The sequence below is a fragment of the Phragmites australis genome, chromosome 11 (assembly GCF_958298935.1).
Source record: "Phragmites australis chromosome 11, lpPhrAust1.1, whole genome shotgun sequence".
In the NCBI taxonomy this organism is placed as follows: domain Eukaryota; kingdom Viridiplantae; phylum Streptophyta; class Magnoliopsida; order Poales; family Poaceae; genus Phragmites; species Phragmites australis.
In genome coordinates this window covers 18,962,735-19,034,823 of record NC_084931.1, presented here as the reverse complement: position 1 = coordinate 19,034,823, position 72,089 = coordinate 18,962,735, and the positions used below count along the sequence as shown (strand labels likewise).

General features: G+C 43.7%; 1 protein-coding gene across 5 annotated transcripts; it reads right to left on the bottom strand.

The window, feature by feature from the left end:
• Nucleotides 1–20,808: 20,808 nt before the first annotated feature.
• Nucleotides 20,809–50,465, bottom strand: LOC133885129 (phospholipase D zeta 1-like). 5 transcript variants are annotated; one of them, XM_062324780.1, is made up of 20 exons: nt 49,869–50,465; nt 48,385–48,486; nt 47,546–47,664; nt 47,240–47,381; nt 46,959–47,126; nt 46,694–46,867; nt 44,950–45,189; nt 44,718–44,834; nt 39,465–39,604; nt 39,228–39,377; nt 38,960–39,116; nt 38,347–38,880; nt 37,160–37,270; nt 36,751–36,897; nt 36,489–36,686; nt 36,189–36,290; nt 35,783–35,914; nt 30,293–30,358; nt 21,376–21,437; nt 20,809–21,304 (listed from the first exon to the last, which is right to left on the bottom strand). In XM_062324780.1, exons 1-20 carry the CDS (start codon nt 50,145–50,147, stop codon nt 21,055–21,057), a joined length of 3,390 nt encoding a protein of 1,129 aa, XP_062180764.1. In that variant the 5' UTR covers nt 50,148–50,465; the 3' UTR covers nt 20,809–21,054. The 5 variants fall into 5 exon arrangements, 4 of the variants coding, with proteins under 4 accessions (XP_062180764.1, XP_062180767.1, XP_062180765.1 ...); XR_009903194.1 differs by lacking the exon at nt 20,809–21,304 and adding an exon at nt 34,765–34,899; XM_062324783.1 differs by lacking the exons at nt 48,385–48,486; nt 49,869–50,465 and having other exon boundaries at nt 47,240–47,410.
• Nucleotides 50,466–72,089: the final 21,624 nt, after the last annotated feature.

The window sequence follows — 72,089 nt, the reverse complement described above, 5'->3', positions numbered from 1 at the left end:
CTAACTATGGAGGATGTGACGGGGCGGCTCAAAGTAGCTGGAGCAGAATGATGGTACCATCACTAGCTCCGGCAGCAAACTGATCCTCATTGAGGAGTGGGTTGCGCATGTGAAGTAGCGTCAGGAGGTAGGTGGCTCGTCCACCAGCCAGAAGAGTAAGGCTAGAGACCCAAGCGCCGGAAGTAGTCACCGAAGAAACCTGAAGGAGAACACAATGTCTCTCATAAAAAATGTCGCAATTGTGGTAAGATTGGTCACTAGGCAAGGGATTACTGCAAGCCCAAATGATCGGATGAAGCGCATTTGATCCAAGGCGAAGAAGAAGAGCAAACCTTGCTCACGGCATCAGCATGTGTCTCTTCCCCATTGCCAACAGCTTCTACAACAGGTCCATCCACAGTGGCTAATCCCGTTGAACTAGTGGAGGACAAGGTCTTCGCATAGCTGGACCATGATGATGTGAAGGAGGCCAACCTTTGGTACCTCGATAGTGGAGTGATGAACCGCATGACTAGGTGCAAAACCATCTTCATTGATCTTGACTTAGGTATCCTCAGATCTGTGAACTTCAAGGATGGCTCCACTGTGAACATCGAGGGGTAGGGTACTATGGTGTTTGCCTGTAAGAACAAGGAGCACCACACTCTGAACAATGTCTATTACATCCCAAGGCTAGCCACAAACATTGTTAGCCTTGGTTAGATGGATGAGGAAGGCTACCAGATGCTCATCGTCGATGGGATTTTGAGGATTAGAGACCAGTAGTGGAGGCTGCTCACCAAGGTGCCCAGATCGACCAACAGGCTGTACACCATTCAGCTACATATCACAAGGCTAATCTGTTTATCGACGCATGTCATGGACAATGCATGGCGCTGGCACGCGCATTTCAGTCACATCAGTTTTGACACGCTCAAGAAACTCACTCGTGAGGCCATGGGGTGTGGGCTTCTTCATCTAGAGTTGGTGAACCAACTGTGTGAGAGCTACATCACCACCAAGCAGAGAAGGTCGCCGTTCCCAAGCCAGAGCAAGTTTTGGGTTAGCAGTGTGCTCGATCTGGTTCACCATGACATATGTGGGCCAATCTCACCGGCTACTATGAGCAACAAGTGGTACTTCCTCCTCTTTGTTAATAATATAGCGATTTTATGTGGCTAGTTCTCCTTATGGAAAAGAGCGATGCACCCATGACAATTGTGAAGTTTCAAGCCAGCATCGAGGTGGAAACCAGGCAGAAACTGCGGGTGTTTTGGACTGATCGAGGAGGCCAATTCACATCAGTTGAGTTTGGTGAATATTTTGCAAACCAGGGGTGCAGAGGCATCTCACAGCGCCTTACTCACCACAACTAAATGGTGTTATCGAGCGTAGGAACCAAACTATTTTTGGCTTGGCAAGAAGTCTCCTCAAAGCAAAAGGACTGCCAAGTTATTTCTAGGGAGAAGCAATGGCCACTACAGTGTTCATTGTGAACCACTCACCAACACGAAGTTTGTCAGGCACGACTCCCTTTGAGGCTTGGCATGGGAGGAAATCAGAGGTCAGCTTCCTATGTACTTTTGGTTGCATGGGCACACGTTAAGATCACACGACCAAATCTTAAGAAACTGGAGGACAAAATATAGATCTTTGTTTGGTAGAGCCTGGAGCCAAGGCGTATAGGCTCTATGATCCAAACTCCTTCACTAAAGCTGAGCACGAACAGTGCTAGAGACAAGCCATGATTGATGAGATTAGATCAATTGAGGAGAACAACACATGGAAAGTGGTTGCATTCTCTGCTAGACATCATCAAATTGGCTTGAAATGGGTTTTTGAAAGGACAATGATGTCGCCTAGAGGGGGGGTGAATAGGCGATTTACAAAAATTCATCCCTTTTTACCGTTGGCCTAAACTTACAGCGGAATATAAATTAGCGGATTTTTCACAAGTGAAAAACCTAAATATACTAGGCTCAACTAGTGCACAATCATCCTAAATAAGTGTGGAAATTACAATCCTAAGGTGACTAAAATTATCCAATTCTAGTAAGAGATATGCAATAAAACTTAAATTGAAAAAGGCTGAAAACACTGTTCATATACCTGGAATTACTGTTCACTCTGGTGAAGACCGGATTCTCCGGGTTGTACAGGTCCGGAAACTCCGGTGAAGTCCGGATTCTCTGGATTCTATACAGAACTGAGCCCGAAACTGAATATAAAAGATGGGTAGAGAGTTCTAGCTCAAACCAAATGATGTCATGTGTTCCCGAAGATGATTCCAAGTAGATCCACGGAGAACCTACACTCAAATACACACAAACAAGTAGATCGAGCAATATGCACAAAGATTTGAACAAGAACTCAAAAGTAAAGAAACAAGAGAGGAGACACAAGATTTGTTTTTCGAAGTTCGGATTGACCACCGTGAATCCTACGTCTCCGTTAAGGAAGCTCCAACGAGCCGGGTCTCTTTCAACTACTTTCCTCGATCCACTCTTGATTTCTTCCCTTGCGGAGGCGAAATCGAGCCCTTCACAAACTTCCGTGGCAACCCACAACCTTGGGTGCTCGTCGGCGACGCCTAGCCACCTAGGAGGCTTCACCTCCAAAAGTAACAAACACGACAACGAACTTCTTACTGAGAACTCAAGTGTTCAAGATTGGATTTTAGCTCACTTGCACTCAATCTTCCAATCTCTCAACCCAACTTACTTTTCTTCTCAAATCACACACTAGAATGGAGTGGGAGAGGTTCTTTTGGCTCTAAAAATGTGTTCTTTCGTGCCCCTTGCAGCAGCCCCAAAAGATGGGGTGAGTAGGGTATAAATAGCCCACTCCAAAGAACTAGCCATTACAGTTCTGACACACCTACCCTAGAGTATCCGGTGAACACCGGAGTATCCGGTCTCAATTCCAAAAACGGCGTCAAAACGGTCACAGAACGTATCAGAACTAGCCGTTATGCTCTTTTCTGGACTTTACCGGAGTATCCGGCCTACACCGGAGTCTCCGGTCGGCACTTAACATAGAAAATAGCCCCGGAGACTTCCCGGAGTCTCCGTCCACTTCAGGTACCGGAGTATCCGGACTCCACCGGAGTCTCCGAGTACAGCACAGCTGACCTCTGAAAAACAGCAATAACTTTTGATCCCGGAGTCCGATTTCGACGATTTTGGACTCTATGGAAAGCTTATTCAGAGGGCTACACATCCCAACTGAATTCATGACCTAAAACACATAGGATAAAATTAGGAACACTCCAAAACCCATTTTGGACACTTCCGCACTTTCCGCTCCGGACTCTTAACAACAAACTCTCACTTTGGGTTTGGTTGGGAACTCTTGAGCACTGAGGCGCGACAATTAGCTCACGTTGCATCCCTCTTAATAGTGCGGCATACCTAGACTCAATTTCAAAGATAAAACACATTTGAACCAATTTGAGCCTTTTGAATACTTTCAAGTACCGCTTCTTACTTTCAAACCTTTGAGGGTTGCCAACTTCCATAAAATCTTCACTCCATCTATTCTTGATTCCTCATGTGATTTATGCGAATCACTCATAGCTTCTCATAGCCTTGCATGGTCCATTGGCGCAAAGCTTCACTCGCTCTTCACCATCGCCTTGGTCCTTCGGCACCAAGCCATTTGCTTGCCCTTCACCACTGGATGGTCCATCACAGCCGAGTCTTGTTTGCCCTTCACCGTCTTGCTATAGAAAACCATTTTGTATTCGACATCTTCAAGGAATTCATTTTATCAAATATGGAGTCCACTCTTGTTCTTCACTCTTGGCATATATGATTTCAATTCAACTTATGCCTTCTTATGGATCCTAACCCCAACTCACTCTCAGGAACAAAGCACATGGGTTAGTCCATAAAACCTAAATGACAATATTTATACCTTAAGTTACTTGATCTCCACAAGTAATTTATTAGCCTTCATGCATATTGTCAATCTTCGTATAGAACCTAACCCCACTCATTCTTAAACACATAGCACACGGGTTAGTACATAAAACTCTATTAACAAGTCATACCTTTAGTTACTTGATCCCCACAAGTAACTTAGCCTTCAAGCTTATTGCTAATCTTATTGAGCCTCTTCTTCTTCTTATGAGCGTCACTAAAATCTCAATGACTTTTGATGCAATTCTTTGAACTCATGGCATTTCTCGAAGAATCCATGCTTCATTATTTATGCATCTCCTATAGAATAACCTAATAACAATTCTCAATATGATTGTTAGTCCATAGGCATTATCATCACTTACCCGAGCATCACCTAGAGCTCATTCATCTTGATGCATTTTCAATCTCCCCATTTGCCTAGAGCTCATGCATATCTCTTATCCATGCATCACCTATGAAACAACCTACTAACAAACTCAACACCATTATTAGTCCATAGGTATTGTCATTAATTACCAAAATCACACATAGGGGCTAGATGCACTTTCAGTTTTCAAGGTCAAGAGCAACGGGAATGGTGAAATCATGAAGCACAAAGCACGGCTTGTGGCTAAAGGATATGTTCAGAAGAAAGGAATAGATTTTGAAGAAGTATTTGCACCAGTGGCTCGGTTGGAGTCAGTGAGGTTGATGCTTGCAATGGCAGCCAACAAGGGATGGTAGGTGCTTCACATGGATGTTAAATATGTGTTCCTAAATGGAGATCTCCAAGAAGAGGTGTATGTTCATCAGCCCCCTGGATTCATCATTGAAAAGCATGAGTCACAAGTATATTGTATTTAGAAAGCCCTATATGGTCTGTGCCAAGCACCCAGAGCCTGGAATGAAAAACTAGATGCTAGTCTCGTGTCTTTGGGTTTTGGCAGGAATTCTTCTGAACAGGGAGTTTACACTCTGTACGACCGAGAATGGTGACTAGAGGGGGGGTGAATTGGTGCCTTACAAATTTCTTGCGAAATAGATAGCCTACTCTTTATTCACCTAACGCTCCTCAAAAACGCACAAACAGAAGCATTAACTTTAGAGAGACAAAGCGAGAAAGAAAATTCCAATACAACATGACTCCACGGATGGAATCTAAACCATAAGCTCTATTGAAGACCATTCCATGTGTCTTTGAGCATAAAAGCTTGAAACTTGAACGAAGAACAAAGTAAGAAGACAGTCACCGAAAGAAACAACTCTCCAAGTTGATGGTCTAGAGACAAGAGGATTCAAGACTCTCTTAAATACATGAGTATATAAACATTTATGCCTTTAGCAACAAGAAGAACAACTTCCCAAGGTTGAAATCATAGCTCAAAGGCAAAAACGAAAATCAACATGAAAATCACATCTGGAAAAGATAAACTTGTAAACTTGTGAGGGAACCAATAGAGAGAAACTAGAAGGAGGGGAATTCAAGCACATGCAAAAATATAAACTTCATTACTCAAAGAGGTCTGCCCTATTTTAGACCGATTAGAAGGATTTTTCTCTCAAAACACTCACCTATTACATAGGCTAAACACTTATTTTTCTCTTCTCTAAAACTCTAGCACTAGGCTCTCAAATAGGTGGCATAAGGAGCTCAAGTGGTTCGTTCAAACTCTCCCATAGCCCTACCCCTCTATTTATAGGCCTAGAAAACTTAGATGCTAAGATGCTCATCTCTTTTAGTACACTTGTACCTACCACCGATGGTATTTTGGCCTATTTCTTGCTCCGTCCATCGAACGTGAAGGTGATAAGCCCTAAAGGCAATCATAGAGATGATTGTATCACAAGTCTATATTCATGTACTACCGAATAATGTGTTATTCTAAGAATGATTATTGTTTACATTGATTGGCAAGTATGTGACTTGTTCATGAAACTCTTTGTTTATATCATGATATTATTCTTAGTCGATCCCTGATCGCATATCATTGTGATGATACATAAGACCAGCACATATATTGATTGATGATCACATTTCATGGATCATAGGTATAGAGATACCATATCAATAATGTGGACATTTATGTTAGAGAACATGATGTTGGATAGACCCACCTTGAGATACTGCTGGGATTGTTATTTATGATGTGTTATCAGTTGTTATCACAAATGGTGTACCTGTAGGATCCTCAGACTTGAGATCGTCATTGATTACCAGAATGTGCAGTGGCATACTTTGAGGCTGCCAAACGCTATTCCGTAACTGGATAATAATAAAGATAGTTTTCGGGTTTTTCATAAAACATGTCATGGGGTATGAGCGATCAAGATGGAATTTGCTCCTCCTTGATTACGAGAGAGATATCTCTGGGTCCCTTAAGGTAGTTGGATTGAGAAAGTACATAGTCATGCCAATATGATTAAAGAGTTAATCATGATGAATCCACTACTTGATCGAGTGAATGGTTGAGCAATCACAAGGGTGCTACGTATCTCGCCTTGAGCTTGACTGGTATCGTGAGGCGAAGGGATCAGTGCATGTGTACATCAAGGTTCAGCCGGTATGATCTTTTGTGTATTCTCAGGAGTCAACATGTCCTGCTAGGGACCGCTATTGATTTTAGTTTGGAAAGGGATTTCGAGTTGTAGCCATTTATACATGAACCTAATGGGTCACATACTTAATGGGTTGGAACAAAACATGCGAGTTGGATTCGTATATGTGTCTTGATCGGATAGCGATCCATAAGTTAGAGTCCTAAAGGGCTTCCAACGTGGGAGCCTATTGGCGAGCTCTATATAAGGACAGGCGTGGGTAGGGCATGCTGAGGTTGAGTCACTCCGAAACCCTACCCGCAGCCTTCCACACGATTTCCTAAAACCCTAGCCGCATGTGCGGTGTTAGCACATCGGCGCTCGGCGTTTCTGCCCAATATGTGTGGATACCATAGAAGTGTTGTTGCTATTGTGGCGCTGATCTTCTCGGCAAGTTGAACGTGACGTGTTCGTGACTAGTCGACCACCTACTCGAAGTTGGTCGAGGAGCACAACCACCTGCTCAGAGTTGGTCGAGGAGTGTGACCACCTACGCGGGGCTGGTCGCGGATCTGATCAAGAAGCTGCTCGAGGAGTTTGACGTGCACGATGTTGGATCGGTCTACTCCAACTCTTCTTCCTCTGCACTGCACGTCGAGCGGTAACGATCTATGATCTCCTACGAGCATGATTTCCTGGGTGAATGCGGTACAATTTTTTTTGTTTTAGGCTAGCGTAGCCTACCCGTTCCCCAACAGAACGGCATAGCGCTTTCACGATGCAAACTTCATCTCGACGCTTGAGACCCACATACTCCTCCAATCCTCCTACGGTTTTGAGACCCAACCGTGAAACTCTTTGTACGCTTCTTAAAGCGTGACTCGCCACTTGCTTACACCTTAAGCAAGCGCTCTGATGTCAACACGTGTACTCCGTCTTGCGATCCTGACCGTCGGCAAGTCTCTCCCGCTCACGATCCCTCGGGCCGCCTTGTCACTTGCACCGGCATCTCTTTCACTTGACTTTATCAACACGCTGTCTTCATCCTCTGTTTCATGCTTTGCTTGACCTTCATGTGTACAGCTAGGATCACCCCTGACTCCATATGGCCTGTTTGATCGTCCAGCACCAAGTACCCGCTTAGTCCTAATCACCTACCGTCGACTGCCAAGTTGCATCCGTCATCTGCATACCATGAGACAAGCAAACACATTTCTCCAACTCCAACTCCAGTTAGTCCATAATCAAAATGCTCAAACTAAGCTCAAGCAATCCAAAACTCGATAAACCAAATCGATAACATTATCAATCACTCATCACGTATAAACCAAGGTATATTTCAACTTGGTTTCTCACACTCGAAGAAATTTGATGATAAGAGTGTATGTGGATCACCTCATCATCACTGGAGCAGAACCTGCTTAGATCAGTAAGTTCAAATCTCAAATGCTTTCACTTTTTCACATGAGTGATCTGGGACTGCTTAGCTACTATATGGGTATAGAGGTTAAGCAGGGTGGAAGTAGGATCTTCATCAATCAGGGAGCCTATGCACACAAGGTTATTGAGAAGGCATGCCTCTCAAACTGCAACCCTTGTCAAGTTCCTGTGGAAGCCAGGCTGAAGCTGAAAAAGGATAATGGCCAGCTGTTGTTAGATGCAACATTGTACAGGAGTCTGATAGGGAGTCTCAGATAACTGATACATACAAGGCCACACATTGCTTTCTCAGTTGGATACCTCAGTAGATTCATGGAGGAGCCTAGAGAAAACCATTTTGCTACAATCAAACATGTGTTGAGATATGTAGCATGTACTGCAGACTTTGGGTGTGTTTTTGCTGGGAGAAGTTCAGGAAAGGCAAAACTGGTGGGCTTCAGGGAACTATTTTGCTGGGGACACTAATGATCGAAAAAGCACTACTGGTATGATATTTTTCCTTGGAGATAGTTCAATCACTTGACAATCACAAAAACAAAGAGTGGTAGCACCGTTTTCTTGTGAAGTGGAATATATGGCAGCAAGTGCAGCAGCCTGTCAGGCGTTATGACTGTGCAGATTAGTGAGCGACCTCAGAAATGAGAAACCTGAGCAAGTGACGTTGAAGATGGACAATCGGTCAACAATTGCACTGTTGAAGAATCCATTTTGTCATGATCGTAGCAAACACATCGATACTTGTTTCACTTCATTTGTGATTGCATCAAGGAAGAGAAAGTGGAAGTCGAGTACATCTGCACTGAAGGTCAGCTTCAGCTGGCAGATATCTTGACAAAATCTCTCGGGAAAATGAGGTTTCTCGAGCTCCGCAACAAGATTGGAGTCACTGATGGTAAGCACTTCAAGTATTAGGGGGTGATAATCCTTGAGTGCTTCTGTGTAGTGCTCATGTTTAGCTGTAGGTTCAGGGTCCGTCAGTTTCCTCACTAAGTCGTCTCCGAGTCTTCTGTGCTTGATCATTTGCGCGAGTTTAGTTGATTTAGTTAGCTAATTACTTGGTCAATACGCCGACGTGCAGGTGGATGTGGGATGGCGCACATCAGATTCTGTAATGCCGGGTTTGTTGTGAGATGTAACCGTTTTCTGCTATTTTCGTTATATATACACTGCGTCCGAAAAACAGCTGCTCAGTTCAGCAGAGCCAATTCTCTGTCCCCTCTCGTGTGTGCATTTCTCTGTTTCTCCACCGTGTTCGTGTGAGTGAGATTACAACAAAGGTTTGCATCGGAAATAGTAGAGTGTCTATTTGTAAACAAAATCCTTGGTCACAAGTGTCCTGCTGCCTGGACGGAACCAGCAGAACGTCGAAACCAGGAAAAAGGCAAAAGCCATTCACCAAGCTGTTTTTATCTGGTCAGGAGTATAACCAAGGACATCCAGAGAAGCATCCTGCTGTAAAATGGGTTCTGATCTTGTCTCCTCCTCAAGAGGAAGGAAAGCGAGCAGATCCATCCAATGCATGATGGACACCATGACATGGCAGAGAATCAGAGAAATTCCAGGAGCATGTGGGTGGCTAGCTAGCCAGATGATCGAGCGGTCCATGGTGGTGGTGAATGACAGTGGTGTGAGTCATAAAGATGTCCGGCACCGTCGACTCGACCAGAGCAGGCATCCAGGCAGGCAGGCAGGCTCTGCCAATAGCAATGCCAAATGACCATCACCAGCAGCCATCACCAGATGCTGAAAACGGATGCATGCTGGAGTGAAGGATGGGTGCATCAATCAGAAGAAAATAATTTAAAGCGTTCGTACGACACTTGTATTAGTAGTCATTCCTTTGAGTCGTGACCATACGACCATGTGTTTCTTCTCTGCATGCTGTGCTGTTGCTGTAAGCTAGCTAGTTGTCTGCACTGAGTTGGACTGATGCGTCCTCCATACGATCCATGCATCGGTCCAGTGCGACCCCGACATCTCTTCATCTCCATGCAGACTCGAATGATTGCATGCTCCTTTTCAGGCTAAAAAATTGATGTGCAACTGATCGAGAGGTTAACCGACCGATTTGTTTGATCCGGCTGACCAGTATCCAGTGAAAAATGATTTGGTATTTGGGGGCTAATTTTTGTTTTCGCCCCAAGACACAGCACAAATTCATTTACACATCTACAATATTAGGACTGCACCAGGTCAAGTACTACTCTCTACAAGTATCAACTCTTTCTAGTTCACTGAATATATATACCAACCTAAATTCCAAAACCATAGTTTAACACGCAATTTGCAGATCGATGGAGAGTGGTGAGCCACTGAGAATCCTATATCTGCAGACATGGTGGCTAAGATGTGTCCACTAGAACGCTAGCGAAGAAACGAGTCAAGCAAGCAAGCATAGTGTTCTACAAGACCAATCCACCCACCTGCTACTGCAGATGGTATGCACTTTCTCCTCAGACGGTTTCAATTAAAAATCAGCCTCGGGCCGGTTCCATTGCCAGTATTTTTAAAACCGTTAGCCATTAGCAACTTACCACTATCAATTTTTAACAAAAATCGATAGTGATATCTGTTTTTATCACTATCGGTTTTTATTAAGAACAAATAGTGATAAAATATTTATTATTGTCGTTTTTTGAACCGGTAATAATTATTTTTTCTTATAAATCAGTAATAATAATTGTATTACTAACGATTTTAAGTGAATGGATAGTGATAGGGAAGAAAAAGGCGTGTTAGGCAGTAGTGCCAAAGTCCAGTTCTTCGAGCATAATTCAAAGTACCGCATTATGAGGTCAGGACTTGGGGCTCACTGTTTGTCGGCAAGGCTGCAGTATGTATGCATGCATGTAGAGGCGGTTACCACACAACAGTATAATCAATACACAAACAATCATGACTAAGATTGGTGATAAAAACCCCTTTAATCCGTGTCCAGACGCTTAAACTGAATCAATGACAAGTCAGTTCCAAAATTAAGAATGCATTTGAGTAACAGCGACCGTAATCAATCGATAATGGCCCACCGGCTAATCACAAAGCTGACCTTTCTAGCTGGTCTAACTAAGGGTTTCTTTCAAATGGTATTTTGTAGTTTTCAGCTCTCAGAGTTATTTCGTGGAAATGATTCATTGAAATGATTAGATATTAAGAGCTGAAAAAATCAACTTTTTCTGATTCATTTCTTCTAATAAATCATTTTTTCCATAGAATTTACTTTAAAGAATTATTTTCAACCACAAAATTATTTTTCTCAAAAAATCACTTTTCTTAGAAAATTTGAATCAGAGAAAACTCTACGTATACCCTAAATGGTAGGTCAAAGGCCATACGGATTTTTCTAGCTATAGTCCATGCCAAGTAAAACACATGTGGTTAAGAAAACGTGACCAGTTTCTGAACAAAAATGAATTGACAGCCATGCATGCATGAAACAAGGACAAATATATCTACACGCAATAGAAAAACTTGTGCATTTAACTTCCAATTCTAGTGGCAAATCTTGTTTGTGGCTAGCAGCTCACGGACGATAGTGTAGCTCAAATAAAAGAGAAATACTGTCCAGAGCTGATTTAACAACATGTTGTTTACCTAATATTTACATCGCTTTCTTACCGCAGATTGCTTTTTTTAGATATTTTTGAAAAGATTTTTTTTAGAAAAACGACCTAGTAACACTATAACGGCTCTAGATCATATTTATTCCGATTCATGAAGCAGTGAAAGGTTAGTTTGATAGGCACTTGCAATTGATTAGTTAGATTTAGCACATTTACTGGAATTACGCTAAATCAATCAGAGAAGAGCGCTCAATTTTGTGGACCGTGGACCAATGGTAACCAAGTCTACGAGTGAAGGTAACATAAAAAGAGTATGAGAGAAAAATGAACATTGGACGACATCGGAAAATAAAATAAAAGTAAAGTAGGGAGAAATCCTTGATATGTGGTTATCTGATAAAAAATGTAAACTAGATTAACCATTATACTATATCCTACACTTTAATTAGGCTAGTCCCAAGGTCATTATATAATACACTGTGCATATTTCCCTGTGCGCATGCTTGTGAGAAATTTCAGTCGCCTGAAACTCCGGATCACCTCCATCCCTTCTGCTGATTTCCACTGAAGAAGGTACTCCTGCTGTCTGAATGGAACCAACAGAGCCGAAAACATTGGTCCAAACAGGCAACAGACACTCACCGAATTCAGTTCTATCCGGTCAGAGGAACAGGCAACAGACACTCACCGAATTCAATTCTATCTGGCCAGAGGCAGACAAGCAATAGGAATTTAAATAAAGGCATCCCACAGAACTACCCTGTAGAACGAGTTCAGATCTTGACTTCTCCACAGGAAAGGAGAGTGCTGCAGATATATGCAATGCCGGTGCCGGCCATGCAAATCCATTCCCCTTTGTAGAACACCATGACACGACAGGGTCACAGAAATTCCAAGAGCGAGCATGCGAAGTCTGTGGTGGCGAATGACAGTGGTGTGAGTCATAAAGATGGCCGCCGGCACCATCGACCCGTGCAGGCATCCCCGCAGGCTCTGCCTATTTGTACCAACTATTTGCACTCAAAAATGTTAGTTGATGGAAAATGTAGACAATTCACTTATAACTTCCTATCACGTGAAGACTCTCTCATATCTTAAATGTGAAAATAGGAGTCTGTTTAATTTTTTATTTAATTAGGTCAATTGAATCTCAAACTCGAGACATTTAATTTTGATACCGTATTAAGTTGTATGTAGAAACTAATTATCCCTAAAAACCTAAGTTGATAAGAAACACGGCATGCATGCATGAGTTGTGACCATCTATGTGTCTGTCCATCTATCCTTCTGTTTTCCCCTCTCTGCATGACGTGCTGTTGCTGTAAGCTGTCTCAGTTTAGTTGGACTGAGGTATGCATCGTCCACGATCCATCGGTTCCTCCATCCAATGGCAGTGTGGCCCCGGCAGCTCTTCATACGCACGCAGACTCGAATGATCGCAAGCTCCTCCTTTTCAGGTTAAAAGTCGATGTGAAGCATAGAGGTTGATCCATCTATCTAATCCATCAGGGTATATATCCGATGGCAAATGATTTTGATGTTTGGGGGCCTTTCACGAAATCCATTTCAGATCGGAGCAGAACAATGCAAATTCATTCACAAGTTCTATAAATAATAGGACTCGGCAGATTCCATTGTCCTGATAGAACTTTTTTTTTTTTGCGAATGATTGTCCTGATAGAACTTAACAACATTTAATCTGGACGATTGCAACTTTCGGTGACAGTGTCGGATCAAGTAAGAAAAGCTATCTAGTTAGTATGAACTCTTCCAAGTTCACTGTATATTTCAAGTTTTTAACATGCAATTTGCAGATTGATGCAGAGTGTGGTGGTCCACAGATCGACAAGGATCAACATCAACATGGTAGATGTACTTGAAGAAACGGGTCAATTGAGCAAAAGCATGTGTGCTTCTACCCACCATCTGCAGATCGATATCTGCTTCACTTTCTCCTCCTCAGACAGCGCCAACATTCGTCGCCTTTCTGACGTTGCATTGCACCATCGATCTGTCGTTGTTGGTGCTGCTTTTCAGGGTCATGGCCCTCGGCAAGCCTAGTTGCAATTGGTCATTTTTGTATGTAAATATATCCATCGTTTCTAAACAAAAAGAGTAAATATATCCTCTCGTGAAGGATAGGGGTTCTTTCTTTAGTGTTCTTTTGCAACCTCAGTCTTCTCACGTCAAAAGTTCTAACTCTCTTTTGTTGTTTTCCTGTTTTCCTAAGAGGGTTTATTTATACAACGGGCAGTGATCGAATGGTTACAAATCAAACCCTAATGTGCTTTCACTAGTTTTTCTTTTCACTTTAGTTGTTAATTCTAGTTCCAACTTGCAAGTTGTCTGGGTGCATGCAGCGCGCATTCCCAGACTCTAGAAGCTTCCATGTATAGCCATGAAAGACTTCTACAGCTAGATAACCAATGGTCGCAGTGATCTGGTGAGCTGCTGTCACTACATCTCGTGAACTGGAACCAACTAAACTGTCACTAGCTACATTGTTTCATGCTCTGTTGATTGGATCCAACGAGTAAAGGTGTAACACCTCAGAAACCACTATAAGGCTAGTGTTACTAAAAATTAAAGTACAAGAGCTATCCAACTTTATTGAAAAATTCGGCAATACCTTCTCTGTAAATTAAGATATAACTGACCAAGTATCACATAAAGAGATAATCACATATCATTACACTAACAACAATAAACATCCTAGTAAATGAGGAACAAGCTCCGATCATAAAAAGTACCAAGACGGGACAACCATACAACAAAAGCTTCTAAAGTTCGTGAAAAAGATATCACGACAGATAAACCAAAAGATAAAGTTAATTGTGCAAATAACATGTAGTTACCCATCCCACGTACGCGCCATCACCTCAAGATGTACCTGGAGAGATAGCAAAGGTGAGATTTATAAATCTCAACAAGTAAATTGCTTTAACAAGGTATTTAATTACAGTTGATTAAATATTTACCTTAACAAATATAATAATCTGAATAGGTTAACAATATATTAAAAAAACATAACTAAGCCGGACAATACCAAAATAACCATGTGTTATCATCCACTAGCTATGATTTACCATAACAATACCATCCAAAATGGTATTAAAGAACGACATCGATGCAATTAAAGTAAAGACATCCACGTGCATGCAAATGTATGTATATGACATGCTCTTTTTCACTCTTATCTCTTCATGGACAATGTAAGGGTGTGCGTCGTATCTCTCCACGGGCAACGTACAACAATGTAACGGTATGATCGCGACCATAAGACGGGTGACAAAACTTTCAGTATAAAATGTCATGTTTATGATATGCTTCATACATAGCCAACAACATAACTTTCAAGACATGTATAATACTTTAAGAATTGCATGATGTGATAAAAATAACTACAAAGCAATGTATCTTGCTTCTTGTACTTCTTAACTTAGGAATCAAGTAAACTTCGGAAAAGTAAATATTAAGGCAATAAGCCCATACATAATCAAAAGGCACAACTTTTAACATAGGTATATACTTCATGCTTTGCATACAAGGAATATGAATAACCGTAAGAAAGAAGACATATCTCACTTCCTTACCTCATAATCCAAATAAAACATCCGATTTTCAGAATACAGAAAGTAAGTAACACGCTCGCATTTAATTACATAAATTAGTAGTAAATACGGCAATTAAAAGTTAGAGGTAACCAAATAACAAGTTAAAGCGTAACTATCTGCTACATTCACTTGCCTTCACCGGCAATGAAGATGGTCACTAGCTGTGTCTCGAGGCGGCACCACCTAGACAAGCGCACACTTAGCACAACCACAACACACAAAAATAAATAAATACTTCATACGACCGAAGACTCCACGATCACAAAATCTAAAGATTATGGGAGAACATTTACCACTATGCTTAAACGACGTCAAGCGAGACCCCCGAAGGGCAAAAACACCATGTGGGTTAACCCTCGACAGATGATACCACTGATTCATCGCTTACTCCTAATCCGCTCAATAAAAAAGAACAAGACCAAAGCCATCAAAAAGATAACAACATGACCTACCACTTTTGTTTTAACCAAAATGTCAATCCAACATCAATTAAGCCTCAAAATCAAATTAAATTGATGCACGCTAAACGAATTATCGAAACACTAATCCGATAATGAAAACAACCGATCCCAACTTTTACAAGTATCTAAGGACTATGAAGAGGTCACCTCCGCAGCAAGGAAGCTGAATCGATGATAGATTTGGTGATTCCCACAAAATCCCTCCTCTTTCCTTCTTCTCCCTTCTTCCTCTTCTTCCTTCTTCTACTTCTGCTTCTTCTTCTCCAGTTGGCCCCCTTGCCTCCAGCCCCCCTCCCGCCCCTCCTACACACCGGTCGATAGCCGAGCGGTGCTCCGACCAAGTGATGGTGGGGGTAGGCGATGCAGGGCTGCTGGGTGGCACCCTGGTCGGGTGGCGGTGGTGAGCCGGTCCGATGGCAGCGGGGCAGGCTGTAGGGAGGCCAGGTGTGGCTGGTAGCTAGTGGCAGCCGATGGAGCTAGGGTTGGGGCCACATGCGAGGGCGTAGGGCGGGTCTAAGTGGGGATTAGGGTCAACCAAAATACTAATCTGTGCTTCTTCCTATTCTAAGTGGGGGCGCTAGGGTTGATCCTTTAGGTGGTCAAAACGTCCAACCATCGTTTTGGTCGTCGAATAAACCTCATTTGTTTCTTCCTAGTATATATAATATATACAAACAATGAATGGTTTTGTGTTTAATTGTTTTATTAGTCGTAGGATAATATGAATCTTTTCTCCGTTATTACGTATGTATGTTGTGAAGCCTTCGTCAAGTATCGGTCGATCGGCGAAAGGTGGCATCATTTGCAAACTTCGTCATTCACACTAAAGAGTTTAGAGAGCACCGTACATTGTGCCGTGCATGTATCTCGTGTTGCAATGTGTACAATGTAGGTGTTAGGTTCAGGGGCAAAACTAGAGCTCAGTCCGTCCTATTGCACCACTCAACATGCCCTAAATAGACTATGCACTTGCAGGAGAAAAACGTTAGTGACTGGTGCAGACACTTGAGGTAAGGGATGCATAAAGTGTGAGATATGAGTATACAACTAGTAAAAAAGTTTTGGGCATGGTGCCAGTGCACCAGGGTAGCCCTATTGGTTAGGTCATCACTATTACGGAACTGGTCATAAATAGTGGTTCATCACTGCCAATTGTACCAGAATCAGCAGTGAAAATATATCATTGTCGGTTCTTAACCTCTCACGTCCGAATCATGATGGAGTCGCTAAGAACTGGCATTGATAGTCAATTTGTAACACAAACCAGTATTGATATCGACCCATCAACACCAGTTGTAGCCCGAACTGGCAGTGAAGATAGCTCGAACCCAAAATTTACGTTCAATTAGATTTTGGATCTCTCATGATGTCCAATTGGCTCGGTCTTATCTCTTCGCGTCCGCTCGTTTGCTCTCTCTGGCTCGGTCTTATCTCTTTGCGTCCACTCATCTGCTCTCTTTGCTACCACCCTCAGCATCGCCTCGGTCGTCGCAACCATCTCCTGCTCCCACTCCCTACCAGCGCATCACCTCGGTCGCCGCTGCCCTCACCTGCTTCCGCTCCCCTACCGTCGACTTGTTGTGGCTCGTCGTCCGTGCTCGTGGTCGACGTCAAGAAGGACGGTGGCGGTGGCCTTCGTGCTATGTGCTGTCGCAGTGGCCTTCGTGCCGTCGTATTTTCTTATGTAGGGCGGAGTAAGACGAGCTGTGGCACGGCAACGATGGCTGAGCGTGCTAGCGGTGGCGGTAGCCGCGACACCGATGGCTGAGGCTCGAGCTGCCTCCACCGCTGGCATGCTCAGTCGCCGGTGTCGTTTCACAGCTAGAGCTCGTTTCTGGCTTGAGCTATGGCCACCGTTGGCGCACTCAGCCGCTGTTGCCGTGTCACAACTCGGGCTCGTTTCTTTTTTTCTCTCGAGAATATCTATCACTGTCAATTCTAGATCAGATAGTAATATTTACTATTTTCACGATCGAGTAAAGGCTGCTGGTTTCAAATCGATAGTGATTGGGTTTTAAAACGACAACGATCAACTTTCCTATGGTAGTGCATGCATGACAGGAGGGCATGCATGCGCACTTTGTCTTGGGTGGTCATGACCCATGAGTGGTCCGACCGACCGTACGTACGTACATGTGTAGTGGAGCGGCAACTAGGATGTGGTAGCAACGAATTGAATCATGGAGGCGGCAACATACGTACGTACGCATATAGCACGAGGAATAAACCTCGTCGACGCCATAAAGCGTCCAATTGCAGCTAGCTAGCAGTGTTTCGTGCAAAATCCCTGTCTCAAGCACTACAGTACGGTACGTGCTGGTCCTGCTGCTGGTACGGTGTCATCGTCAATCTTTTTGATATCTATAAAGTAGTGCACCATTTTTTTCCATTTCCTGCAATAATCCTCCTGTCTTTGAATCCTAATTAATATGCTTTCCCCATTCATGTTGTCGTTGATTGATCTAGCTATTCGTTTCATGAGATTTCTATGAGATTCATGTAAATTAAATTACAGGCCCTCGGCAGGGAGCATCTCTGTCTGGAAGCACCGTAAATTTATATGAACATTGGTTCTTTTCCGTTGCCTCTCAAGTTATGTCGGCTCCCTCTCTAGTCATGTCAGTACTGCTTGTTGCTGCAGGCTCTAGGTAAGTTTTTTTTAAGCTTAATACTAACGTACATTTAAAAACATATCGTACTCTATATATGTACACTTTATATACGCATATGCTAGATCTATTACCTATATACACGTCCTATTAAAAAATTTACAGTCTCATACTTTCTGCTTTCACTATATGCGCTCATTGTGGTCCACACCTAGCTAGCGTGTATGCATGACCATGCATGAGACTGTGAGAGGAGGGTGCAACCCACGCGTGTCGGGTCATCTACTAATGGAATATTTGATCGGAGGATGATATTAGATGTGATAAAGTTATCTATATTTTTTTATAAGATGATCTAATTTTGTATTTGGTTGAGATGAATGAGATGGGTCAGTTTTTTATTTGTTTGGCAGAATTAGATTAGATAAGAGTTTTCTGTTTGGTTGGTGGGATTAGAGTAGATATGATGATCCATTCATATTTTTATATATTCTATGAAATGATAAAAATACATATAAATAGGGTATTACAAAGGAATTCACCTTTTCACCAAATAAACTAGGGTTCTGAATATTTTTATAAATTAGTACATCACGTGAGAAGAATATTAATGAATTTTTCTAGATTTTTGAGAATTTATTTGAGGCATTAAAAATTTCTAGATGTTATAAAAGTAGTCTTCTTTAGAGAATTTTAATTAAATATTAACTTAGTTTTTTGGATCAAACAAATTAAAACGTGTTGCTAGTGAGCTCTAGTTTACTCATAAAAATGTTTAGAAAATTTAGATCACTAATGTACTCCGGATAAAATGAAGAGTTAAATGAAAAACTAATAACACATGCGAGCACGTCTGAGCCGGAACTGGATCGCTCTGTCCGGTGAATCACTCCATCCAGCATCTGAGCGAATATTCACCGAACTGGTCACCCCATCCAAATATTATCCAACGAACCAAACACCGGATGGCCATCTCTCGAATGGACTCATCCAGCGAATCAAACGCACGCTAATCCAACCTGACCACATGGTGAGCTGTACATGCCAATGGGTCTTTTCCGTGCCGTGCCACACTGCCCACCGTGCCAAGGCCCGGCCCACGTGCCCATGCCTTGCCAGCCCGGCTGAATTTTTTTTCGTGCCGTGCTAGTGGTTGATCTAATCCCCAGTATAATATATATGCATGGAGATGACCAACGCATTCTACACGTATCTTTTGAGAGAGAGAGAGAGAGAGAGAGAGAGAGAGAGAGAGAGAGAGAGAGAGAGAGAGAGAGAGAATGACCTAGCTGTGAGTGATACATTCCTGCTGCGAGTGATACATTCCTGAAGTGGATCTTAGCTTTCCGAGGTGGATGCTATGGCTAGTGGCTATGACGATGCTTGTGAAACGCATGCATACCTTAGAATAGGGCGTGTCCTCATCCCCATTCAACCTTCTACATTTACAGGATAATATATATAACATATGTGTGTGCTAACCTTTTCCCAAAGCATGTACACTTCCATTAACTGATAAAAGTGTTGCCCTGGTTCGAAACCAGCTGGGTCAAGAAACGGTGAATAAATTGAACCACAGTAAGCAGTCATTCCAAAAAAAAAAAAAAAAAGTGCAAACCCATTACACTTGTTTAATGTTTAGTTCAAAACTGTGAGCAAAGGCACATGTTTTTACTGTATCGTAAATATCTTAAGTGCCCGCGTTGTGCTTAGTAGGCAAAAATATCTTAGCCGGCGAGGATCTAATCTGCCGTTTTACCTCCTCTAATCTCAGAAAAGCTGCACCTGTGTGTACGTAGATACTACTTAATTGCTGCTATAACCGCTTTCCTTTCTAACCACTTCTCTTTTGTGTCGGATCTTGGTTCATGCATTCACGGTGTGGCGGGAACAATGGCCCATGTCAAATACTAGCACATAAGCAAGCATGGCAGATTGATTAATCAATGCTGGGACTCGGTGGTTTGCGTCATGAAGTGAAGCAGCAGCAGAGGCACATTTTGGAGTTTCTGCTGGCAAGCATGCGTGATCGTCCGATGCCAACTGCTAAAGTTGCCGCTTCCAGAAGCCACTGCAAATTCTGTGCCAAACCGTCGGCGAAACAAGGTGCCAACTGCCAAAGGTGGCAGGCGAAATCAAGTATGGTATGGCAGGAGAGGTGCCAAAGATGCCATTTGCAAAAACATTTCTGTTTGCTAACAACACTAGTGTTTATGACAGTAAAAAAGACTTGTGTATGTGTTATGCAACTGTAATTTCTATACCTGATAAATGTTAACCGTTATAATCTAGTCCCACCAAAATAATGTAACCTTTCTCAATTTTCCCAGATTATTATAGAGAGCATGTCAATTTTTTCTTCTTTTTAACGGACTAATGTGATAGTTTCTGACAGTCACGTTAGAATTCAGGGAATCCATCTTAACTATTATATTCAGGGCATTCATCACCTGCCTCAACAATTCCCAGACTTACATAGACAAGCTTCCATTGTACATTTGTACTAAGCAAAAAGCAGTAACATAAGAACTGCTAAGTATCTGATATTGGTCATACCTGAGAGCTCCAACACACAAGAACATTATGGGATGCATTAGCAGTACATACATTGTCCGGCCAACTAGGGGAGTCAAAATTATCAGGATTGAGAAAGTTGTACTCTTTGTGTCAAGAGCGAATTAAAGAGGGGTATTTCTTGCCATAAAAAATGTAGAATGAGCTAACTGTACTCCTATATTATTTGCATTGAGAAATAATGTGATGAGCAGGAGTATTTGTTGCCAGAAAATGAAAGAAAGAGGTTCGAGTCAATGAACTATACTTGTATACTTTCTTTGAGGAAACTATACTTCTAACCTCTATAACGGTATGATAATATCTTCCTTTCCTTTTGTTTCCTATATTTGACAAAATGTGTAAAGCATCTACAAGCTTATCCTTGCAATATGTACAAGCTAATGGAACACCTGTGGAGATGTATAATACTCGCTTTCGCTGAAATATGGTCTCAAATCCTCTTGGCACATGAAATCCAAAGGAAAGGAAACAAGGTGACCCCTGATTAACTGCAATCTGTCCATAGGGTCCGTACCTTTGAGATCGCCGTCTTGGTATATTTCTAGCTTCTCTTGGGCAACACCCAAATCAATTGTAGTGTGCCCAGCTTTATCCTTCAATTGAGCAAAGCTTTGCCGAAATTGTGCCCTGGTCGGTCACTATGTTTCAGAACCATAGCAATTCATGCAAAATGCAACCCTAATAGAATAATTTCATACCTTGAATGGATGACATCATTGGGTACGCAAGAGAAGACATCTTGGTATATCATAGTATTTGTCTGCAAACACGACCAATAAATCAGCTTTCAAGTACAAAATGAGATCAAAATGTCCAAAGGCCTTCAAAAAATTATAAACATATAATTTAGTTTCAAAACCAATTGACAAACTGAAGGCAACTTCTTAATAGGAAATAGGGCTTTAGATTAGTCATCTATACATATTAAAGCGCTACGGTTTCTCGGCTCCACGTTGAGCCACGTCGACCAGAATAGGAGGGGCATTGGATTCGGATCGTGCGAACGTAGCTGATCCGTCCCTCACGCTCAGACGCACTCCCATTTCTACCGTCGCTCCCTCCCCACTCTCCGGCGTCTGCTTCCCATCCCAATCTCGGCCAGCCGCTGGCGCTCATCCCTCCTCCCGCCGCAACGCTGCAACCATGGATGAAGTCGTCAGCCAGGTAACCATCCACCCACCCCTCCTCAACCCCCCCCCCCCTCTCTGCTCGCTCTCTGACGCTGCGGCGGCGGGTGACTGCAAATCCTAGAGAAGCAGGTGCTGTCAGTGGCGAAGGCAATGGGAAAAGCTCGACGAGGAGATCGCCGCGCTCGAACGCCTCAACCTAGATGACATCGAGGCGCTCCAGGAGTGCCAAATCCAGCAGATGCGCCGAGCCGCCGAGCGCCACTCCAAGTGGTGCGCCCTAGGGCACGAGGAGTACGCCAAGATCCCCGAGAAGGAGTTCTTCTCCGCCACAAAGGCCAGCAAGCGCCTCGTCTGCCACTTCTATTCCTCGCCTCGCCTCGACAACTGGCCCTGCAAGGTGTGCGTGCCCTCCCCCCCCCCCCCTCTATCTCTCTCTATTCCAGTTACACTGGTATGGATGCAACGGATCCCATGTTAAATTTGGCTCTGTTGGGAAATGTGTGTATTGCTTATGCTTTGTATTTCGTAGATCAAGATCAAATCTTTTCGTACGGTCATAGTAGACTCCTGGAATTTCTGCTATATCTGCAAGATTGAGTGACGGCACCCCATTTCTACAGCTTTAGTCGTGCTGATTAACTTTCTATCATCAATTTGTTGACTCCAACTTAAATTACCTCCCTCCCCCCCCCCCCCCATGAATGAAATTGAACTTAGTCGCTTTCCTTGCCAGTTCATTCACACTCAGCCTCGGCCCAGCAGACCTCCATTTTTCCCTGGAGCTTCCATCTCTCTCTCTCTCTCTCTCTCTCTCTCTGTAGTTGGTAAAGCTGTTGGCACATATAAGTTTTCACCTTCTATGATTCTTGGAAGGAATCCCGAACTTGCCATGTTTATCAAATCGTTACCGCATATGTAGTGTTATCTTACATGTACCACGAATAGTCCAATATAGACAGGGAACTAATGATTTCTGTGTTGTGGCTAAGACTTCAGACTCGATAGGACTTAGAAGATTTTAGTGCAGTTAATATTCTAACAAATCGGTTCCAATATCAAAATAATGTTGGGATAATGCCTTGTTTGGAGACAATATATATGAAAATAGTATTATTACAGGGCTTGTTTGTTTGGAATTTGGACGCAAACTGGTGGTTCATGCCTAATATCTGTTATGCTGTCTCTGAACAAAGTAGTCCTCTATCTAATAGAACATGTATGCTGTATCTGATAAGGATGCTCTGGCCTATTGGCAAAATCTGTAGAAAGTCAGTGATTTTTTCTTCTTAAAACAATTGGATCACATTTTATGGGCAATCCATCCTACATTTGAAAACTATGTTTCTGTTAGTGCTATATTACAATGCTTCGATCTTTTTGTTCTTTCAGATTTACCCTTCCTGGAGGGCCCGTTTGACATTCTTCCACTGGTCTCTGATGAGATGCAAGCCCGAAATACACTTTGGTGTATCTTAGCACATCTGCTGGCACAAGCACAAGGAATTGACACAAACTCTTCATCTCTTGAGCATTTTGTATCTCTGCTCTTGGGCAGGTTCACCCTCAACAAAGATGACCTTGAGAGTCACAAAGTTGACAAACAGGGTCTTATCCCCTTCACGTTGTTCTAATTTATGTACAAGAGGGATATACATCTGCATCTTTCCATCCTAATGGTCTTATGATGGGATAAGTCCTTGTGCAGCACATGGTCTTTGTGGGGCTGCCACATGGTGGTGGTCTTGCTGCCCATATGCTTTAGGATAGCATCTAGGACACTAGGACAGCATCTAGGACAGCATCTTAGACTAGAGGACAGCATCTAGGACAGCATCTTAGACTAGCATCTTAGACTAGAGGACAGCATCTTAGACTAGCATCTTAGACTAGCATCTTGGCATATGCTTGGCTGGCCATGGGCCTATAAATATGTATCCCCAACCCCTCAGGTTGGTATGGCATTTGTGTGAGAAATAAAGGAAAAATTGCCCCAACTCCTAGTGTCATCCTCTCTCGATGAGAGTAAGAATTCAGCTACTACCAAGAGCAAGAATTCAGCGACTAACAAGTGGTATCAGAGCCTGTTTATCCTGTAGCCTGAGCATCTCCTGCTCATCTCCCCCCTCAGCCTCGCAGCAGCCCCAGCTAAGAGCAGCAGCAGCCCCGGTTGCTCCTGCTCACCCCTCTCCCTCTGCGCAGAGCAGCAGTAGCTCGTCTGAAGCAGCCCTCTCCCCACGCAGCAGCCCTCCCCCGGTAGCGCGTCATGTCCGCAGGGCAGTCTCAGCGCTCGGTCGCCTCGAGCACGCGGCGTCGGCAGGAGGCCGAACTTGCCGCGGCAGAGGAACGCGAGCGAGCGGCGGCAGAGACCGCTGCGGCGGCGGCAAGGGCGTCGAGGCTGGCAGCGGCGGAGCTAGCAGCAGCCAGAGCGGAGGCAGAAGCAGCGGCGGCGGCGGTTGCAGCGCGTGCGGCGGCAGCGGAGGTCGAGGCTCTGCGCGGCAGCACCGGCAGCTCCATTTCTGCTGACGACAGCGCCAACGCGGACCTCGAGCTGCCGGAGGCAGAGGCAGCGCGAGAACAGTGGGCAGCGGCGCACGCCCACGAGCGGGGCGGCAGCCCAGACAGGCGCGGACGCGCCGGCGGCGCTCCTGGAGGAGGCGCGGACGCGCCGGCGGCGCTCCTGGAGGAGGCGCGCACGCCGGCGGCGCTCCTGGAGGAGGCGCGCACGGCAACGGTGGCTGACGGGTCGATGGAGAGCGTGGCCTTTACAGGCGGCGTGGCTCTCTCTCCCCGGATCGGTACCGTGGTCACCACGGGTTCCAGGCTGTTGTCAGGGACGTCGGCCCCGGCGGTGGGTGGCCTACCCTCACTAAGACCAACTACGTCGAGTGGGCTGCGGTGATGAGGGTAAAGCTCCAGGTGCGGCACATGTGGGAGGCAGTCCGGTACGGCGACGTCGACTACGACCAGGATCGACGGGCGCTGGATGCCCTCATCGCAGCAGTCCCGTCCGAGATGCAGTTCTCGCTTACCAATAAGCGGACTGCCAAGGAGGCTTGGGACGCCATCGCTGCGGCACGCATCGGCAGCGACCGCGCCCGCAAGTCCACACTGCAGGCACTTCGTAAGGAGTGGGAGAACCTGGCTTTCAAGCCAGGTGAGGACGTTGATGACTTTGCTCTCCGTCTCAACACTCTGTTGCAGAAGATGGTGCAGTTCGGCGATGACACCTACGGCGAGGAGAGAGCTGTCGAAAAGCTCTTCCGTTGCGTCCCCGAGAAGTACAAGCAGATGGCTCGCTCGATCGAGTCTCTGCTGGATCTCTCCACGATGTCGATCGAGGAGGCGATAGGTCGCCTCAAGGTCGTCGACAGCGATGAGCCACAATCTCTCTCGGGGCCCATCACCACTGGCGGGAAGCTCCTTCTCACTCGGGAGCAGTGGGATGCCTGCCAGGGTGACCGGAGGAAGGGGGAGCCTTCTTCCACGACAGGCGGCCGCAAGCGTGGCAAGCCGCGCAAGGCGCGCAGAGACGCCCAGGCCGGGGCGCGAGGACGTGCCGAGGGTGATGCCCGCGGAGGCGCCCAGGGCGGCGCCGCCGGCAAGCACAAGCCGGCACGAGACGACACCTGCCGCAACTGCGGCCGGCTTGGCCATTGGGCCAAGGACTGTCGTCAGCCACGACGCGGCCAGGCCCACGTCGCACAGGCGGAGGAGGAGGAGCCGGCTCTGTTCATGGCTCATGCGAGCATAGAGCTACCTCCAGCGGCACCGGCTGCAGCGGCTCTCCTCCACCTTGACGAGCCAAAAGCACACGCCCTCCTCGGCGACGGCTCCGGCAACGACAAGACTGACGGGTGGTGCCTCGACACCGGTGCCACCCATCACATGACCGGTCGACGGGAGTTCTTCACCGAGCTTGACTCTAGCGTCCGAGGCTCCGTCAAATTTGGGGATGCTCCGGCGTGGAGATCAAGGGCGTCGGTTCCGTCATCTTCACCGCCGTGTCTGGTGAGCACAGGCTGCTCACCGGAGTCTACTACATTCCCGCGTTGAGGAACTCTATCATCAGCTTGGGACAGCTGGATGAGAACGGTTCGCGCGTGGTTGTTGAGGATGGAGTCATGAGGATTTGGGATCGCCGTCGTCGCCTTCTTGCCAAGGTAACCAGAGGCACAAATCGACTCTACGTCCTTAACGTGCAGGTGGCACAACCCCTCTGTCTCGCCGCTCGTCGGGACGACGAGGCGTGGCAGTGGCACGAGCGCTTCGGGCACCTTCACTTCGAGGCCCTGAAGCGGCTCAGTGCCGCAGAGATGGTGCGAGGCCTGCCGTGCCTCGACCATGTGGAGCAGCTCTGCGACGTCTGCGTGTTGACGAAGCAGAGGCGACTCCCCTTTCCCCAGCGGGCGAGCTTCCGAGCCCAGGAGAGGCTCGAGCTTGTGCACGGGGACTTGTGTGGCCCGGTGACACCGGCCACACCGGGAGGACGACGCTACTTCCTGCTGCTCGTCGACGACCTCTCCCGCTACATGTGGGTGATGGTCCTCGGCAGCAAGGGAGAGGCTGCGGACGCCATCAGGCGCGCGCAGGCTGCTGCGGAGGCGGAGTGCGGCCGCAAGCTGCGCGTGCTGCACACCGACAACGGCGGCGAATTCACGGCGGCTGAATTCGCGTCGTACTGCGCTGAAAAGGGCATTCAGCGCCACTACTCCGCGCCGTACAGCCCGCAGCAGAACGGCGTCGTCGAGCGGCGCAACCAGACGGTTGTGGGGATGGCTCGGGCCCTCCTCAAGCAGAGGGGGATGCCGGCTGTCTTCTGGGGAGAGGCGGTGGTGACGGCCGTCTACATCCTCAACCGCTCGCCTACCAAGGCGCTCGACGGCAGGACGCCGTACGAGGCTTGGCATGGGCGCAAGCCGGCGGTCTCCCACTTACGGGTCTTCGGCTGCCTCGCGTTCGCCAAGGAGCTTGGTCACATCAGCAAGCTCGACGACAGGAGCACTCCGGGAGTGTTCATCGGCTACGCGGAGGGCTCGAAGGCCTACCGCATCCTCGACCCGAAGACACAGCGTGTGCACATGGCGCGCGACGTTGTGTTCAACGAAGGGCGAGGATGGGCGTGGGACAAGGCGATGGACGACAGATCGGCTCCGACGTACGACGACTTCACTGTCGAGTACGTCCACTTCGAGGGAGCTGGGGGAGTAGGCAGCTCTTCTTCGACGATCGTGTCTACCCCAGTCCCCGAGCCTCCACCGACCCTGGCGCCTGCTACTTCGACAGCACCACGTTCTCCAGCCAGGACCTCGGCTGCGATGAGTTCTTCACCGGCTCCACCACAGCCGGCAACGCCACGCACTCCAGCACCGACAGGCACCTCTCCGGGCACGTCTACTCCAACACCAGCTCGTGTCGAGCACAGCCCGGTTGAGCTCGCTACTCCGCTCTCTCACGACGAGGAGCGCATCGACGCGTACCACGACGGCGAGCCGTTGCGGTACCGTACGATGGAGAACCTTCTCGGCGATCAGCCGGTGCCGGGACTGGTGCCTCACGATCTGGAGGCGCAGTTGCACCTTGCGTGTGACGACGGCGAGCCTCGGTCGTTTGCAGAGGCCGAGAGACACGCGGCATGGCGCGCCGCGATGCAGTTGGAGATGGATGCGGTTGAGAAGAACCGCACCTGGGAGCTTGCTGACCTCCCTCGTGGTCACCGAGCGATCACCCTTAAGTGGGTGTTCAAGCTGAAGAAGGATGAAGCCGGCGCCATCGTCAAGCACAAGGCTCGCTTGGTGGCACGAGGTTTCGTGCAGCAGGAGGGGGTCGACTTCGACGACGCCTTCGCTCCCGTGGCACGGATGGAGTCCGTGCGACTCCTCCTTGCGCTAGCTGCCCAGGAGGGCTGGCGTGTTCATCACATGGACGTCAAGTCGGCGTTCCTTAACGGCGACTTGAAGGAGGAGGTCTACGTGCACCAGCCGCCGGGATTTACGATCCCTGGCAAGGAGGGCAAGGTGCTCCGCCTGCGCAAGGCCCTCTATGGCTTGCGGCAGGCACCGAGGGCATGGAATGCCAAGTTGGATTCCACGCTAAAAGGGATGGGCTTCGAGCAAAGCCCGCACGAGGCGGCCATCTACCGACGGGGCAGTGGAGGAACTGCTCTGCTGGTGGGTGTCTACGTCGACGACTTGGTGATCACCGGCACCAAGGATGCGGAGGTGGCGGCATTCAAGGAAGAGATGAAGGCCACCTTTCAGATGAGTGACCTGGGACCTCTCTCCTTCTACCTGGGGATCGAGGTGCACCAGGATGACTCCGGGATCACGCTTCGACAGACCGCCTACGCCAAGCGCGTCGTTGAGCTAGCTGGGCTCACCGACTGCAACCCAGCTCTCACTCCGATGGAGGAGAGGCTGAAGCTGAGCCGCGACAGCACGACGGAGGAGGTGGACGCTACGCAGTACCGGCGTCTTGTGGGGAGCCTTCGCTACCTCGCCCACACACGGCCGGATTTGGCATTCTCCGTCGGCTACGTTAGTCGGTTCATGCAGCGACCGACGACGGAGCACCAGCAGGCTGTGAAGAGGATCATCCGCTACGTTGCGGGGACTCTCGACCACGGCCTCTACTACCCTAGGTGCCCTGGGGCGGCACACTTCGTCGGGTACAGCGACAACGACCACGCCGGCGACATCGACACCAGCAAGAGCACGAGCGGGATCCTCTTCTTCCTTGGCAAGTGCCTCGTTAGCTGGCAGTCGGTCAAGCAGCAGGTGGTGGCCCTGTCCAGCTGCGAGGCCGAGTACATAGCGGCCTCCACCGCTTCGACTCAGGCGCTCTGGCTCGCTCGACTGCTTGGTGATCTCCTCGGCAGAGACACTAGAGCGGTGGAGCTCAGGGTGGACAGCAAGTCCGCTCTAGCCCTGGCAAAGAACCCCGTTTTCCATGAACGGAGCAAGCACATCCGGGTGAGATACCACTTCATCCGAGGCTGTTTGGAGGAAGGGAGCATCAAGGCGAGCTACATCAACACCAAGGATCAGCTTGCGGACCTGCTCACCAAGCCTCTTGGGAGGCTCAAGTTCCTTGAGCTCTGCTCCAGGACCGGGATGGTTCAATCTTCCCACAAGACGACGCACAAGACTTAGGGGGAGAATGATGGGATAAGTCCTTGTGCAGCACATGGTCTTTGTGGGGCTGCCACATGGTGGTGGTCTTGCTGCCCATATGCTTTAGGACAGCATCTAGGACACTAGGACAGCATCTAGGACAGCATCTTAGACTAGAGGACAGCATCTAGGACAGCATCTTAGACTAGCATCTTAGACTAGAGGACAGCATCTAGGACAGCATCTTAGACTAGCATCTTAGACTAGCATCTTGGCATATGCTTGGCTGGCCATGGGCCTATAAATATGTATCCCCAACCCCTCAGGTTGGTATGGCATTTGTGTGAGAAATAAAGGAAAAATTGCCCCAACTCCTAGTGTCATCCTCTCTCGATGAGAGTAAGAATTCAGCTACTACCAAGAGCAAGAATTCAGCGACTAACATCTTATCCTTGGAACATGAACTACTGAAGCTATTGTCAAAATTATGTTTTTAGGTGATTGTACCTAGAAACACCTTTGCTAATGAACCATTTATTATCTGTGCTTCTGTACAAATGTTGTGAAATTTGAGGGGCATGTCGGACCAGTCACTGCTATGTCTTTCTCTAAAAATGGTTACTTCCTAGCGGTATGTATATTTCCATAAAGCAACGTGCACAATGTTGAATTTCTTTATTTTCTGACATTTGTGCCATCACTTCGCAGGCTGCTACTCTTGATGGTGTCAAGCTTTGGGATCTTCGGAAATTAAAAAATTTCAGGACCTTCTCTCCCTATGATTCAGACACGGCAACCAATGCTGGTAAGGAGCTTACAAGATTGTGAACAGCAAATGGTGCATGTGCTTGCATATTTGTAGTTAGAGCTAATGGGGAGGGTCACTTGATTTATAAAATTCACCATCTAAATATTAACTCATGGACAACATCTAATACTCTATTGTCCTTTGATGTGGAATTTGACTGTGCCATTCGCTACCGGTATAATTTATTGGTTCTTTAAAATGGGTTTAATTATATGATGTATAACTCTTTCTGAATGCAATTTACCTACAACTAAACATGCTACTGTGATGTATTATTATCATAAGACATAACCAATTGCTTTATCTATATTTGGAACTTCTTATAAGATACCAAATTGCTTTTTACGATAACTCTGGTTTAAAAGCATCAACACCCATTAGTTGTAATGATACTTCTGCCTATCTAAATAGCTCAACATAACACTCAGCGATGGGCCACGTCGCGTGCCAACGGCACGCCATTTTCTAGTTTTAATATGAATTCCAGGAAGAAAGTAGTACAATCAGTATTTAGCGCTTACTGGTCATCCTTAAAAAAAATTCAGGAAACATATTCTCTTTCTCTCACCTTAGCAGTGGCCATCCAGATATTTTTGAATGTAGAATCATCTATAGGATCCATGATGTGGCTAACCTGGAAGTAAAACAATATTATGTAAAAGATTGAATAATGCACTTGATATTATTGTCTGCTACAATAAAGAGAAGAAAACATCATCAAACATAAGATTGATTGGGGAAACAAATCTCAGCTGAAAACCGGTATTGTCGGCAGGGCCCAAAATTTGTGTGAACCAGTGAAATATTTAAGAATTTTAATTTTAAAATGTAAAAATATAATCTTTCACAGGGTGTAGCTAAAGCAGAGAGGACATCTACCCATGTAGTGAGAGGACATCTACCCTTGTAGTGCCTTAGAGCTGCAGCACCCACGGCGTCAGGGGTTGTCATATGTTCAGACTTCAGACCCAGGATATGCCAAACTTTTTACGTTTTAATAAAATATATTGGAATGACAGTTTCTGAAATTTCCTGCTACCAGAAATCTTGATGGGGGCCCAGAATATTTTCTACCAAGATTCTAAAACCTAATCGTGATACACTAAAATATCTATCTCATATTAGAGAATTAAAAATGGCTTTCATAAAGTATTACTTTACAGAGAAAAGTGAAATTTATGTCAACCTTTCTCATGGAGTGAGTCACTAAATGGAACAACAACAGATTTTTTTTTTTTCTTTCTCATATCCCCACTCTTCCTGAGGCCCAGATTTTTGGCAACATTCATTAGCAGCTGTGAAGCTGATAAAACATAACCATACTACTGACTGTCCAGAGATCTTTGGAAAGATTTTACATCGAGACTCCTCACATTACCTTTTAAAAAGGTAAATATTATTTTGGCATATTGAGAGTTAAATAGATAGAAACAAGCATGACTATAGCAAGAGTATGTTTCTTTGAAAACAGGAAATGCAACCACCAATTTAGTGATAAGGATGGCATTATCGTCAGCATCCACACCAGTGAAAACAATAACCGAAACGCTCATATCAGCAATTACTATTGCTTTCTGGACTATTGGTAAACATCAGAATAATGGTATATTGTCACTCCTAGAATGGGGGCAGCAATTTAAGCAGTTTGCTTTCATATCCATGGAGCAAAGATAACTCAAGACTCCAAGATCCTAGCTAGCTAATTTTCTGTGACAACCCAATTTCCCCTCTCTCTCGCTGCCAATCGGGCGCACTCATCATAACCATCCCCTACCTCCTCCCAATCCTTTTTCCAACCGAATCCGCCGGCAGCCGCATCAATTCCCATCGACCCCACGAGGAATCAAAGCAATTCATTACCGATTGAAGCCTTGAATGGAAACCAACGACCGCTCAGTAAAGTTGTCAATCAAATTCGCGAAGGAAACCGCGCGGATGAAAGGAAACCAACGCTAGATTTCTCGCTGCCGCATTAAGACCCCAATCAGTCGATTCAATCCGCCTTTCCCCTCTATAAAACCCAACCAAACCCTTGGCCAAGCTTCTTTGCACCCTACCGTGTCCAACACCCCAACTGCCGTCATTTTGCGCCACCAAAGCGACCTCGCGACGCCGCCGTAGCTCCGCTACACCCCGCTGTCATTGACGTGACGCTCCAACCCACCTCGACGCCATCCGAGCCTTCTCCCGTGTTCACCGACCTCACCTCGATGTCCACGACCGTTCGCCATCGAGATTCGCCGCCACAACTGAGCCCTCATTGTCGCCGAACCTCCACCGAAGAAGCCCACTATCGTCGAGCCTCCTCAAGCTTCCTCAACATGCCACAACCCATCAAACGAGTTCGCCGTCGACACCTGGTCGCACTCCGTCGCTCGTCATCGAGTTCCAGCCACCACGACGACCTCTCCAAGCTTCTTTGGCCGTCTTCCGCCGCCACCAAGCTCGCCATTGACCTGTTCGCGCCAAAGCAGAGGTAGGAAGCTCTCTTCGCCGTTGGATCATCGTAGATCGGCTAGGATTAGATGTTAGGATACCCCTTCGCGTTAGTCGATTAGAGCCGTCCGATTAGAAATCAAGGTCTAGATTTAAATAGCCTAACCCACAGTCACCCTGCCATGTCAGCAAGCCACGTCGGCGTAGTTGTCCTACATGGCATCCCAGTCAGCCGAGCCGAGCCTAGTCAACAAGTCCAGTCAACAGTGATGTCAACATTACGCAGTAAATCCAATTTTCCCATTAGAAAATAATTCACAAAAGTAGAATATTTTGAAAAATATGTTTTCGGTTTAGAAAAAATTCCAAATATTATATAATGGTTTAGATAAATGTTTTTAGCTCTGCATTTTATTTCTGTAAATGTTATTTGATGTTTTTCTAATGTAAAAATTATTGCAAAAATGTTAGAATAAATGTTTTATTTTAGCAAATGGTTTAGAAAATCTAGATTAATTTTGATAATATTTAAAAATGTTTTCTTTGATAAAATAAATGTTTTAATATATAAAAATTTTTATTCAGTTTTATGCTATTAAATAATTTTGGAAAAATTTAAATAAATGTTTTAGGCTTTTTAAAAATTAGGTTCAATTGCATAAAAATAGTTTTCTTCGTTTTTAGCAGTTTAAAATTCGTTTAGCCGTAGTTTTCGTGTTGTTGCTCCAATTTGGACGATTCTTGCACCCAAATCTTCCTAAAATCGTACCCTAGCTAGCATTAGTGTTTGTTTGTTTTGTTAGCTTTGTTTGGCGCTTGTTCTTAGTGTGTTGTTCTCTCCGCGTGTAGACAATCCTGTCTCGGAGCCATTCGAGAATTTCCAAGACCAAGGCTTCGGTGGTTTCGAGCAACACTTCGGAGAAGGCAAGTGTCCTTGAACATCTTGCGTCTATTTTTATAAAAGTTTTGTTTTACAACTTGCATGCTGGTTAAATATGATATCAAATGATTATGGTTTACTAGTATTTTCCCCAATATTCCTTGTAGCCTAGAACGTTTATCATGTTATGGGTAGAATATGCTTAGTTGTGCTTACTCATAGATAGCGTAGGTTGATAAATTGTTTAATGATGTGGAACATGATGTTAATGTTGGTAAAATGCTTAGACTTGGAAAGTAGGGTCTTTGCAAGTTGGCATGTCGGTTGGCCTGTGGATGTGTTCCAGGCAAGACGGTTGGCTATTCGGATAATTGATTATCTTCCTGTGTTGGTTGATGGCGGTCTTGCCCAGATCATATTAAGAACCAGTTCGTGGAGCGATCACCCATAAAAACAGTACAACCACAAGCCTGGTATGGGGCAGACCTAACCGAGTAATTCGCTATTCTCTCAACATTGTGGAGATAATTTGGTGGTGCAAGGATGGAAGGGTGTACTTCCTAGAACCGTAAGGTGCAAAAGGAAGCTTCTGGGGTGGAGTGTACTCCACTTATGTACGGCGGTGAAACCTCAGCGGTCGACACGTGCTGAGAGATGCGTTGGAAAGACTTTGCAGTGGATTCCTAGCGCACACCTCGGAAGTGTGTAAGAATCATCCGTCGGCTAACAATTACTCGGCAAAACAGGAAGACACGTCTTGTAAGTAAATTGTACGACCTCTGCAGAGTGAAAATTGATATATTAGTCGTACTCACGATCATGAGCGGTATGGACTCCTCACATGATTAGTCGGATGGTTTCGGATGGTTTGGATGGTCTTTGGTTGGTTCGAGTGGATCACAGTGGCGGGAACTATGATTCAACCTTAGGTATTGGATACAGGTGTATTGAACCTCAAATGAGGAGTAAGGTGGTTGGAACCTTAGCTTAAGTTTTAAAAGATCTTTCACAGAGTAAATATGTTGATTTTATAACTGTTATACTACTAAAATAGCATTTATGCAAACAAACCCCTGAGTTAAGCCATTCTTGATATTAGCCCTATGTCATACTTTCCCACACTTGCTGAGTATTCCATGTACTCAGACTTGCTATACCCAAACAATGTTGCTCGGTCAGGGAAGATTTTGAAGACTTCATAAAAGATGGCGCACTCTAGGGCGTGTTCTCCGCCGATTGCCTGTAGTGTCGCCTGGAAGATTGAAAACTACGCTTAGCTCCGCTGTATTGTTGATCCCTTTCTGTAAGAACGAAGATACGTTTAAGTAAAGGATATTGTTTCTGTCATTCACTTATGGCGTCACTGTATATATGTAACTTGATCCTAGCATACATATAGCTACATTCGGTTTGGTCTTAAAACCGGATGTAACATTTTCGATAATTTTGAAGCTAAGGGCTTGCAGATTCTTTCTTTTTTCACCTGTACATACACTTATTACATAATATACTGCATGGGCCTCCCTGATGTTTTCCGTGCAAAACAAAGATATGCGTGCACATGCAGACCCATTCAAAAAGCCATGCCCCTTTTAAGCAATGTCAAAGTACATTACACTCACATACCACAAACAGCATTCGAAAAACAAGCTTGTAACTCAAAACAAGTATTAACAATAATTTGAAGAGTGATTGCACTTTGGCCCATGCGAACTGAGCAATACCTCGGTTGGTAGTGCTTCCGATTGAGAGGCTGCCCACGTAGGCTCGAACCTAGGTGCTCGCGAGTCATATGAGTACCTTCCTAAAGGGTTCAATACTCCCCTCTATTAAGACAAAGCCAGGAGGACGTCTTCTCCCTGTGGTTGAGTTTTTTTTGAAACTTTGTCCCATAAAGACACTATGGTCGCAAACAAATCAGTGATAAAGCACGTTGTGCCAGTTAACCCCATATAAACTTGCCAAATAGTTTCAGTTTGCCAACCAAAATGGATCCGTAGACAGGGTCAAAACGACACATGTTGCTGTCACCTTGGGAGACGGACTCAGGCTATGAATCTGATCAAGTGGATTATGAATCTGATGAAGTGGAGGACCATGGACACACTGGATTGCTTGAAGTTTTTTGGGCAAGCAAGCATTCAATCACAAGTTGGCTAAAAAATATGTTAGCCTAGAAAATGTTAGCTCAAGATATGTTACTAGACACTTGTTGTGATATGCAATGCTCAAAATTTTTTTCCTATGACAACTGAAGGATGGATAGTAAATGATGTAGCAAGAGACCAATTTATGAGACTTATCAAGTAAGCCACTGGGAGCCAGCTCGAGTCTCACTGTCGAGGTGGCAGCCATATGTGCCAGGTTGGTCCTGCCTGTGGGCCCAATTCGTTGGAACAAGGGACTGAGAGAGGTTTAGAGCTAATGGTGGGGCAAAATGAAACTGTTTGGGGGGTTTATATGGGCTTGAGTAGAAGAATATGCTTCGTGGGGTTTTTGCAACCATGGAACCTCTATATGGAGCAAAGTGCAGTTCACTCTAATTTAAAACATGCTACTTTGGCATGTGATACGGTTAGGCACGTGTTACTAGAAAGCACTGAAACAAGGGTGACTAGCGTATAAATTGCACAGGAGAAATGCACATCCTCATTCCATCACTTCTACACATAATTGTTGCTTTCAACCTAACATCAGTACATGATTAACAAAGCATAAAAGGAAGAAAAATAACGGTCAAACCTCTCTTGGATGAAGGCCAAGGTGCTCCGCCCAAAGAGAGAGACGTAGACTTAGAGAGAATTTCCCAGCTTCCCAAGGTCTTCCATCCATTTTGGAATTAACAACTTCTTTGTCTTCAATGACCAAAGCAATCTAGAAGGTTGAAGGGGGGAAACCATCATATAACCAGCACCAGCACAGATTACACAACTATAAATTATTTGCTGCTGACCAAGTAAAGTTTCTTAATTTAGGCCTGCTTTAAGTAATCTGAAATGAAGTATCTTGTTATGCTTATTTTAAACCATGCCTATATTTTACATTTCAGAAACAAGACTGTTCTAGTGACAACATTTGACCTCATAAAATAGGAGGTGCCTACCCAAAATACAATGGATTATAGAACAGGAATATGAAAAATGCATACCTCGGAATCTCTTGACCCAAGCAAGCTTCTATCATTTATGTTAGCTGAGCCTATCAATGTGATGCGGTCATCAATTATCATCAACTTGCTATGTATATAAATCTGCAAGGCAGACCATGTTAGAAGGGTATCCTGAATATTTAAGATGCTTTGTGAAAGATCAAGAACAAAGCACCATGGAAACTAGCACTACATTGGCATAGGTCTTCTATATCATAAATTCATTACAATCAAACGGACAAGAGTGAGGACCCTGGAGAGGAACAGAACATGCACAAAAATGGAAAAGGCTCACTTTACCTGATTAGTAACAAAGGGACCCCCATCACATAGTTTGCCATGGGATCTAAGACCATGAAAGGAGATGTAATCATGTGCTTTGGGTCCAATAACATCAAACAGATTCTGAAGAATCGAATTTGGGCCTCTACATATAGTCCGGTATTGCCAGTGCATAATTGCCCTCACTGATGCAGCTCCACCATCATCAATGCCTCCCTGTGATGAGATTATGTAAGTAACCAAGCATCAAACATACTAATAATTGCTAGCAGCAGATTACCTGAAAACCAGGTAAAAGAGGTATGATGATGATGGCCTTAAAGCGCCTTTTCTCTCTTTCAGCTCGAAGTATACGCCTGTACAATGCTTCCAATACACGGTTTTTAATCATATCATCTCCTGATAGGCCCGATATGAAAAATTGATTCTGCAAAAGGCCAGCCAAGAGAATGTTAAGACAAACTTGGTGGTATATGTTCATTGATAATTAACCAGGTACAAAGTGTACACGAAAAAGTGATAATTTTGTTTGAAGCACTTAATTTGTTCTCGAACACATAAAATGAACAGCTGCAAAATAATCAAGTGAGAAGAACACATGGTGAACACGAGTTTCAGATCATTATCTATTAATACCTACTAAAATTCAGAATTTGATTTTAAATTGGTCATACAAGAAAAAGTTCAACCTCAATGTATACAAAGTGTTCTGCCTTTTCAATTAGAGAAAAGTAGGCATTGTGAATGCTTCCTTCAATGTGAGTGGTCCCAGCTGACCACTGACCAACACTCCTGACAACCTGAGCCAAAAGATTGATTCATTAGTTACTTAAGAAAACAATTGCTGCAAACGATAGACATCTAATTTAGTGTTAGTATACAAGCATGTCTGAAACAACAGGACTGAATTTTCTCACTCGTATGCACACCATTTTGAACAAATGATGAGCACATAAGGGGTATAACCATGCCATAGCAAGTTTAATGGGCAAATTTACTCAATTGAATGGAAATATATACCACGTCCACACTCAAAGCTGATTGTATCTGCTGATCCATTTGGATATGAGTTTAAATCACCACTTTATACTTTGTCACATTATGAAAATCTGACATAATCCATCACAAATAAATAAAGAAAAATCTTACATTACCAAGAAATGCAGGAAGTGCTATACCTTCCTTCACAAAGGCCAAACTCTTCTAGGTTCTAACTAAAATTAAATAAATTTAGAGCCTATGTTCTTGTAAACTAGTAAACCGAAAGCAAACAGCACCAAGAGTCTGAGACTATCTAAGAAGACTAACAGATAGCCCTGATGCTGATACATTTTCTGCGACATGTAGTTTTATTCGGCACAGCAACAAACAGCTGTAACACATTTGACATAGAAACAAGAGACAGTATCCACTACACCAAATTTACTGACCTGTTTCAATCACCAGGATCTGTATTTATAGCTGTTCTGTCTATGTTAGCATGTGTCCAACCTTTTTGCATTAGTACACCAGCTGTTTGTATGACAAATAATGCCTAGCCTAATAGCACTGTGGTTGATATCAAATTTGAAATAAAATCATTCTGCGACTTTCCATGTATGCCCCCATTCATGTTGCATCTGTTATAATGAAGAAAAAGCAGTCAAGTTGTTCTTTTCTTAATGAATTAATGTTTTATTAACAATATAACCCTGAACAACTCCAGACTGCAGGGTAAATCACAATCTTTTGAGATAAAAACTTGTGATTCGTGAAGTATAGGTATATATTATTAAATAGTATAAAATTTGCAGAAGAGATTACCCTGTCCATAGATACTCATTCCTCAGAGTTTAGTAATTAATTAGAAATCTATTGCGGAGTACCATGTACTGACCTGACAACGACAAGTTGCCCTTGGACTAACTTGTCCAACGTCAAATACTGAAGCAACCTGGTCTCCTCGCTCCTGCATTTCCCACCATTTCTTGTCCATGTGCTGCCTATCCACTTTTGATGAATCAAAATGTCTAATAGATGACGGCTCAAGGGGACTGAGATTGTCTACAAAACTTCTCATAGGTAAATCCTGGTGAGAAGAATCCAACTTTGCCTTTCGGTTGAGTAAAGGCTGATTAAAGCTCTTTTTGTTTAGGTGATCTGAATGGTTAATGTCTAAATCAGTCACATTTAAATCCCCATTGGATAATTCCTGAGGTTCAAGCTCTTGAGGTAAAAGCAATGGAACGTCCTGGCATGATGCACGTGATGTCGAGGAGACTGGCTTTCTAACGTCAACATCCTTATCATTATACTGTTTACCCTCAGCCTCACCATTTGCTTCTTTGCTTCTGCCCTTGTAATGTGGAATTACCATGTGGTGATGAGGCATCAGTAAGGGAATCGCTTGCTCATTTAAAGCTTTGTTCCTCTGGAAAAAAGTAACAGTGAATTTGCAGTAATGATGAGAAACTATTTCTACGCTGAGTAGACCAATGAAACTAACTAACCTTTGCATAATTCCAGCGCTGAACAAAATGCCTCGCTACATCACGACAAGGTGGACCATAGATAGCACACTGTACATCGTGCCAAGGCATGCGGGGATATTTAGTACGGTCCAGCTCATCTTTCATTGTGTCCTCCCAAGAATTTGGCTCAGATTCCCTTATTTACAGAGATAAACTTTCAGTAAACTTACAAATTTAAGTGTCAGTTGGGAACTTTGTCCGACGCCGCAAAAGCTACCGTAAGGATAAAAGACAACATCATTATTACCTGGGATTGTAGTAGTCCCTCCCTGGCCATATCACAGGAGGATAATCTGTAACTTTGTGTTCAGGACTGTCGTACCGACCGAAGCATAGATCAAGACCTCCAATATAACATACTTGATTATCAACAATCACAATCTTCTCATGGTGCGACCTTAAAGCCAAAATAAACAGTCAAACTGTCAGAATAAAACAAGCTTTTATGAGAATAGGGAAAAAGCAACTGTGAAGTCATTCATACCACAAGTAAACACCACTTGAGAAATGATCAGGGTAACGCAGAACTTTGACATTCTCATGAATGTTAAGTAGCCTTTGTTTACTGTACAAGCTATTAATTTTCAATGCAAGAGCAACTTCCTTGTACAAGAGAATGTAAATCTGCATAAGTGCCAAAGTTCAAAGTCATCCAAGATAATAAATTAATTATCAATAGCTAGCGACAATCTGAATTTACTTCTGTGTATTAACTTCTTTAAAACAATATTTTTAATCCAAAATGAACGTTGTTTGAGCTCCGTTCAATACCATAGTTATTACATGTTTTGCCCTATTGTTCATTCATTTCTCTAACATAATCCAAAACTGATATGGCTTACGGATCAGCAAGGAAGACTCGGCAACTCGCCCTCCAATGGAGGCTCTGAGATGCAATTAGGGTCTAATTCTTGCTTGCTTTATTGATTATACGGCTGGCATTATATAGCCAGCCTCCTAACAACCGATGCTAACAACCTTGTAACTCAAACTTACGACTAACAGGTAAGTCTTATCTCTAATTTGCATGCAAGCAAACTAACAACCCGACTAACAATTTTATCTCTAAGCTGCATTCTTTTTCCCCCTCTTCCAAACATAACTCCTTCCAACAAATGCGCCCACAACATTTCCACCCGCCTGGCGAAATAGCTCATCCTCAAGCTGGAAGTCAAGGTAATTGGCGGTGAATTCGTCTAGCTTCTCCCAAGTGGCGTCTGCAGGAGCCCAGCTAACCCAGTGCACCAGCAGCTCCCAAGTACCACGGTTGAGGTGGGCCCAAGCGATGGAAGCTGGAGCTGGAACAGCATGACCATGAACAATGTCCGGCAGAGGAACAACTACGACCGGGGGATCGTCGTGATGCTTCTTCAGGAAGACAACGTGGAATACGTTGTGAATGCATGTCTTGGGAGGGAGATGGAGCCGATAAGCCACCTAACCAATGCATTCCTCAACCTGAAACGGGCCATAGTAGAATGGTGCGAGCTTTGAGTAGGCCTTACTGGTGATGGAACTCGCGGTGTGTTGCTGCAGACGTAGCCATGTCCAATCGCCGACCGCAAATTCAAGGTCACGGCGAGAGCGGTCATGGCCCTCCTTCATGTGGTCCTGTGCCTGAAGAAGGTGCTCTCGAATATCCACCAAGAAGAGGTTGTGCTCCTGCAATTGCCGATCCACCACCACGACACGAGCCAAGCCCGACTCATAAGAAATCAGAGCTGGAGGGGTGCGGCCATAGACCACCTCAAATGATGTTGTCCGTAGTGCCATTTGAAAGGACAAATTGTAGCTGAATTCAGCTCATGGCAGCCAACGGAGCCAACTGTGGGGACGATCACCGGCGATACAACGAAGATATACTCCTAAAATCCAATTAGTCACCTTGGATTGCCTGTTTGTCTGGGGGTGAAATGCAAAGCTGAGGCGGAGCTGAACACCCGACAGTTTGAAGAGCTCAGACCATAGGTTGCTAGTGAAGATGGGATCACGATCGCCGACTATGGAGCAAGGGATGCCATCAAGGCAAATGATGTTGTCGAAGAAGGCTTGAGCGATCGTCATTGCAGTGTACGGGTGGCTGGGCACGATGAAGTGAGTGTATTTAGAAAATCTGTCGACGACGATGAGGACCACAAATTTGCCACCAACCTTTGGAAAACCTTTGACAAAATCCAGCGCTATGTCTTCCCAGACCGCACATGGTACATTGAGTGGATTGAGTAGACCCGCCGGATGTAAGTGCTCAGTTTTATTCCGTTGACAAACAGAGCACCCGCGAATGAAGTCACGGACACAGCGGTTGTTGTGTGGGTTGTAGAATGATGCTCGCAGTCAGATCAAGGTTTTCTGGATGCCCTTATGCCCTACGTCGTGCGTCATCTCCAGAATCAAGGGCCAAAGGGAGGAGTCAGGCAGAAACAGCCGACCATTGTGCAGTACGAAGCCATCGACCATAGACCATGCTACGCCAGCCCTCCCTTGTTCAATCTCCTGTCGCTTGGCCACCAGCTCCAGCAAGGAGGCTAACTCCACGTGGATATCATTGAAGAGTGTGAATTCCGACCGAGATACGGTGCAATAGAGCATCTGCTGCCACGTTTTGCTTGCCCGACCGATACTCAATGGAAAAGTTGTAGCTGAAGAGCTTGCTAACCCACGTGTGTTGCGGAATAGTGGACAAGCATTGGTCGAGGAGGTACTTTAAACTGAAGTGATCAATGCGGACGACAAACGGCCAAGCCCAAAGATATGGCCTCCAATGCCGCACAGCCTTGACCAAACCAATGAGCTCGCACTCGTAGGCAGCCAACTTGGCGTTGTGAGGCACCACCACCCTACTGAAGAATGCGATGGAGCTGAGTCCTTGATGAAGAACAGCGCCGAAGCTAGAGCCCGACGCGTCGCAATCGATGATGAACGACTTGGTGAAGTCCGAGAGCTGCAACACCGGTCTAGTTGTGAGTGCGCGTTTAAGCGCTTCAAAGGCCGTTGCCGCCTCAGTCAACCAAGTAAAGGCCTCCCACTTTAACATCTTTGTCAAAGGAGCCGCCACCATGCCGTAGGACTTAATGAATTTGCAGTAGTACCCAATTAAACCGAGGAAATTCCACAGTGCACGCACTGAAGTCGGTGTTGGCCACGCTTGCACCACCTCAATTTTGGTCGGGTCCATGGCCACTCCATTACCCGAATAATGTGGCTGAGGTATCCGATCGACATTTCTCCTAACGAGCACTTGGAACGCTTGAGCGCTAGCCGGTGCTCGCACATGAGCTGAAAAACGACGCGGACATGCTGAAGATGCTCCGCCTAGGATGAGCTATAGATCAAAATATCATCAAAGAAAACAAGGACGAAATGACGGATAAAAGGTTTGAGAACATCGTTCATTAGTGCTTGGAAGGTCGTTGGCGCATTAGTAAGGCCAAACGACATAACCCGAAACTCAAAGTGTCCTTGATGAGTGCGGAATGTCGTCTTCTCGATGTCCGGTGGATGCATCAACGCCTAGTGGTACCCGCTGCGGAGGTCGAGCTTGGAGAAGAAACGGGCACCCTTGAGTTCGTTGACGACAGGGAACGGGTACTTGTCTTTCACGGTTTTGGCATTGAGTGCACGGTAGTCGATGCAAAGCCGCCATGACTTGTCTTTCTTGCGTACTAGCAGCACCGGGGAGGAAAATGCAGAGGTGCTCGGACGAATGATGCCCTGGCGTAGCATGGCATCGCATTGCTTCTCGATTTCGTCCTTGAGAAGCTGCAGGTAGCGATACGGACACAAGTAGCGATCCTGGCAGAAAGTGGATGTGATGATCGAGCCGTTGTGCTAAGGGAAGACCCTGTGGCTCCTCGAAGATGCCCGCAAACTCAGCCCGCAGCAGGGCTAGCACGTCGTGAGCATCCATGGCGTGAGCACGCAGCGAGGTGTTGGCCTCCATACCGTGCAACCTGACACGGTGGTCGTTGCGCCAAAATGCCATTGACGGGCGTTCAAAATCCCATAAAATTGGCCCTAGGGTGCGAAGCCATTAGCAGCCCAGAACCACTTCATAGCCATCGTGTGGGGTGACGTAGAAGTCGATGTTGAATTCCTCCTGGCCAATGCGAACGCGAACACCTTCACAAATGCCCACGCTCGGCACACGATCACCATTAGCTACGTTGACACTGAATCCCAGCAGGCTGGTGGGCCGGCCGAGGCATACAGCGGTGCTTTCCGCCAGAAAGGAGTGGGTGGAGCCAGAATCAATGAGCGAGCGCAGAACGGTGGTGCCAATGACTACCTCGAGGTGCATCGTTCCGCCCTCGTTTACGCCGATCAGTGCGTAGAGAGAGATCTCCACGCCGTCGTCGATGTAGCCTTCATCCACCGCCGCGCTCTCATCAAGTTCCAATAGATAGATGCCCTTCATGGTGCAGTGTCGTAAATGTTCCTTTGAGAACTTTTCGAGACAATTGAAGCATAGCCCTTTCATGCGGCGATCAACCATCTCAGCTTGAGTGAGGCAGCTAAAGCGAGTGCCGGGAGGTAGGACCATGCACGACGGTGTCGATGCCACTACAGATGATGTTGATGTCTGTGATGCAGCCTTGGATGTAGTTGTGAGAGCAGAGGACACGCCACGGGGCGCAACGGTCCGAGCCTGCGGAGGCGGACGAGCTGCCGTGCGTGGTTCATCATCCTCGACCTCCAGACCACGCTCATAGGCCCAAGAAAGGCTCATGGCATCCTCGAGTGTGATCGGGTTGCCTGAGCATGGAAGAATTGTTCACAGCGGTGCAGCCATGTGATCGGGTCTTCGGTTCCATCGTAGTCAAGGAAACGAAGCTTGTGGATCGTTGGCATAGAACGCTGGATTTGGATGCCGCCGATGCCGAACTTCTCGTCGCGGCCACGAAATTCACGCTTTGTGCCGGAGCCGTTGCCCTTCTCCAAGCGCAACGACTGGAGTTGGTTAACAGCCACGTCGAGCATGGAGTTGCGAGTCTTGAGGTGGCTCAGCTCGGCGTCGGCGGCCGTCTTGGAGTCCTTCACAAAGGCGGCAAGGTCGCTCATGGTTTTGCGCAGGTGGTTGATGGCAGAGTCGAACGCCTCTTTAGTGATCGGCAGTCCCATGATGGGTGGGTGTGGTGGGATTTGACTAGTGGATCGGTGATGGCAAGGAAGGGTAGTGCTGGTCGCAGGAAGGAGATGGCTCTAGATACCAGATGATATGGCTTACGGATCAGCAAGGAAGACTCGGCAACTCACCCTCCAATGGAGGCTCTGAGATGCAATTAGGATCTAATTCTTGCTTGCTTTATTGATTATGCGGCTGGCATTATATAGCCAGCCTCCTAACAACCGATGCTAACAACCTTGTAACTCAAACTTACGACTAACAGATAAGTTTTATCTCTAATTTGCATAGAAGCAAACTAACAACCCGACTAACAATTTTATCTCTAAGCTGCATTCTTTTTCCCTCTCTTCCGAACACAACTCCTTCCAACAAATGCATCCACAACAAAAACTAATAAGGGCATTTGGTGGAACATGCTGCCTCGAAAAAACAAAACAACAAGTCCACATCTATTTTGGTGATAGCCGATACATGGGGTAAACATCTACAACTGACTGGGTTGACATAGAAGTGGAACTGGCAAGGGTTTCTTCATAGTTCAAACACCATGCACTTTACATACCAGGTTCCCGACATTTTCTGATAAAATAAAAATAAAAAACATCACAGTACCTGTACACCCTGCTTAGCTCTTGCTTCCAGTAAAGCATCAAGCCTAGATGACCCATGATGTTGGAATGGGCGCCGAAGATACAATTCTGGGCAGAGCCACCAGCCAGTAATAAATATCTGCACCGAATTTTAATTATCTTAGATTTTTTTTTTAAAAAAAAATTACCTTAGGTGAATGCAATCTGATAGATATTTATCCTCCAGTAACTGTTCAAGGAACTCAAAAGCTAACCTCTGATTTAGCTTCCTCAATGGAAGAGGCAATAGCTTCGAATGCAGCTTGCCCATCTATGAACCATTGCACCATACTTCCATCTTCCATCAAACCCCTTGGTGGTGCAAATGAACCAAAACGATGAGGATAACACCAGCCCTCTGGAGGTTGTCGAGCAGCATTTATTGCAGTAACCCAGTCCTTAACTTTAGTAGAGCTTCTAGTACGTAGCTTTATCGTCCGACCACCAGAAGATACCTTTCTCCAATGAATATCACTGAGTTTCAGACTCGATAGGAAAAGAAAATGTGTAATGATGTATCGAAAATTGTACTGCCAAGTTGATTGTATTGTAGTGAAACCAACGTCAACAGCTATTGAGAATTGTTTGCTTTTTTTATCCTATCATCTATGCAAGGTACCTACAAAAGGTATTCTGTAAATGAACTAGAAGTTTCTACATAGCCTTCTACACAACAATAGCAGTCCCATGCATGAACCTGACGAATCAGCTTGTCCCAAATGGTTGTGCAGATAACAATGGATTTCTTATGATAAATGGGAATACTAGGGCAGAATTTGACTGACAAACTGAAAAACTGTCAGATGATTCTTACAATTTTATGTTACAGATATGGTATTCGATGCAAAAATAGGGTCACTCGTAAAACTGACACTTATAGTTGTCGGTCTAACAAGATTCTAAATTCAGCTGTCCTATCAAGACATAACAACAGAATTCACCAAGATTCTTCTACCACGGAGACAGAAACTAATAATCTCAACCTAATACATTTTTGTTTGACATTGCCATGGATTTTGAGAAGAACTTGTGCTTTCTATTTTTCAGTCAGCAAAATCTAACTAGAGTTAGTGAAGGATTTTGTAACAAACCAGATTTCAAAACCAACAAGGCACAATACAACAATCACAAACTAAGATATATATAGAGTGTGATTGGTTGCATGGAGGAACTGAACCTAGCTTAGCTAGTTGAGGGTGTGGATGTACGCCCAGATCACCTAGGTTTGAGTCATCTTCGACGTGGATTTAAGTGCCTATTTCTTCTTATTAACAACGCCACCTAGTTCCTCCTAGATTGGTCAAGGTTTTTTTTTTCTTTTTTGTGATTGGTTGCCTGCGCAACCTCCCAGCCAGGCTAGGCCCTAACCCAGGCCAAGCCACACATGCTTGAGCAATGCAAATACCTGGTTTTTGGTTGCCCTATAATAGCTTAGCCTGTATGCCCAAGCTGGTGTTTGGATGCCTGTGTAAACTGGTTTGCTATGTGCATTTGGCCACCCATGTGCGCTCCGGCTGCACTAGCCGGGCCTAGCCACGCGAAAACGGCCGATTCGGGCGTGCTAGCTAAGCCTAGCTAATGGGCCACTTTTGCATAGCCCGGGTGCTGTGCACCCAACTAAACACGCTGGTCCTGCATTCCGGAAGCCTGGATAGGTGCTAGGCCAGGCAACCAATCACACCCATAACTTCTTGCAGCGTTTATAAACTTTTGCCCCCAGCTACTATAGCGATTTTGGAAATGTCTAGAAAGGTTTGAGATAATAACTAATAAAATTTGATAAGTATCAGATAGGGTCCTTTTGGACTTGTGGCCTGCTAAAGATGTTTCATGATTAAGCTTAGAGAGGTAGAATGTTACGATATAATTATTTAAAGTTTCATAGACTTTAAAACAACTGGGTCTTATATATCAGGAAAAAAAATGCTAACTGGAAACAATTTTTAATGGAAAAAGTACCTGGAATCCAAAATGCAACGGGTTCCGTTCTTTAATCTCTTTTGCTAGAGAGATCTGCCCTTCTCCATTTATATCCATGTGTGGCAATGCATCAAAAATAATGACATCTAAAAGCTTTGGATCAAAAGGATCTTCAAGCAAAGCCAAGAATCCTGGCTTCAGGACAACCCAGACCTATGGCACAAATATTCAGTTGAACAACTCATATGCAACGATGACCACATAGCTAAAAACAAAACATAACTACCAAGTATCAGTTTGATACCTTTTGCCAGTTGCTCTTGCAGCAGCTGAACAATCCGCATGAACAACATTTCTTTTTACGGTCCTTTTGAATTTTTGGCAAGTGTCCAACTGAAACATAGTCTTCTTTTAGCTTGGGCCCATACTCAGGTAAAAATGACAAACATGAAACCTCCAAAAACTTGCAAACCTGTAGTACGAAAATTTGAACATAAAGCTAATTAGACAAGTTATTCTCATTAACATTGTAATTCTGCATTACTAGCGAAAGTAATATAATGAAATGTACAAAGCCTTTGGTACCTCCCGTGACTTGACAATATCCAAGTTCCCAAAGAAATGGTTCAAATATTCTTGCATTGCAACTTTAGCTCGATCAGAAATAGAGTGTTGACGTCCAAGAGCTGGTCGGATAACAGGCAAAACAGCACTTGAAGGAACATTTCTGCCACAACAGGTTCAATGCCTTGCTTACTGCATGCATGGAATAATATATGGAGACTCAACTGCTCTAAATTAACATTGTAATGTGATAAAGCATAACTATATATCAGATACTAGTGAATTGTTTATAATACACTAGCATCATCAATATATAAAAAGGTTTACCTATTTCTAATGGAGCTTTCATCAGATTGTGGAGGAACATTCACATCGTCTGCTTCATCCTCATCATGTACTACTGGCATATGCTCCCCAATTCCCAAATTTTGGAGCCATTCTTTGACCTTCAACAGCAGTATAAATAGTTAACTCGGTGCTGTAGGCATAAATAAGATATTTCCCATCATGCTGACATTTATCCAACTGTATTTAACTAAAAATTACAAAGTGCAATGCCCTAAACGAGGAAGAAGTAGGTGCTTAAGTCCAAAATAAAATATATCTTTTTAAGAATAATGTTGAGAACCACATTGTTTGGGGTATAAATAATGTTACAAGATCTGACATTTTAACATATAACCAGATTAATTGAGCAAGACTAGGTGCATATGGGTTTACTAATAAGGATAGGGATCACAAAAGGTAAAGCATTTTATCATCTGTCATCTACTACTACAAAATATACACCAGTTTCCAAAATATTCCCTTTTTCTTTGCTGGTATATCTAATCTCAACCCACTGTTCTCTATCTTCCCTCCTACTTTCATGCACATTCCTGCTGCACAAATATTTCACATTAACGTGATGATCGCTTATACCAAATAAATGAGTCTAGTTCAATTTTGAAACAACAACATTTCTTTTTGAATGGAAATAAGAATTATAGATCCATTGCTGTTTAACCTAAACACTTGATGAACAAAGAGAGTGCCCAAACTCTTCTATTGTCATCCATTTCTTTTCGAATGCAAAATGATGGTATCAAGTAATTCACTTTAAAAGGGCCGCTATGTCTTGAAAAGTAGTTTTGTAAAAACAATGTCATGATGGTCACATTACTAACCTGTTCTTGCTTCTCATGGAATTCTTCAAGGAATTCACGCCTCTTCAACGCAAAGTGCAGATAGAGAACCTCTGAAGCTTTCTTATATAGACGCCATCTAAACTGGTAGTTGTGAACATTAATCGGTGTGGATATGACACATTCGTATTTACAGAAATAGTACACTGAACTCAAAAAGAATAAACAAGCATCACAAGCAAATAACATGAGTATCTTGGGTACAAAAAATACACATCATATGTAGATAAGGTATGAAGACCACAGGAGTTTCTTAAATTCGTTCTTTTCTGTCTGTCTTCTGTTCATGTGTGCACAGACAATTTGCTCCATGTGGTGTGTTTATTCTATTAACTTTGAACTGATTGTGAACATGTGATCAACAAAGGTCCGTACTGCATATTAAGGTGAGAAGCAAAAGATACCAGAGACTGTTTCAACAATCTGTTCGCAACTAAAATGGTTACTTTGCACTGTAAGAAAAGGATTAAAATGGCAGAAGTATCATTGATTTAAGATCCATTTCAATACATATCTTCAATGCAAAATCGCCCTTTTTTGTTCAGAATTGAACAAAGAAATTTCTTTTACCTATTTTTCGGGGCTTAAGCGTACGTGTTAACTAAAAACAAAAATAGATAATTGAAGGCATGCTATTTAACAGTATAACATAAACTATATAGTATATACCAATGTCAACCAAGCCAGCCCCAACGATTGGATTTCCATATAACTAAATTCACCAGCCAAAAAACTTGTAAATAAAGTGAGTGAAAATTCAGTATTCAGAATGCTATTTTCTATTCTCCATATGGGTTGCCTAGGAATCGAACTCGGAACTAGTATTCTCCAGCCTCCAAATAGAAATAATGGATTAATGGCATATACATTCAGATAGAAGCACCAAAACGTCCAGTTGATGTAATAAACTTGAACCCACCACTGCTAATCTCTCCAGAACGTTAAGTTTAACAGTAGAATTGTTTGGAAGCAGGAAGTCAGGATCTAGTATTACGCAGATCAGCACATTTGAGTGTATCCACCCAACTCAAAAGTCTCATCCAGTAATCTCTCCAACATCAAACAATGGAAAATAAGCCTCCTAACAATTTACAGATATGTATTCTGTTGAGATAGCCAAAGGCGCACTAGTCATACATATGTTCTCAGAAAATCAATCCCTATTTCCGATGCTTGAATCCCATTATGTATGCCGATCACTAAATCAACTACACAAGGCACTTAAAAAATGTAAACTGAATCATTAGCTCCGTTTTTTCTACCCAATTCAACCAGAACGTGTAACTTGATCGTGGATTCCAGCAGAAGTGCGTGATTCCAGAGTAATCAGCATAGCATCACATTTAATCCACACGATTTTCCAGGATTCCGGGGGCTGAGTTCACCATCAATCGATCCAAAAACAAAACCCCAAAACATATGGAATCCGAAGCGAAGAGGGGGGGCGGGGAGGAGGATCCGCAGACCTGCTTGTAGTGGACCTCGATGGTGTAGGACAGCAGCATGGGCGTGATGTCCCCGGCGTCGGGACGCGACACGGCGACGATGGACGCGCGCGGGAGCTCGTCGAACACCCGCGCCGCGTCGGGCACCCGGAGCGACGCCGCCGCCGCCGCCGCCAGGACCTCCGGCCGTCCCTCGGGCGCCGGCGCCTCGCCCTCGGGGTCCAGGTCCGGGTCCGGCGGCATCCGCTCGTACGGGTGGTGGCCGAGGCGCCCCGCCGGCGGCAGGCGCTCCAGGTTCATGGAAGCTTCGCGGAGGACGCGGGGCAGGTCGGATGGCTCGATCTGATCGGCCGGCGCGATCCTGCGTGTGTTTTTATTGGACGGTCGGTCGGCGTGGTGGTTTCCTCCTTGGCGATGCGGGAAACGCGAGCACCAAGGGGAGGGGCGGAATTCAGAGCGAAGGAAGCTTTCATGGCAGTTGGACTGTGGAACGTGGCATCTCAACGTTGAATTCTAGGCTGTTCAGCCACGGATTTGGGGAATTTGGAATCGGATGCAAACGTTGACGGTTCCGATAGAAAAGGAAGAGCTGTGACCAAATGGCTCAAGTGTCGTGTCGATGTCCGCTCGGTGTGGGATGCAAATTAACAAATATAAAGATATACATAGATCCTCTTTAATTTAACTAATATAACTATTTTTAAAAAAAAATTGCTTAATTTTAAAAAAATATTTATTAAATTAAATATGGTTGGTTGGTACTATTAGATTAATTAATTTGCACGCCTAACTCAGTCCACAGGATTTGGAGTCTAGGCTCAAAGTTGGTGTCCCCTAACTTTCGTATTACACTAGTGTCTTGCGCGCGCCTTTGCGCGCGAGTGATAGCAGCGCTGTGAAGTATAAAGGTATATTTTGCTCAGTTCTATTTTTTTATAGTGAAGTATTAGATAAATGGGAGTCAAAGGATTTAGAGTATGTACTGTTAGGTTTTTTTCCTTTGTTATGTGGTTATTTAGCAAAACTGATGGAAATAGTTTCAGCAGTGGCGGAATTTGCTGAGTGAGTAAGCGGTGACAAAAGTAAATGCAGAATGAAGATGGGGAGTGGTCACAAGGCAAAGAATCTACAATACATGCAGCAGCTATTTTAGATTTCAAGATCCCAATAGAATGAGGTGATCAGTTTGCATACCAGATGTGTTGGTGTTCAGGTAGGTATAAGCTGGAGGGAGGAGTTTGTCAACAAAATGAATGAGTAATTAGATGATGCAAAGTGTTGCTGTTATAGGAATGAGAATCACAGCCGAATCATTTGGGTGGCAAATGATTGTAAACAAAAGATGGCTTAGTATATGTAGTTTTCATGTGCAAAGAAAAGCTGATGTAGTGTGAATGGGTCATTGCAAAAGCATTTTGACATAGAAATTGTACATGCAAGGGCACAGAGATCCGAGATAGTGGCTGATATAAATTCTAGCTACAGATCCTGTGCGAAAGTAGTATATGTATTTTTATGTGCTACCATTGTTGTAAGGAAGCTGTTAGGAAGAATACCTCTAGGTTGGCAACGGCAAAAGTGAAATACTGTTTTTCTCATAGCAATAAGAGTAGTGATTTTCAGGTACAAAATACTGTAAGAGGAATTTAGTAAGTAACAGTGTTAGAAGTAGTGCTGAATATATTTGTGTACTGGTTGTTTAAAAGCATAAAAGCTGTTTTAGTGTGCAGATGTCGGTGGATGCTTGAATATAGACTGGTGTATTATACATGGCCATCATTAGAAGAGGCTAATGCTATTTTGTCCATAGTATCTAGTTCCAGGAAGACATAGTGATAGCGGTTTGCTATGGTTAGCTTCTTCCGCATTTTTGCTATCCTAATAGGATTTATATGTACATATAATGGTACAGGAAGGGCACTGATAGTGTATCTAGTATTGGTTGGCAAGTTAACAGGTTGCCTAATAGAGCTGCAAAAGCAAGTTGCTGTAAACAAAAGGGAGCATCAGGTTACTTTCACTGGCAAAAGATAAGCAATGGTCCAAAGTTAGTTTCTGTTCAGTGCTTTAGGTGCCTGCGGGCAGAAGAGGAAGGAATTGTTAGTATGTTTGTGCTGTGGTTTTGGGGGAAATAGATAGTAAAAAGGTGGTATATGATTGAAATAACCTTTGTTATTTGTTTTTGTGTGCAGGAGGAGGTTTCAGATTGGGCGCTTTTGTGGCTTCATTTGTGGGTTCCTGGAAAGTAGTCCTGTGTGAATAGACAATAATGTGACAATATCAATACTAAGACTGATTGCAAAAGAGGTTATGTAAATTGGGAGGTTGGAGGAGGCTTATTCTGTACTGATCTGTCGCCAAGTGGAGTGATGCGCCTGCTGTTGATCCGGGAGAATCATTTTTGCTTCTTTTGCGGATAGTACTGTCGTTCTAGTTAAATAGAGAAGCATATGTGCAAAGTTGAGTCAGTAGGATGAGTGACTAAATGCATATGAGGGGTTAAGCAGTGAGGAGAAGGTATGCTTGCCTTTGCAATGTCTACAGTATCTTGGAATAGCCTTTTGTGAGCAGCGGAATGTTTAGATGAACCAATATCATGTCTGCATGTTATAGGGATAAACATTTGTTATGTTATGCAGTAGAATAGTAAGAATATTTATTTTATATGTAATGGTGATGGACAGTTACATGAGTTTAGATTTCTTCGATGAACCAACCTCACAAAGCAACGAAACGTATGGCAAGCGACATCTACACGCAACGATTTGCAAAAGGGAGATGTAGGAAGTTCCAATAGCAAACATAAGGCCACTAACGCTGTCCTGCCTCTGCTATTTTTTCCCCAATTTTTTTTTCGGAACATACACGAAAAGAACAAGCAATTAATAAAAGGATAAGGAAAAAGAAGAAGATGTCCAGGGGAAAGGAAGGAAAAGGGGGAAAATAAAAAAAAAGAAGGGAACAATGTGTCAGTCGCTATATTCTGCATAATAAGATAATGTAATAAACATAATGCAAATACGACTACAAATTTCATGTGGAAGACTGCTAGGAATAAGATGCCCACATAGTATGGTCACCGGCAAATCAATCAAGGACAATAGAGAGGGAGGGGGTTATCTTACCAAGGATAACAAATTTGGCTCAACGCCAATTCCTTCTAGATCGAATAACACAAGGGGTCTTAATTTATAAGAACCTACATGGGAACCAAGAATACATGTCAGAACAACAGATATGATCAAATCCATCCTGAAGAAACAATACAAATACGCAATAGTGTAATATGTGGGAGCATCGTAGCAGGTGATATACTATGCAATAGCGAATAATGCAATAGAGCCGACAAACAATACGCTTTATAACATCGCACCAAAGGTAACAAACTAAAACAGGGCGAGAGGTGTATTGCACCTGGGAAACCAGAAAAGATGAGCTCAGTATTCTGGCAATCTGCTCATGGACCAAACAGTGAAAACAACTGTAAGGGGTGGAAAGATAAACAATCTTTTAAAAAGGATGTGAGATATCTAAGATAACGGAAACCGTAAAGAGCGCAGCATAAAGCAATATGCGGCACAGCATGACGAGAACAAGGAAAATATGGTGTAATATAATGTGCAGGGGTAATCTAGCAACTGGTATAGAATGTGCAGGGACACAATGGTCTAAGCACAATTATAGCACATCGACTAATCTCATGGATAAACAGACAATATGGCTACAAACATATTGCTTAGGCACAATAAAAGGGGAGAGCGAAGTATACCTTATCAATGCTAACGTTTTCAATCGAGCAACGATCCTCCTTGTGAACCAAACGGGACAAAGAGCCACAAAAGATGCAAAACCTACATGGAACAAAGGACACCCATTAGACTAACAAGCATAAATCAGTATACCGATGATATCAGCAACACGCGGCAGGCTCTTTTCCCCCCCTCGCATAAAATAAAAATAGAGCAACGATCAACGAAGCCTAAAGCAGAGCGGACAGGGAGCGCGGGGGGTCAACAAAGGAACAATAAGACCATACCAGAAACCACCACGAACAGGTACAAGGTTGAATATTTTCGCTCTTGAAACTCTTCTGCTGTAATTACACAAAGAGCTAAAAAAAATTTAGCCTCAGGTTGGGTTTCATCGGTTGGCGTTGTTTTTTACAGCCTCTGTTCCTTACCTTCTCCTGTACCTGCTCCACTTTTGCTCTCTTGCACACGAGAACAATCAGAAGCACTGGAGGGCCAAATCTTTCCATTGGAGCAACAAACAGCAACCAACATCAGAGCGAACGAATGGGATCACAATGACGAAGAAACAAGCAGGATTCGAGAGGAAAAATCCGCCAACCTATTTAAACGGCAAAAAAGACGCAGGGAAAATAGCCAACAGGGACAAAAAAAAAAGAAGGGCAGGCAAAAAACACAAGAGGCAGCGAGAAGATAAAAAAAAACCAGGGAACAATGGCTGAAATGAACGGAAAATAAACAAAATACGCAGACCGAGCCCCGGGAAAAACTCCATGGGATTGAAAAGGTTCATGGGATTGCAAAAATCGTCAAAGAGCATAACAACCCAACGATACGGGAGATAGAGAAAAAGGGAAAGCTCCACATCGCTTTCCCTGTCCCCTACTACGTGAACAACCAAAAAGAGATCGATACATGTAAAAGGGAGCACAGCATCTGCTGAGCACACCGCCATAGAAAGGGACAGCAAAAGAGAACGCACAAAAAAAATGGAAACAAACTAAAGGTGCGGAAGAGAAAGGCACACGGATCTACAGGGAAAAAACGTCCAATCCAAATCGGGCGCAGACCAAGTTAGAGAAGCAAAAAGGAACTGACCACAGCAAGGGATCCAAAAACGCAGCAGCGACCAAAGCAAGCAACAGCGTCCAGTCAAGGAACCAAGGCTCAGCAGCGAAGGGAGGGAGCAGGGGGGAGAAGAGGAAAGAGGAGGGCGGAGACTCCATGGGCTGCGGACCAGGCTAGACAATGGGCACCGGAGGGCACAAACAGCGAGGCGGTCACGCAACGTGGGAACCGGACAGCAGCCATCCCTCAGCACGAGCCAACCGGGACAGCAAAGGCCTTCAACCGGCGCGTGGCGGACAACAGCGCAGCGCACGAGACACACAACCAGAGGACGTGGGCGCGCGGCGGACAACAGCGCAACGCGCCAGACACAGAACCAGAGGACGTGGGCCCAGCACGGCAGCGCGAAGCGCGCAACAGCAGACGCTGGATGACGAATCGAACGCGCGAGGATTTTCCTGTGACGTGGAAACGGCGCCTAGCCGGGAAGCCGCGCGGCTCTAATATAGTTAATACGCATCGAATGATAAATTCTCCTCACTTAGCAAAGAGCAAAGATTGGTGGCGTGAGTAGTGGTTCGTGTGTGCCTTCCCTGTGAACGAAAATAGATGTATGTTAATTTTAATTCTCATAAGAGCAGTCCAATTAGGTCGGCGAGAGCATGCATTTTGGAGCGCGTAAGGTCGTCCAGGCTTAAGTGTAAAATGTAATTTGGTCGACGCGATTAGATTAGATTGGACGGGACTGTATTAAGGATGGTTCATGCTTCAAAGACGAACCAGTTTGGACCACTGACTGGTTTTTAGCTGACGATACAACCCGTCGTCGCCGCCTCGGACACGAAGATAGTGTCACATGTTTCAGCAAGTAAAGCGCTTACTTCATCATGTTACTTTCTCTCTACACGATTCGCTTCGACCTTTCAACGGTATCATTCAAAGCTCAGACACAAAATTGTGTCTGCATTTTGCATGGAATGTCCAGCTCACGGACGGTAATTAAGATGATACTGTTGAGAAACTGTGGTTACCGGGTATAGTTTAACAATTTCTCAAGAGTGTGATTGTAAAAGGAGACATAATATAGGAAAAAGTTTATCTATTCTTTATTTATCTATGTTTATAATGAGGAATGATACCTTATATTATAGTGCTAAAAATCTTTAAGAGATATAATTGAATCTTTTATAAGATCGAGATGTATCCATGTTCCGTTATGAAACTCTAAGTTTCCTAACACCCCTTTTTAGGCATTTCTCACGAAATACATGTCTCGTCAAAACTTCTCAAAAATCTAGTACAAAAAATTAGGAGAAAGAGTATAATTCACCTAAAAATATTTCATATAATCTTTATGATTAACTTTGGGTACTTAATTTTTTTGACTAAAATTTAATTCTTCATAATGGTATTATATGAAAAATCTCCCCCTAAAATGTGCAATTCTCTAAACCTCAGCATCCTAATGCCACGAACATATCTGTCAAAACTAGATACGAGGAGAAGCTTAGTGAATAAATCTGTAAGATTTTCATCACTTTGTACGCATTACCTTTATTTCGTTCATCTTATGCAATTCATGATCATAAAAGAATTTAGGGTTGATATGCATTATTAAGTTGCTTTTCACATATCTTGATTACACTTATGTGATATATGTAGCATTATCTTGATAGATAATAGTAGGGGTATTAGTAGTGTTCAAACCACATAACTGCTGGATATGATTGATCACTCTTTTAAGCATGCACATTCCCGTGCGGTTTCATATAAAGATATTATTTTCAAGTGGTTCGTTAAAGTAGATACAAGACTTTGCTTTGATTATTTCTAGAAAAATACAGTTCCATCACATAAGAAAATAGTCAATCTGTGATTTCGCTGTATACAGGTCTAACAGGTACCCAGCATCTACATATCCAATCAGACTTAGATTCTGATTCTTTCTGTAGAACAGTCCCAGATCTTTGCCACCTTGCAAGTAGTGCAGAATATCTTTCAAGCCATTTCAATGCCTTTTAGTGGGCTCTGTATTATATTGTGCAAGTAAGTTTACTGCAAATGCTATGTCTAGCCTAGTGCAATTAGCTAAATACATTAGTGCACCTATTGCACTTAAGTATGAGAATTTCAGTCTCAATACTTCCCCTTCTCTAGGTCTATAGGGATCTTGATCTGCTTGTAATGATCTTCCAACCATGGGGGTTTTAGCGAAAAATGATTTTTTAAAACCAAACTGCTCTAACACTTTTTTAGTGTAGTTTCATTGATGTACACAGATTCTATCTACCATATGCTCTAGCTGTAGGCCCAAGCAAAACTTGGTTTTATCTAAATCTTTCATCAAATTCAGACTTCAAGTATGAACTTGCTTCTTCTATTTTTTTCTGTACCGATGATATTCAGATCATCTACATATATATATATTATGCAAAATCCATTATGGGACCTTCTTATAAATACATAGAGACAATATGTGCTATTTGTGTAGTCTCATTTTCTAAGATATTCACTCAAATGATTGTACCATATTATATCTGACTGTTTCAACCCATATAGCGACTTATTCAATTGTATGCTATAAAGGTGTCTATTTCCTCTATCTTGATTCGGGAATGGTATTCCTTCATGTACCTTCATATAAATATCCGAATCTAGGCTCTCATAAAGATATGTGGTCACCAACATCCATCAATTTTATTTTCAACTTCAGGTTGACTGCTATTAAAATTAAATATCTAAAGGTAATGCAACCCATCATCGGGAATAGGTTCCTTCATAATCAACGCCTAGTCATTGAGTGAAATCTTGTACCACTAGTCATGCTTTGTACCTCATAATTTCATTTATTTCATTCCTCTTACCAATAAAACCCCACTTGTATCCTACTTGCTTGATGTGGAGAGATGTACGACATACTGGCCCAAAAACCTCTCTTTTATTTAGGGACAACAATTCAGCTGTTATTGTCTTCTACCAATCTTCCCAATCTGACCTCATTCTATATTCAGTTGGTGATGCTGGCTCAGGGTCATGATTTATGACTGGCAATTTTATTTGCGAAATATGTGTCAACTATTGTGGTTGTTCTATTCCAGAATTCTCCTGAATTCACATAGTTTATTGCTATTTCATCATGAGATGTACTTTCAGATGCTTCTACATCTTGTTCTTCATAATTTTTTATTGTTGGAGCAAGATCCCTTAGTTTATCAGCGTCTGTCGATGAATCAGGAACCGGGGGTCCCCGAATCCCGAGGCCAGGCCAGCAATCTGCCACATGGCGCCATCCCGCGGAGTCTCCTCCGCAAGGTAAAAAAGATTAAGTCTCGAGAGAGGACGCTCGGGGCCATAGTCGGTGGTCCCCCGAGTACCCTAGTTCCCCGATGATCCACGAAGTCTAAGTGCCGGGAAGAAAGTGCACGGGAAGGTGTACGGTGACCCCCGAGCATCCGAGTCCCCCGACGACCAGGAAGGCTAAGTACCGGGAGAAGTGTGCTCGGGGCCGCGAGCGGTGGCTGCCTGGGCGCCCAAGTATCCCGAGGACCCACTGAAGGAAGTTCCGGGAGAGAGTGCTCGGGGCTGTGTGCAGCAGCCCCTGAGCACTCGGTCCTCCGAGGATCCGTACAAGTGTGCCTGGGAGAGAGTGCTCGGAGAGGTGAACAGTACCCCCCGAGCACTCGGTTCCCCGACGACGCAGAGAGCCCCCTGACAGTGGCCCCCGAGGGGCCCACCGATGAGGTGTCAGCCAGTCAAAGGCCCAAGGCCGCATTTAAAGAGCGCGCGTGGCATGTCACCTCCAACTGCTCCCACCACGCTCGGTGTCAGTTCCTGCCACATTCTGGCAGAAGGGCGTGGGGTCATTGAATGCACGGGTCCCATCCCGTGCCATCCGGCCCGTCTCGGGATAACGTCGTAAGGGCCGAGGCGTTCCGTCTGCCGCGCTGCTGTGGTAGGGGAACAAGACAGGGCGGGCACGCCGGGCCGCTCTGCGGCTGCCCGGTGGGCCCTCTCCGCGGCGCCCGTTGCTAGTGTATTTATGGTGACAGACGATCGGGTGTGGGACGCATTTTCCACCCCCGGTCACTTCGCCCAAAGGTAATGATGACACCCTTTCCATTTATGGTGTCTCGGAACTCGTGCCCCCTCCCGTTCAGGGCACGCTGCTGCCGGCGGGTATTTAAAGCAGCCGGCGGCACAGAAGAAAGCAAGTGTGGGAAAAAAGAAAAGAAAGAAGAAAGGAGGAAACAATCGCTCACAAGCAGAGAAGAGAAGATCGAGAGCACCCAAAGCCGGCAGCTACACACAGACCGAAGAACAAGGAGCCCAGGCTCTAAGATAGATAAACATTCTTGTAACTAGCAACATCCTTGAGGGACTTTCTCAGGGCATTTATAGTATCCATATAGGAGTAGGGTGTTACGCCCCCGTGCGGCCCGAACCTGTCTAAACGCCGGTGCATTTACTCCGTTCCGCACTAGGTCACTCCACCCCACCGGCCATCGCATTCATACTCATTTATTTCTCCGGCGAACATATTCAGGATCATCCCCCCGGCCGAATCTCTAAAAAGGGGTCCCTCAGGATCCCTACGATAGGAGTTAATCCTCCGACAGCGTCAATTTCAGAGCGCGCATTTTCGCTGGTTTCTTCCTATGTGGGAAGATTCAAATTCGATATGCTAACTTCCTGAGATTCCATACCATCGTCGGACCTCAACTGGCTCCCCTTCTTTTTCATTTGGGGCACTCTTGTGATCGGCTATAGTATGCTCTCATTTCCTATTTTCATCAAACGTCTTCGGCTATTTATTGAGAAATCGAAGCTCCTAGGACAAGATGAGAGGTACCTTCCTTTAGTACTTTCACCCTCTCTGGTGCATTATGTGCAGGCATATGTGAGTTAGTCATGCTCTTCAAATCACAAAAATGATCAGGTAGATTGTTTGCTAATTTCTGCAAATCGATGATTTTATGTACTTCATCATTTGCTTCACTAGTGTGAGTGTCATGTGCTGCAATTTCTTCAGCCTGCCATATAATTTTCTGATATTTTTCATCCAAGGGTATATTTTCTCCCCTAATGATGGAAAATTATTTTCATTAAATATGTAGTCAGCGTAGCAGTCTATATGCAAGGTCCCATAGCGGTTCGCTATGGTGGTGATATCGACACATGAACCATTCATCCAGGTTTGCATAAATGGGAAAATTTTGAAATTATCCCTTGCACTAGTTGCATAGTTGAATGGATGTTATAGGGGGATGGTCTATAATTAGTGAGAGTTGTTGTATGTAAGACTGTATATCCCCAATATGTAGCAGGCAAATTACAATATTGCAACAAAGGTCTAGCAATAAACTTTTTTTTTTTAATCAGTGCTTTGGCTAGTCCATTCTGAGTGTGGAAATGTGGTACAAAATGTTCAATTCTCATACCAGTGCAATAATCATCGAATCATTTAGAAGTAAATTCCCCAACGTTGTTCATTCTGATGGATTTCACTCGATGGTCAAGAAAAATATTTCTGATCTGTATGATCTGCGAGATCAACTTTGCAAAGGTATGATTACGGGTAGATAATAGACATACACACGACCACTTCAAGGATGCGTCTATTAATACCATAAAATACTAAAACAGGCCAAAAGCAGCTAAATAGGATCACAAATATCCCCCTGGATTCAGTCTAGGAATGCAGGGATTTCATCTTGTACTTTCAAGGTAGACAGTCTTATAATTAATTTCCCGGTAGCAGATACAGGACATACAAACTCTTCCTGATTCAGAAAATTCTTTATATTTATGACATGACCTTGTTTCTCATCATTCAAAGACCAGAGTGACCTAATATCATAGGGAGAATAATTCTAGACTACGAAACACAGTCTTCAAGGTAGTGAATACTTCATGTGCTCTAATGCAAGTGTAATACAAGCCACTACTCATGGAGGAAAGTTTTTCTAGTATTCTCACTTCACTGTCACACTTAGTGATGAGTATGTGCTCCCTACCATCTTCTTCACCAGTTTCTACCTGGAAATTTAAGCACGAATATCTTTAAAACTTAAGATATTTCTTGTAGATTTAGGTACAATAATGTTTCTTCGATGTGCAAAGTAGTTTCCATAGGTAGTATAATTATAGCTCTTTCAGAACCTACTATACAATTATCACTATCAGTGACAATCATCATTTTCCAGAGCGATTTCTAATAGACTGAAATACACTTTTTCTCTTAAGGTGGTGTTTGTAGTTCCATTATCTACAATACACACTTCCTCCATACGGGCATCGCATATATTCTATACTGAAAAATATTGTTTGCAGCTATGCTTGCTCTTCTTGAGCTCTCATCATTCTTTCATTCATTCTTTCTAAATTTAGCAACTAAGTAAATAGCTAATTACTCTAATTCTAGATAGAGTCTGCAAAATATCTGGCCACTTCTTTTTGAAAATGCATCTAGGCCCCCTATGTGGGTTTTGGCTAATTGATGCCAAACGATTAAGGGACTAACGTGTTTATTTAGGTTATAAACAGGTTTTAGTCCCGATGGAGAAGTTAAACGACGATGACGTCCCTCGAAAGAAAAGAAAAGTGGTATGTAGTTACTCAATAGGTTTTAATTCGCTTTATTTTCGAATTTAAGTTTAAGAATGCAATTCTAACAAGAGGAACGCGTATTGATAGTTTTGATGGTGTCTCAGTGCTCATAATATCCTTTTATAACCAAGATTTAAGAGACACAATAATCCACGGACACTGGAAAAGTTCTGCTTTGTCTGAACCTAGAGTCTCCGGGTTGGACCGGATACTCTGAATTCTTGACAGCAACTCGGAGTCTCCGAGTAGTGCTCCGAGCCGGGCTCTCGGGTTGGGTTTAATGTTTTAACCCGGAGTTTTCGGGTTAGCCCGGATACTCCGGGTGACCGGAGTCTCCGGACTTTACTCCAGCAGAGAGTTTAGGTTAGAGCCTAAAATTTTAACCCAGAGTCTCCGGGTTGACCTGGATACTCTGGGTTCTATGTTCATCCGGACCCTTCGGGTTCGGTTCCAGACAGGCTCATGGCTATGCGATGTGTGCCAACACGGAGTTTCCGAGTTGACCCAGATACTCCGAGTCAGTTCAAAAAGCATAGTAATGGCAAGTTTTTGAGGGGAGGGTATAAATACCACCTTACCCCCTCCTTCATTTGCTGCTGAGCAACTTGTGTATAAACTCATTTATAGCCATTCAATAGCTTTCCTAACTCCTCAAAAGTCTTAAATCTTTGAAGATTTGGAGAGTAGGGTTGGGAGAGTGAGACTAAAGAGCTAGTGAGCTTAAATCAAATATTGAGCACTTGAGTTCATCGCTAAGCTATCGATCCATGTTCTTTACTCTTGGAACTTTGAGCTCCTAGACGGTTAGGCGTCGCCCGGAGAGCACCCAAGCTTGTGGAGTGCCATGGGAAGTTTGTATTACCCCAACGATTTGAGTAAGCAACCCTAGTTTGATCTTGTTAGTCGATTGGGTGAGGAAAGGGTTGAAAGAGACCGGGTCTTTGTGAGCTCCTCAACGGAAACGTAGGCACTTCTTTGTAGAGTGGTCGAACTTTGAGATACAAATGATTATCTCCTTTACCTTTTGCATAATTTCTTGTTCTAGTTGATTTTCGGCGATTTGCCCCGATCTACTTGCTTGTGAGTGTTTAGTTGCAGGTTGTTGCTTAATAGGTATTTAGACATCTATTAGAACATGTGGTAACTCATAAACTAAATTAGGTTTGCTTAAAAGTTCTTAGTTTTTCGATTTCCTGATCAGGCTGAACTATCCAGGTTCACTCGGAGTATCCAGGTTTGTATAACCTGGAGTCTCCGAATTTAGCCGGAGTATCCGAACGCTATAATCCGCTACGAAGTTTTAAAAGGCGACATCTCATACATTTAATTGGTATCAGAGCCTAACCTCCTTCAAGGCTTCATCGCTTGGAGGATTGGAAGATGTTGGCATCCAAGAAAAAGAGCCCGAAGAGTTCGAAGGTTGACATTTCGATATCGAGCAATGGTAAAGGGAAGGGAGTAACAATTAAGTTCAATTATGATAAATTAAGTGCATCTAATTCTTATATATCCGTGCTATCCGGGCGTGCACCGTATTTTGATCATACACATTATGCAACTTAGAGTCACAAAATGAAATTGCATTTAATTTCTCTTCATCCAAGTATTTGGAAGATTATTTGCACAGGTTGTGATTTGCCAGATGAAGATAAAGAGCTCACTCCTGAACAAGAGCAAAGCATCCACCGTAATGCACAAGCCACAAGTGTATTGCTTAGCGCCTTGAGCCCCAAGGAGGTCAATAAGGTGGAGGGGCTTGAGGATGCCAAAACAATATGGGATACACTCCAAGTCGCACATGAAGACACCACAAACGTGAGAGAGTCCAAGATAGAGTTGCTTGAGGGCAAATTGGGAAGATTTGTGATGGATGATGATGAAACCCCTCAAGCAATGTATGATTGCATGATGGTGTTTGTAAACAAAATTAGATGCCTTAGAAGTGAAGAGCTAGATGATCAAAAGGTTGTGAGAAGATTGCTAAGAGCCTTTGCACTACGAAACCCCACCTTGATGACTCTTATCCGAGAAAGAAGAGATTACAAGAGTCTCACACCAAGTGATATGCTTGGGAGAATCCTTGTTCATGAGCTCATAGAGGAGGAAGCAAATGGAGTCAAAAATCTTGTCAAGCAAAGCTCTACCTCTAAAAACAAAGAAGTAGCATTTAAGGCAAGCAAAAGTAAGCAAGTTGAAGGATCAATCTCAAGTGAAGATGAGAGCTCGGATGATGAATAAATAGCCTTCTTTGTAAGAAAATTCAAAAAATTTATAAAGAATGGTGGCTATAGCAAGTAAAAGAGAAATGTGCCCAACAGAAGAACATCCAAGAGGGCTTGCTATGAGTGTGGTGAAGTTGGCTATTTCATCGCCGATTGTCCAAACAAGAAGAAGAGCAAGGACAAGTACAAGACCCACAAGAAGGAGTACTCGGGTCAAGCTCACATCGGCGAGGAGTGGGACTCCAACTCCGACTCCGATTCCGATGATGAAGGAGTCGCCACTGTCGCCATTCACTCTTCTACACCAACAAAGTCACTTTTTGGTGATATGAGCGACGACGATGATACTCCCAAGTATCTCATGGCAAAACGGTGCAAGGTAAAATCGCAATCCAAGCACTTAGATAGTGATAGTGATAGTAGTTGTGAAAGCATACTTAAATGTCTTAGTAAAAATGCCATGTCCAAAATGAAAGAACTAATGGAAATTTCCATTAGAGACTCAAGAGGAGATCCTTGAGAAGTAAGAGGACTTGCTCATTCTTGAAAAGGAGATAAACCTCTAAAGAGAAAGAGAAGGTTGAGGAGGTTACCAAGCAACTAAGCTTGGCCAATGAATCTGTTGCTAATCTTGAGAGTAGAAATGTTACACTTCAAGAGAATTTTAAATGTTTGGATGAATCTCATAAAACTCTTGAAGTGGAATTTGATGCTCTTAAAAATAGCACTCCCACCTCTAATGATGCAACCTTACTCTTTAGTGTTTCCACTAGTAATGGTTGCTCTCGTTGTTACAATATTGATATAAATACTTGTGCTACTAATGTTCAATCTTTGCAAGCATTGCAAAAAGAAAATGAGAGGCTAAATACCTTGGTTAAGTATGTGTGCATCAAGACATACAAATCCAAAGATGCACTATATAAGACCATTGAGACCAAGGACAATAGGTAAAAGAGAGGTCTTAGATTTGATATGGCAAGAAAAGTGAGCGTGTGGTGATCAATGGCAAGGAGTGTCTCAAATTCATCAAGGGAGAAAAGCAAAATGGTCTCACCACACAAGCCAAACAACCCAAATACCATACACCTCAATCCACATTTTATGCATCTTATGTGCTTAAGAGGAACCGATGTGGTAAAATGATTGCTCTATATATTGGTACCCGCACAAAAGATAGAATGGTGAAAAAGATAGTGTGGGTACCAAAAGTGCTTGTAATTAATATGAAAGGACTCAAACAAATTTGGGTACCTAAAAAAAAAGCTTAAAATTATTTTGTAGGCTAACTCCTCCGGTGGATCAAGCTGGGTGCTACATAGTGGATGCACAAATCATATGATCGAAGAGAATGAGATGTTCTCATCATTTGAAGAAAATGAAGGATCTCATGAAAATATTATTTTTGGTGATGATGGGAAATGAGAAATAATTGGCTTAGGTAACATTACTATTTCCAATGATCATTCTATCTAAAATATCTTGTTAGTTAAATCTCTTAGTTATTATTTGTTATCCGTATCATAACTTTGTGAATAAGCTACAATTATCTTTTTACTAATGAGGGTGTGACCGTCTCTAAAAGGGAAGACACCTCAATAGCTTTCACCGGTAAGTTGAAAGGTAAACTTTATCTTGTTGATTTTTCAACGAATGAAGTGAGACCTAAAGCTTGCTTGATTGCTAAGTCTAGCATGGGTTGGCTATGACATTACCGATTAGCCCATGTTGACTTGAGAAATTTGTCTAAATTTTTAAAGGGGGAGCACATCCTTTGACTAACAAATGTTTCTTTTAAGAAAGATAGAATTTGTAGTGCATGTCAAGTGGGAAAGAAAATTGGAGCTCCTCACCCCGCCAAGAATGTGATGACGACCATAAGGCAATTGGAACTCCTTCACATGGATTTATTTGGAACAATAGCCTACATAAACATTGACGGTAACAAATGTGGTTTGGTTATTGTTGATAACTATTCTCTTTTCACTTGGGTATTCTTTTTGCATGACAAAAGTGAAACACAAGTCATATTCAAGAAATTCTTGAGAAGAGCTTAAAACGAATTTGATATGAAGATCAAGAGGGTGAGAAGCGACAATAGAAGTGAATTCAAGAACACACAAGTTGAAGAATTTCTTGATGAACAAGGGATCAAGCATGAGTTCTCGGCACCCTACTCCCCTCAACAAAATAGAGTTGTCGAGAGAAAGAATAGGACTCTCATAGAGTCAGCAAGGACAATGCTTGATGAATACAAGATTTCGGATCAATTTTGGGCGGAGGCCATCAACACCGCATGTCATGCCGTCAACCGGTTGTATCTTCACTAGATCTTGAAGAAGACCACTTATGAGCTTCTAACCAGTAACAAGCCTAATGTTTAATACTTTAGAGTTTTGGTAGTAAATGTTTTATTCTAAATAATAAAGTAAGAAGTTCTAAATTTGCTCCTAAAGTAGATAAAGGTTTCTTGCTTGGTTATGGATCAAATACCTACGCCTATCGTGTTTTCAACAAAACCACCGGTCGTGTTAAAATTGCGCGTGACATGACATTTGATGAATCTAATGGCTCCCAAGTGAAGCAAGTTGATCACAATGTTTTAGGAGATAAAGAAATTTCAAGCAAGGCGATAAAGAAGATTGCAATAGGTGAAATTAAGCCTCAAGAGCCCTAAGAACTACAAATGGTCAATAATGATCAAGTTCATCCATTTTCATCAACTTAAGTGGAGCCATCTACATCAACTCAAGATCAAGACCAAGGTCCAGATCAAGATAAAGCTCATGATGACTCCAACAAATTCCTCGATGATAATGAAGTGGAAGACATTCAATCCCAATCCCAAGTGCCACACCCAAGAATTCATCCAAGTGTCCAAAGAGATCACCATGTCGACAATATACTTGGTGATATACAAAAGAGAGTAACCACTCGTTCTAGAATTGCAAATTTTTGTGAATATTACTCTTTTGTCTCCTCTTTGAAACCTTTGAAGGTAGATGATGCACTTGGAGATCCGGATTGGATGATGGCCATGCAGGAAGAGCTCAACAACTTCAAGAGAAATGAAGTATGGTCATTGGTGAAAAGACCCAATCAAAACGTGATTGGTACCAAATGGGTCTTTCGCAATAAGCAAGATAAGAACGGGATCGTGACAAGGAACAAGGCAAGGTTGGTTGCTCAAGGCTTCACACAAATCAAAGGTTTTGATTTTAGTAAGACCTATGCTCTCGTAGCTGGGCTTGAGTCTATTCGAATATTACTTGCCTATGCTATTCACCATGATTTCAAGCTATATCAAATAGATGTGAAAAACATTTTTTTAATGGTCCAATCTCCGAATTGGTTTATGTGGAGCAACTACCCGGATTTGAAGACCCTAAGTATCCTCATCATGTGTATAAACTCTATAAGGCATTCTATGGGCTTAAGAAAGCATCTAGAGTATGGTACGAATGCCTTAGGGATTTTCTTATCGAGAAAGGCTTTAAAATAGGCAAAATTGATTCTACTCTTTTCACTAAAAATGTTGATAATGATTTATTTGTTTGCCAAATATATGTCGATGACATTATATTTGGTTCTACTAACAAAATGTTTTGTGAACAGTTTAGTAGGATCATGATTAAGAGGTTTGAAATTTTAATGATGGGAGAGTTGAAGTTCTTTCTAGGACTTCAAATCAAACAACTCAAAGAAGGAACATTCATATGTCAAACTAAGTACATCAAAGATATGATCAAGAAGTTTGACATGGAGAATGTGAAGCCTATTAAGACTCCCATGCAAGCCAATAGACATCTCGACCTCAACGAAGATGGGAAGGCCGTGGATCAAAAAGTATATCGCTCCATGATAGGATCTTTGCTTTACCTTATTGCATCTAGGCCCGATATTATGCTTAGTATGTCCATGTGTGCAAGATTTTAAGCCACTCCAAAAGAATGACATTTAGTGGCCGTTAAGAGAATTCTTAGATATTTGGTTCATACTCCTTACCTTGGATTATGGTATCCTAAAGGTTCATCCTTTGAACTCATCGGCTATTCGGATTCTGATTATGCCGGTTGTAAAGTGGATAGGAAGAGCACATCTGGAACTTACCAATTCTTGGGTAGGTCCTTGGTATCTTGGTCATCAAATAAATAAAATTTTGTAGCCCTATCCACCGCCGAAGCTGAGTATGTTGCCGCAGGTGCTTGTTGTGCTCAACTTTTTTTGGATGAGACAAACCTTTAGAGATTATGGCTACAACATGACCAAAGTTCCACTTTTGTGTGACAATGAGAATATCATCAAAATAGCCAACAATCCCGTGCAACATTAAAGAACCAAACATATAGACATACGGCATCATTTCTTGAGAGATCATTCAACCAAAGGGGATATCAATATTTGCTATGTGAGAACTGAAAAACAACTAGCCGATATCCTCACCAAGCCACTAGATTAGCAAAGGTTTTGCGAGTTAAGAAGTAGCTAAACATCATATATTCTCGCAACGTGACTTGATATATTGCATACAATTGATTGTTTTAGCTTTATAGCTTTGGTAGCTAGGAGTTTGCAAAAATGTCATTTGTGTGCTATTTTCAAAAATATTTGGTTCTTTGATCTTTTGATCATAATTTACTACTTGTGATCATAGTTATTTATTATTGTTTGTTGGCTGATCACAAGTGGTAAAAGTGTCTTATATGTCCAACTATCCAATCTCTCTTAAATCCTCATCAAATCTCAGCTCAAAAAAATTGTTCAGTTAGCTACAGAACTCGGATAGTCTGGCCTAGCCTGGAGTATCTGGATTCTGGAGGTGCTCAACTCCCTAGCCACATCTGTCGAGTTGACAGAACCCGGAGTCTCCGGGTTAACCCGGATACTCCAAATTCTGTCACTCACCTGGAGGATCCAGGTTCCCCCCAGGAGAGCTTCTCGGTTTGGAATTAATTTCCAACCCGGAGTCTTCGGGTCCACCCGGATACCCCGGGTCATCCATGCTTCTACATCTACCGTGAGAAGTTACCCCTTTCACTTCATCTTTTCAACTCCTCTTTCACCCTGTCACCGTGGAGAAGCCCCCTCTGGTGATTTCAAGACTCCATTGTGCATTTTGCGAGTTCATCATCAAATCACCTTCAACTCTAGGTTGGATTCTCCGGCCCTCCCTCCGGATTGACTCTCCATGCGTCGTGTGACCTAAAGGTACTCCTCAAGAACGTTTAACCCGATCTCTCAATGTCTTAATTTAGAGTCAAATCCCTCTGGTAGAAATATTCCTTATCCATCCTAGAACCACATACTTCAAGGGTTTTGCAATGTATTGGATAAATGACCAAAACCCATATCTTTCCTCTCGGAGTCGGGCTATCTGGAGTATCCGGGTTGGCCTGGATACTCTGGGCTATCCAGTCTTGTTCATATGAGAAACATTTATCATTTCAAATCTTGTGCAATCATTCTTGAATCTCAAGCGTTCTATTCATATCTATCTCAGGGAATATCCAGATGAGCCGTGACAAGTTTCACTCTCAAACTTATCAAAGAAAGATGAAAGCTCGATTTGATCCGCATGCTCAAAGCGATTCTCCTTCGCAGCCGGCTAAATCTGGTGGCAATGAAAGTGGCAGTGGTAGCAGAAGTGGCAATGGTGGTAGACAGAGGCGAGTACACAAGGTTGTTAGGAAGGTGAGGGTAACCAAAGATGATGGATTGATGAGGCAGTCCAAACTGCCAATGTACCTCGTGGTGATGCTTTGGCATCTCAAGGAAGAGGAAGAGGATGGGGAACAATAGGAGATAGAGGCAAAGGAAAAGATGTGGCCTCCGGCTCTAGTACTCAAAGGCAAGAAGAGATTGAGGAAGAGGAAAGTCCCATGATTGGTCTTTTGAAGCTTCATAGGCCTCTCAGGATACATACGGCAATGGATACGCCCAAACAAGTTGTAAACTATATGAAAAAGGCAAGCAAAGTGAAAACGAAGATATATGAGAATTTGTTTGAATATGTGAAAAATGTGGCTGATCATCGCTTTTGAAGTGATTTTCAAGCAGACTTTTATAAAACAATGATTCTCACCAAGAAGAAACCGATAACCCCAATGCAATGGAATTATTGGAATTACATGCAAAGGAAGAATAATCCAATTTTTAATGAAGTTATTGCAGCTTGTGAAGAGAAAAGAATCAAAGATCTCATGTGTTAAAATGTGATTGGAGTGGGAGGTGATCACTCAATTTTATGCAACACTTTGGTATGATCATGAGGGAAATCAAACCATGATGATCGAGGGAGAGCAATACAAGATCACATATCGGGCTTTTGCTCATGTATTTGGATTTGATGTCTGGGATAAACAAAATATCAAGATTCACAATGAGACACAACTCTCCTCCGAAGACATGGACTTTATGTATGATGATCATGGAAAGGTGACCCATGGGACGGTTACGAGCATGAGGCCTTTTTACAAATATATCAACTTCTTGTTTCGTCTCACGTTGGCTCCAAAAAGTGGAGATGCCACAACGGTACAAGGTATCTCAAGAAACCTTCTCGTTAGGATGTCTAATGAGGCCGCTCCCTTTTAGTGTGGTGGATTTCATATGGGAAGAGATTCATACTGCATCACACTCTCCTACCCGAAGTTGTGCTTATGCGCCATACATCATATACATGCTTGAGAAGATCACCAAGAAAACTTTTTTCAAAGAAGTGAAGCATGAGCCCTATAGGAAGAGGTCGGTGAGCACAAAATCCTATACACCTCCACCTTCTCCTCCACCCGAGGCTCCAAGTGCACAAAGGGCAGCCCTGAAGCGTCAATCTTCCTCACGTGGCTCTCCTTCTTTTATCAAAAATGCTTTCAAGGCTATATTCAGAATTTGCACTCATAATGCCACAAAGATCAAGGAATACAAAGACAAGTCTAATATGAGGTTGAGGAAGATAGAGGAGAGACAAAAGGCCATTCATGCTCATTTGGGGATTTAGCCCCTTTGCTCTCCACTTGCCTCCGAGGAAGAGTTAGCGAGTCCGAGACCTTTGAAAATCCATGGGCTTTGTATGACGAGGACCAAGCTGCTGCTGGGACTTCACATGCCCAAGAGGTTGATGATGAGGAGACAGAGGAGGAGGACGTATGAGGAGCCGAGGTTAGTTCTCCTGATGATGATGATGATGATGATGATGATGATGATGATGATGATGATGATGATGATGATGATGGCAATGGAGACGATGATGATGATGATGATGATGATGATGATGATGATGATGATGGCAATGGAGACGATGGTGATGAAGACAATGACTTTGAGGCAGGCAGCGAGTAGTTCTTCATCTTTGCTTCTCTTTCCTTTTTGGTGCTTGATGCTAAAGGGTGGGGGGGCGAGAATGCCTAATCGGTTCTGACGTTCTGGTTTGCTCCAACCCGGAGTATCCGGGTTGACCCGGAGTCTCCAGGTTCTAGGCAGTGTGTTTTCTCTCTTATGTATTCAAATCTTTATCGTTTTCGTTGGACAGTTAATACCTATGTAATAATTTGTGATGAACTATGTGGTTGTGTGCTAGTAGTTGAACTTTAATATTTGTAAGTCTTCATTTGTGTTAGCGTGATGCTATGAGATGCTTAATGTAATGTTTGTTTCTCTCTCTTTTTTGGTGATATATCCTGTCATATGCATCAATGCTTATCGTGTTCATTCTCTTGCATCCTACGAATGCTAAGATATAGGCGGAGCTCTCATAAAAATTTCTTTAAATATGTGCATTTGATCTAAAATTCAAATTTTAATCAATGCACACATTTAGGGGGAGCTCACCATATATCTTAGAATTCAAATATCTTTACTTCAATTATCTTTTGTAAACTTTAATCGTGTTGTCATCAATCACCAAAAAGGGGAATATTGAAAATGCATCTAGGCCTCCTATGTGGGTTTTGGCTAATTGATGATAAACGATTAAGGGACTAACATGTTTATTGAGATTATGAACATGTTTTAGTCCCGATAGAGAAGTCAAATGACAATAACGTCCCTCAAAAGAAAAGAGAAGCGGCATGTAGTTACTCAATAGGTTTTTAATTCGCTTTATTTTTGAATTTAAGTTTAAGAATGTCGTTCTGACAAGAGGAACGTGTATTGATAGTTTTGATGGTGTCTTAGTGCTCATAATATCCTTTTAGAACCAAAATTTAGGAGACACAATAATCCGCAGACACGGGGAAAGTTCTGTTTTGTCTGAACCCGGAGTCTCTGGGTTGGATCGGATACTCTAAATTATAGACAGTAGCTCGGAGTCTTCGGGTAGAGCTCCGAGCCGGGCTCTTGGGTTGGGTTTAATGTTTTAACCCGGAGTTTCCGGGTTGGCCTGGATGCTCTGGGTGACTGGAGTCTCCAGACTTTACTCTTGTAGAGAGTCTCGGTTAGAGCCTAAAAGTTTAACCCTGAGTCTTTGGGTTGACCCGAATACTCCGGGTTCTATGTTCATCCAGACCCTCCGGGTTTGGGTCCAGACAGGCTCGTGGCTATGCGATGTGTGCCAACACGGAGTTTTTGAGTCTATTCAAAAAGCACAATAACGACTAGTT

Bases quoted from the DNA above. Each gene is read 5' to 3' on its own strand.
- LOC133885129 (XM_062324780.1), bottom strand. From the start codon at position 50,147: ATGAACCTGGAGCGCCTGCCGCCGGCGGGGCGCCTCGGCCACCACCCG. The intron at 48,487-49,868 runs GTCTGCGGATCC...CACAACTACCAG, and splicing joins TCGAGGTCCACTACAAGCAG to TTTAGATGGCGTCTATATAA. The intron at 47,382-47,545 runs GTAAACCTTTTT...CTGTTGTGGCAG, and splicing joins GAAAGCTCCATTAGAAATAG to AAATGTTCCTTCAAGTGCTG.